The sequence below is a fragment of the Aethalodelphis obliquidens genome, unplaced genomic scaffold (assembly GCF_003676395.1).
Source record: "Aethalodelphis obliquidens isolate GAN/ISIS:26980383/991018 unplaced genomic scaffold, ASM367639v1 scaffold8, whole genome shotgun sequence".
NCBI classification, from domain to species: Eukaryota; Metazoa; Chordata; class Mammalia; order Artiodactyla; family Delphinidae; genus Aethalodelphis; species Aethalodelphis obliquidens.
In genome coordinates, this window is record NW_020837952.1 from 940,985 (window position 1) to 1,012,826 (window position 71,842).

The 71,842-nt window shown below is 40.3% G+C and overlaps 3 protein-coding genes and 1 long non-coding RNA gene across 8 annotated transcripts; 1 reads left to right on the forward strand and 3 right to left on the reverse strand.

Annotated features, from left to right (window-relative positions):
• The first annotated feature begins 3,122 nt into the window (after window positions 1-3,122).
• H1-7 (H1.7 linker histone) lies at window positions 3,123-5,197 on the forward strand. The gene has a single exon (XM_027106095.1). It carries the CDS (start codon window positions 4,337-4,339, stop codon window positions 5,150-5,152), a length of 816 nt encoding a protein of 271 aa, XP_026961896.1. The 5' UTR covers window positions 3,123-4,336; the 3' UTR covers window positions 5,153-5,197.
• A 4,808-nt stretch (window positions 5,198-10,005) lies between these two features.
• ZNF641 (zinc finger protein 641) lies at window positions 10,006-23,226 on the reverse strand. Of its 5 annotated transcripts, none has more exons than XM_027106091.1 (6): window positions 23,121-23,226; window positions 20,245-20,453; window positions 19,530-19,621; window positions 18,212-18,341; window positions 17,300-17,413; window positions 10,006-16,430 (listed from the first exon to the last, which is right to left on the reverse strand). In XM_027106091.1, the coding sequence occupies exons 2-6, from the start codon at window positions 20,426-20,428 to the stop codon at window positions 15,676-15,678; spliced, it is 1,275 nt and encodes a 424-aa protein (XP_026961892.1). In that variant the 5' UTR covers window positions 20,429-20,453; window positions 23,121-23,226; the 3' UTR covers window positions 10,006-15,675. The 5 variants fall into 5 exon arrangements, with proteins under 5 accessions (XP_026961892.1, XP_026961890.1, XP_026961894.1 ...); XM_027106089.1 differs by having other exon boundaries at window positions 20,245-22,338; window positions 23,121-23,182; XM_027106093.1 differs by lacking the exon at window positions 23,121-23,226 and adding an exon at window positions 22,216-23,078.
• A 4,923-nt stretch (window positions 23,227-28,149) lies between these two features.
• LOC113621290 (uncharacterized) lies at window positions 28,150-28,871 on the reverse strand. The gene is made up of 2 exons (XR_003433117.1): window positions 28,710-28,871; window positions 28,150-28,386 (listed from the first exon to the last, which is right to left on the reverse strand). It is a non-coding gene; the product is annotated as an uncharacterized LOC113621290 (long non-coding RNA).
• Window positions 28,872-52,676: 23,805 nt separating this feature from the next.
• On the reverse strand, window positions 52,677-53,480 carry LOC113621231 (olfactory receptor 8S1-like). Its single transcript, XM_027108191.1, is given in 1 exon segment — window positions 52,677-53,480. A coding segment is annotated over 1 exon segment (804 nt).
• Window positions 53,481-71,842: the final 18,362 nt, after the last annotated feature.

A 71,842-nucleotide genomic window follows, 5' to 3' on the forward strand; every position in this document is an offset into this window, starting at 1 on the left:
TGAGATGTTTTAATTCTCGGACTATAGGAGTTAACATATACATGGTAAATGATTGCTACTTTGCAAATTTCTGTTTCTGCTTTGGCTTCATTTGTACAATATTCTGGGAATCTGAAAAGGGGTGGATGGCTGGGAATTATGATAACAGAATTGAATGATCCCCAGGATGTAGTGTTATTGGGGGGCTGCAGTATGACTGTGTCTTACGATTTCCCAAGCCTCATGTTGAAAGTATAAATCCTCAGAGAAATGGGTTTTCAGCTTGAGATGTAACTGACTGTAGTAGAACAGTTCTTAGATGTCCCATATTTTAGACTCATGGAAAGACTTAACTATTAATAAGCCTTGGATGAAAGACTTAATTTGTATAGCATATCTTTGTTTGGGTTAGATTTCAGTAATACCAAAGCCCATATTTCTTTCTTGCTGTCATTTTTTGGGGGGATATAGATTTTATGTATGTGGGGATGGGTATTCTTAGAGCTTCTTGGGAGGGGTTAGGGAGACCAGATCTTCATATCTGCAGGCTAATTGCTGAGAGGTTTGCCTGGCCCTCCAGTAAGATCACCTGGATCTAGATTCTCTGTACTCACTTCTGAACAGTTGGGCTGAGGATTAAAATGATGATGTCCAATTGCCAGACTGTCTCCATGCTTTTAAGGAATCTTGATATTTTATCTTTGCATTCCTTTTTGTGAAACCACTTTAGTCCTCCCGAAAGCCATGAGTGGACTAGTGAGCTTATTTGCTCAGATAACTGTTGTGGGGTTCTTTGCATTAAAGTGGAAGGCACAATAGTTCAGGAGAGGAAAAGGGTTTTAGAATATAAAACAAAATGAGATGGCAAGTTACTTTTGCAAAAAAAGAGCTAGCAGTTTAAGGTCAGTTGTAATAGATTGTTGAACAGGTTTCTGTCATTCAGTTTGGGGAGAGATAAATCAAATCAGTGCAAGATAACTGAGTCAGAAAGACCTAGCCCCTGGGAACCCCAGGCCTGTGGATCAGGGAAGGGCAGTGAGATATAGATTGAGGTTAGATCAGAGTGTGCTACTAAATTTTGCTGTGCTCTGACATGGAGTTATCCTTGGTGACGTTAGAGTTATATAACTCTGTATGAGGGAATGAGATTAATAAAACCTTGATGTTCTTAGAATTTAGTATAGTAATTAAAGGTTGCTTATTGTCTAAATCAACGAAGATACTCTATAGACACCTCATAGAGGCATGACTACCCTAGAGGAAGGGTCTTGTTTCCAACCAAGGACAAAACGATCTTGCTCTGGAACTTGAAGCAGAAGGATTACGACCAGACATTATTCCCAAGTATACTTTTTCCTCTCCCCCCACCCCCTGCCACCTCCAGCCCCCAGGACTTCCAGAAATTAAGAGCTATTGTTCTTTCTCACAACAGGGTGGTGCTGTCCTCTCTAGGTGATAAATTCTAGTTTGTAATCATAGACTATTAAAATTGGAAGGGATAGTTCAGTCTTATATTTCTGCAGCTGGGGTTGGTAATTCCTGATTGGGGGTATGATGTTGGTTTGCACTGACTGTTTTCCTGAAGAAATCATTTTTTCCTGAAGTATCTTTTCCTTTTGGGGTGTCAGATAATGGGGGTTAGCAAGTAGATTTATTCTAAAGAGGGAGGGATTGGTGCTATGGAAAATGTCAACTGGCTTTCTTGCCCTCTGAACCAGCTGAGTGGTGGTGGGGCATTTGTTTCCTACCTCCCATTTTTGGTTATTCCTCTATTACTTACAGCATATTTATACAGAAATCTATGTGAAATGAATGGTTATATATAAATCAAAATGTTTGCTCTTTTTTGCCATAGGTGTTTTTGATATTTTTTTCATGTATTTCTTTTCCTTTGATTTCAACCTCTCCCAAAGGTTTCCAGTTGGCCTCCTTTCTAATCACAGGGGTATCAATAAACATGGTTGTTTGATCTGGTTCTTGTCTTTCTTTTGTGATGATACCATTATGTGCAGCCAACCTGTTTTTACCTGGAGTCAGCTGATTTGAAGGTCAGACTTCATTGACTTTCCTCCTATTCTCAAAGCAAACGCTTTTGTTTCTTTTTTTCTCTGGTGGTTGCCCCATCCTGTGACCACTGGCCTATGCAGCCATGAAGAATAGCCACAAATGGGAGAAATCAGCACCATGTGGTTCTGCCTCTCCATCTGGCAACTCTTCCTTGATGCACTGTCCCTGTGCTGATGTGTTAGCCCCTGCCCCTGGAGATCCTCAGCGTCACAGTACTCTGCCCTGATTAAAAGATTGGGAGAAGGTACAGTGAGTGCTTATAGATACTCTTGATTCTGAGCTGTGATTATAAACTTCCCTCTAGTCTATAATGGAGATGTATAAGGGGGTGGGGAGGGTCAACCTTGGAGAAAAGGAAACCTAGCATAGTAGTTTTAAGAGCTCAGGCCTTAGAATTAAGTAGACTTAGGTTTAAATCCAAACTCTGCCATGTACTACTGTGTGACCACTGACATCTGTGTCATTATTATTGTATCTGTCCTTCACACCTTGGCCCTAACCCACCTTTCCAGCCTCATCTCCTGCCACTTCCCTTCTCATTGTCTACTCTCCCCCACCCCCCAGCACTTGTGTTTTAACCAGGAACTACCTGGGAGCTTGTTGGAAAGGTAAAATCTCTGGATCCATCCCAGATCTAATGTATTGGAATCTGTACTTTATGAAGTAAGTGCACATTAAAGTTTAAGAAGCACTGGTCTAAGCAACTTCCTGGAACTCTGATTCCTGGAAGAAACAATGCCACAGTCTAGCCTATGACTGCAGATTATATGTGAATGTTCTCTGGAAAAGTATGATATGCTTTGCAATTTGACGTATTCTTTGAATTATTCCCAGCTAAACTGTGTCCAGAATAAGAGGTCCTTGAGCAACTGGCTTCCTTGGTTGCCTTCATTTCCAGTCCTTTGAAATTCATCCTGCTCTTTTCTCCTGATTTTCTGGGAGTTTCCTTCTGAATCCAGAGAAAGCCTCCTCACCAGCAAGGAACTTAAGCAGACTCAATCAAATGCCTGCTATATATAATGAAGGATAGTGTTAGGTACAGCATGGGGCATAGAAATTCAAAGACTGTCTGACTCTCAAGGACCTTTTTATTTAGTTGGAAAGACATTAACATTCAGAGTAAAATAACTTTATGCTAATTTTATGCTTTATATTTGAGTAGCCCTTTGTTATCTACCATCACCTCTTTTGAATCTTTGCAATAATTCTGTGATATTGGTAGGAAGGGATTATTAAGCCTTTTTATTTTATTTTTTTTAGATAAACAAGTAGGATTCAAAAATATTAAGGGATTATTAATGTCATATGGCTATTAAAGAGCTAGGATATGTATCCATATTTTCCAGGTGCAGGTTTTTTTCTTTTTTTAAATATTGTGCCACATTGTGCCATCTAATACCAAATTAATTTAAGATAAAGAAAAAACAGTATAGGATTGCAGAAGTAATTGTGGGAGTTAAAAGGAGAGAAATTATTTGACTGAAAGAGTCTGAGGAGGCTTCAGTGAAGGAAGCATTTAGTAGGACTTTGAAAGATGAGCAGGATTTATCTAGACAGGGAAGGGATAGGCAATCAGGACAAGAAGCAGAAAAGCACAAAGTCTGTTTGGAGAATAATGATTAGACCAATGTTCTTAGGCTATTTGGAATCTGGATTGTTCCAATCCAATTGAATGAAGCATCTGAACTTCCTAGGTGTGGGAATTATGTTTAGGATAGAGAGACCACAGTGGGTTCTTCCTTTGTTTCATAGTCTTGCAAAAAATCGACCGTGCAGAGAGTCAGGGAGATATGACTGCATGTATCTATCTGGTGGGACCTAAAAGTGGGAGTTTCTCGGCCGGGTTGTGTTGTATAGACTACTACACCTACTTTCTGAAGGCATCGTATTACTTGTGGATGGTTGGGAGCAACTTCTCTCACTTTGGAGAATGTGGGTAGATGGCGTGCAGGACCACAGGAAAAATAGTGACCTTCAGAAAGCAGCTGAGATCAAGATCAATGAGAAGTATCAACATAAGAGCAGGAAACAAAACCCTGGACATTATGAAGGTGATTCTTTAGGTCTGCATAGGCTCTGAAAATCCGGATTGGTTTAGACCTAGAAGGAAGTGGCGTCTGATTAGCTATTAAAAGTGAGAAAGACCCGCTACCTGGTTGGAGTCTGCCGCCCTCTTACTAGGACGTGACATACCGGCCTTTGTGACGTGGCCCAGCCAGCCTCAGCCTTAGCTCACACCTTGGTGAGTGAGGTCCAAAGCCAGCGGCCCCGCGGAAGTGGGAGCGGGGCCATGGCTGAGGGGGCCGAGACCATGGGCGAATCCCAAGGTGCTGACGTTAAAACCCAGCAGACCACGGAAAACGTCCTCGGGGGACCGCCGAGGCGGGGCCCGCTCTCCGTGCTCAAAGTGTCCCAGCTGTTGCTCCAAGCCATCGCTGCACACAAAGGGCTGACTCTGGCAGCTCTCAAAAAGGAGCTCAGAAATGCCGGCTACAGAGTGAGCAGGAACTGCGGCCACCACTTGCACGAAGGGTCCGGGTCTCGTGTGAAGGGCACCCTCCTCCGGGTCAGCGGCAGCGACGCCGCTGGCTGCTTCAGGGTCTGGAAGATTATGAAGTCGAAGAGAAAGCCGGGACGCCAGAATTTGGAGGAGGGTGTCCGCTCGCCCAGGAGAACCCTTCTCTGGACGCGGAGCCCACGCAGGCGCTGCGGGAGACGCAGGGCGGCCAAGAAGGCCCAGGAAGTGTGGAGACAGAGCTTGAGGGCAGACATGAGGATGAGGAGGCTAAGGCCAAGGGCCAGGGAACCGGTGAGTTCCAGAGCCAAGGAGGAAGGGAGGGCCAAGGCAGTGGACGAGGGGAGAGGACGGACCGAGAAGGAAGACATCAGGCCCAGGACCCCAGACAAGAAGAGGCCATGCTCGAAGCCCAGGGAAGCAAAGAAACAGGCCCCGGAGAAGATGGTGAAATGTACCATCCAGAAGCCAACCTCCGTTAAAACCGACAGGGCTTCGAATAGGCGGGGGAGGACTCGTGACCCAAGGGTTGCTCGCACAAAGACTTCCATTAAATCTGAGGGTCCTCAGAATGCAGCCAGGAATCCATAGTGCGGGAGCAACTTCCCTTCCTCCGGGCACAGATGCCTTTCCCCGCAGGCTCCAATGAGAGCAGCTCCATACTCACTGAAATGGGCAAAACTATTTACAAGACCTTTCCACCACATTGTGTCTGTTTCCTCTCTGCCGCACCTGGAAGGGAAAGGGTGGGTATTGAGGTGAGACCTGTAGCAGAAGCATGACGGGTGAAGAGAGAAAAAGGAGTTGAGATTCGGTTCCTGTTGCAGGAGCCAAGAAAATGCCTTTCAGAAGGAAAGAAAACAGGTAGAAGAAAGCCAGCAACTTCATGGGATTAGACGAAGTGTTGAATTAATGTTAGATACCCTAGCAAATACATATTGAGTTCTGGGGGGACGGGCATGTAAGGAGAGAAGTGTGGGCATCACTGGGGCAAGAGAAGAATAGACAGCCTTTAGGCTAAGTGGTCCCACTGATCCAAAGTGTTCTTACCTGAAATTCCTTTTAGGAAAAAATCCCTTCTCCCAAAATTGATTGTAATGGGTTGGTAGTTTTTGCCCTGATTTGATAATTGTTTTAACTTAGAAAATATGTCTCATATGTTAATCCTTAGTTAAGTAACAGTGTGTGTGAAAGCTAGCACAAGGCTTGACACATGGTAGGTGCTTATCACAGAGTTAAATATGAGTATAACTAATTTGTGATGGAGTGATAATGTGCTACAGCAGAAAACTACACTGGATCAGTACTTAATGAGACCAGGATTCTAGTCAGAGTTCTGCCACTCTGACCTTAGCTGAGTTATTCACTTAATCATTCATGGTCTTGGTTTCCTTCTCTGTAAAAAAAAGTTGGAATTGGACTAGGATTATTTTAGGTGATATTAAGTGTCAGTAAAATGATAAGAGGGACTTAGACATCATGGTATATGCTTTGATTGACAAAATGCATTAAGGGAATTATCAACTGGGAAAGTAATAGCTCCTAGAGGGGAAACTATTAAGATATACAGAATGCATATCAGAAATATAAGACGGAGAAGGCTAAATAATGAATAGCTAGGTCTTTGCTCTTCTTAAAAAAACAACATGTACTAAGCATTATATACCAGATTGGAGCAAATGTACGATTTCTTTGGGTTCTGAAAGCAGGGCTTAAGCACAGTGCGAGAGTAGTTCTCAGGCCATAGGCCATGACAGGACACAGAAATGATGCCTAGGGAAGTAAACATCAGTGTTTTTTTAGAGTATACCTGACCAGTCTTTCCCCAGGAAAGTCTGATATCTTCTACAAGGGGGAACAGGATTTGTATTTAAAACAAACAGACTTAAGTGATGCTGATATTCACTCTCACACCCTTAAATGGGAATCACTGCTTTAAGCCTATACAGTGTAACAGCAAAATGCTTGCAGTGTATCTCATCAATAGATGATTTGAACTTTGAAATCTGCCCCTGCTGTAGTTAGGTTTATTGTGCACTTGAATTGTCTGTGAGTGGCAGAATGAAGCAAACCGTCAGAAAATAGACACCTGAAAAGAGATAATGAGAAACATTGTCTATTGAACACAGAACAAAATTAATCAAATGCTCTTATGATAGCCAGATGTATTGCTCCTTCATAGTCCCAGGATGTTTTTACCTAAAGAACAAGATGGTCTGGAATTAGAAATCCTTTTCCCCTAAGTTAGGATGGGAAGGACACTGACAACAATTTGTTTTCTAGATTTCCTAAGAATCTTCATGCTTCTGTTTGTATTATGATGATTTCTTCATTTAAGCAAACTTCATTCACTCAGTAAACTTATCAAATTTATTAAGTGCCAGACTTATATAACTTACATAGCTAACAATGGTCATTTCAGATTATTTTTCATTGATAAGCTTTAGGGTGGTTCTGATGAAATATGAGAAATGACCTTAACTCATAGGTAGGCTATCCAGATTATCTAGACCATACTTCTGTGGAAGAAATTCCTAAGAATAACTCATCTCATCCCTGTTGTTCACAAATGACTAAGTGTCTGCGAGAGTCTAAACCCTTTGCTGGGACTAAAGATGGATAAAACATAATCCCCACTTTTCAGTGCTCACATTCTAGTGGCATATTCGGGTATTTAACCTTGGTCAGAGCAAATAGGACATCCCTGACATCAATTCTTTGCTCTTCTTTTATCTCAACTGCCTAGTGTAACGATGATCAGAAAATTGTTGGACCTTAGAGTTGTAATGTCCTCTAGCATCAAATATTCAATAGTTGTTGAAAAAAAATACAAATGGCCTTTAAAAATGTGAAAAAAGTGGGCTTCCCTGGTGGCGCAGTGGTTGAGAGTCTGCCTGCCGATGCAGGGGACGCGGGTTCATGCCCCGGTCTGGGAGGATCCCACGTGCCGCCGAGCCGCCGAGCCACTGGGCCCGTGAGCCATGGCCACTGAGCCTGCGCGTCCGGAGCCTGTGCTCCGCAACGGGAGAGGGCACAACAGTGAGAGGCCCGCGTATACCACAAAAAAAAAATATATATATATATATGAAAAAAGTGTAACTTTACTCATAAGGGAAATGCACATTAAAACAATAAGACAGCATTTTTAATCTAAAATGTTTAAGAACCTACTCCATTGGTGAGGCTGTGGGGAAACAGGCACTCACATACAATGCTAGTGGGAGTGTAAATCTCCATGACCCCAGTGGAAGAAATTTGGCTTTCAGAATTACAAATTCAGATGTCCTTTGACCCAGTGGAACCACTTTTAGGAATTTACCTTTTAGATATTAATGCATTTGTGAAAAGACTTATGTCCAAGGTATTTACTGCAGCATTGCACTAAATGATATTAATGGAAATATCACTAGGGGACTGGTTAAACTGTGAACCTTCAATACAGTGAAACAGCATACAGCTACAAAAAGGGGGAGATTCTCTATGTATTGTTATGACAAGCTCCCCAAGATAAATTAAGTGGAAAAAATTCAAGACATTGAGTATACAGACTACCTTTTGTGTAAAATGAAGGAAAACATATCTCTTTGCAATTGTATAAAGAAACTCTGGAAGATTACACACAAAAAATCTAAGTGGTTCTCTATTGTGAGGGAAGGTGATGGGAATTGTAGGAAACACATAGAAATGTGTTTCATTTAACACATTTTCAGATTCGTATAAATTGTAACTTGTTCAAAAAGAAGGTAGAAATTTCCACATAATTGTCAGTTATAGCTTTTTCGTTTATAAGGTAGTTTATACTTTCGCATGCACTATTTCATTTTACTTCACTACAATCTCTTAGATTTTAAATTAAAAAGCTAATGTTTAGAAAATGTACAATTTAGAAATTGACTTTTAACTGCAAACCCAGTTTGCAGTTATAGATGTTGAGTGGGGCCTCACCATCTACTCATTAGCTCTACATCTTTTTTTATGTAGGGAAAGGTCAGAAGTTTAGAATTCATTTATACACTTGAGTGTTTTAATAATTTAGCGGTTTCTTGTAGGGAAAAGTGTTCTCCAACACATTGGGGGGAGTGTGTTTTCAGAACATGAAAATATTTCCATTTGTCAGTGGTCTCAAAGCAATAGATTTCTCCTATTCTTCTTTCTCCTCTGAGGACTTCTAACATGGCAAGGCTGTCTGGTTGGGCTGCAGATCCAGCCAAAACCTAAGGGCCTAGCAAGGACAGGAAGACAGGTTGCTTGGGGAATTAATTGATGGACACCATGCTGGAAAGGACTTTAAAAAAGCCAAAGAATTTGGAAGAGAGGAACTGAAGACTGACGGAGTGTCAGCATGAGTCCTGTCAATGCTAGGAAAGACACTGATAGGAGAGTAAGTAGAAGGAAGTCAGGATTTCAGTCGACCACTGGAACTGGCTGAGAGAACAGGCCCATCAATGAACAATCACAGTTGTGTTTCTCCTCCCTCTGTCAGTTCCTTCCCTCTTCCCCTTTTTGGTTAGGGGAAAGATCAGACATGTCAAACGTTTTACTCCAAGTGCCTGGGGGGGGAAGTAAGAGTGAACGCAAGAAAATAATGAAACATATGCAGTACGAGGCAGGTAGCAAAACAGCCTGGCTGGTGTTAAGAAAGCTGCAGAGGCAGATCACCCCCTAAGCAGTAGGACTGAAGCTCTTGAAGGCAACTCCCATGAAGAAGAGCAAAGCCTTTGGGCTGCACCCAATGCCTGCAAAGTGATTCCCTCTCCCCACCCCAGTGAAGCTCCATGGGTGAGAGGCCATGTCAGTGGGTCACAGGCTGGTGGTTTTACCCAGGCCAGGTTTCCATGTTTTTTCCCCATACTGTTTCTTACCCTGTCCTCTTGATACCCTCTACCAGATGCCCATCCTCTTCACCCTCAAAGGTGAATGCATCTGGTGGACCCAGTTCCTGTCTAACCCCATCTGTGCAGGTTTCCTCTGGCTCCCCCCAAACCTCCAATAATTGCAAATTTGTCTAGGGGGTCAGTTCAGTCACCACCACCACCTCAGGCTCCAGACTCAGGCTCAGCACTCTAAGGGTCTCTCAAGAGTGGATCAGCCCTTAAACGACCCTGAGATGGAAGGCGTCCTTAAATTCATGTGCTAGGCCCTCACTCAGCTCACCCTTGGCCCGGCCTGCTCAGCACTCTGCTCCCTGAGGCTCCAGAATGGGTTGCCTCCCTAGCTGATGGGAGTGACATCTGGGAGCCAAGACACTAGGAGGGAGGTGGGGAGACCTAACTTGTGGTATCTTGAGGTGTGTGTTTTGGGAGGGGCAGCGAGGGGGCTCCTGCATGGCTGCGTGACTCCCCCTGGAGCCATCTGGTGTTTCCCACTCTGCTGCAGCCTTTTTATCAGGAGAGAAGAGCTGAGAATGGAAGGGAGAGGAGAGGATGGAGAAAGGAAGTCAGCGACACAGCCAATACATCCTTTATTCAACTGACAGGGATCATACTGTATTATAGATCTCTAAAGATACAGATGAAGGTCCCTGGTTGGGTAATCAATGGGAAGTTCACTGTCCATCAGAGGGAACCAAGTCAGACAATAGCTAGAAATCTGGCAGGCACTAGGCTGTTGGGCTGGATGGCCAGTGGGCATACACCCCCAGAGTTGCCTGGAAGAGGGTCCCTTGGCGCACAGTGTCCTGAGGTGTGGCAGGAAAGTGGTGGCAGTGGAGGGGTCGGCTGAGGAACATGCTAAGTACAGGGGCCATCACCATACTCAGTCTCCCAGGCCTGGGACAGCCAGTGCCTGGGACGTAGTAAGCACGCCAAAAATGGAAACTTCATCAAGGGAAGAAGAGCCTGTAGGGAGGGAGTAAAGAGCCTGGATTTGGCAGTACAGGCAACCTTGGCCAAGTCCAGATGTGCGGAGATGTGTATGAGAGAGAGAGGTAGAGTGGGGAGATGGCAGCTGAGATGCTACAGCCAAGCCAAGAATCTGAGGGAAGAAAGTGGGAAATAGGAGCAATGGACTCTACTTAGGCTTGAAGATGACAGAAAAGAAACGCGACAATAGGCAGAGGGACAGGTAGCAAGTGGGCTCACGATGGAATGGAATTGGCTAGAAACGTGAAGTGAGAAACTATAATGGAAGAAGGAGAGGAATTGGGAAGAACAAATACCCTTGGAAAGGTGTGGCATTCCCCAGGCAAAACAAAACAGAAAGCCAAACCAAACCAAACCAACTGAAAAACAGAAGTGGGAGTGAAGAGTGGAGGAAGAGCTCTGCTTACTGGATGGAGGCTGTGGCAAGAAAGGAGAGAGGGAGAGCCTGAGGCCTGGAATTGAAGAAAGCTGTAGCCACCCTTCTCTGCCTTAGGAGACAGGGGTTGATTGCCTCCCCTAAAGAAACCTGGGTTCACTCTAACCTTCTGACGCTGCAGAGCCCCACAGAGGTGGCAGGTTTGCAACTATCTTCATGGGTATGTCTAGGAGAGGGGGTGGAGGAGGTATCAGGGCCAGGGCCTGCAAGACAGATCCCTTCCTGTAGCCTGAACTGGACAGAATCTTCAAAGCAGGAGGAAGCAGTTTTGACATAGGTACCATGGCTTAATTGGTTACAACCTCTACCTAGTAAACAGAGTCTAGGTTCAAATCTTGCTTGTGTCATATCTTACTAAATGACCCTGGTTTCCTCTTATGTCCTGGGGGCTCTCTAATACTCCTGCTGCCCTTGCCCATGATTTGGGTTGGCCAAATCATGGTTAGGAATCCTCTGCATGGCCCCTTATTGGTCTCCAGTGCAATTGTGGGGTAGGAATACGTGGGTCCTTAGGGGCTTGGGACAGATGGCCTTACTCTCTACCTTTGTGCTAAATGCCCACCCCGCCTACCTCCAGGGCAACTTATTAGGCCTGAAAAAGGACCAGATAACTAACAAAGGAGGACCATTTCTTTGGATTTTTCGGTTTTACATTGGATTTACCTTCTTTGAGGTGTCTGCTCCTTTTTGTCTTTTCAGATTTCTAGACCCATGAATTCTCAATACCCATTTAAGAAGCTCCAGCCCCAACCAATTACAACAGCTTGGTAGTTACCCCACCACAGTTTCTGAAATTGGTGACTAACCCAGTTCTTTCACTGACTTAAGGGTGGGGGAATAACTTGGGACTCGAGAGGAATTGAACTGAGGAGCAACTAGCCTAGGATTTTGCAGAAAATAAATCTGAGAACAGGGGTGTGAAGATTCCATCTCTCCCTATTTGAAGATGGTGAGGAACCACTGATTAAAATGGAATTTGAATCTCCTAGCCAGTGGTTCTTAAACTTAAGCCTACATCAAATACCCTGGTTAAAAGGCATGTTAAAAGACCGATTCCTGGGTTCCATCCCCAAAGTTTCTGATTCAGTTTGTCCAGGGTGAGAATTTGCATTTCTAAGACAAGTTTCAGGTGATATTGATGCTTCTGGTCCGAAGATTGCATTTTGAGATCCATGGCCTAGTACAGCACTCTGAGGAATAGAAGTAAACTTTGCCATCTCAGGATCTCTAAGGGGCCTAAGGGAATAGATTTCACTTTTCCGTTGTTGCCCAACCCCACTCACCCCCATCCAGTGTACTCAACTGAACAGAGATGGAAAGAACTTGTCTTCTGGAACCTCTGGTTCTGAGTCAGGGCTCACCTTGCCCTTGATGGAAATAGGAAACAGTGGTTTGACTGTAGGAGTGCTGGAAAAGGGAGGATTTTGTCCCCAGTCATCACCCCTTTGCTCCCTGAAGGCGTAACATCACTTTAACAAGGGAAAATCTTTTCCCTTTTCCACTTCCACTATCAGAACTACAGTTTAAAATGTAGATAGTTCTGAGAAAGCTAACCCTTTGGTTACAATCTCCATTGTAAGGGATTCTTTGCAGAGATACTCTGATGGGGTGGAAAGGCAAGGATACTTGGGCTCTGAATAGGGTAGAGGCACCACACAGAGGGAAAAAGGTGACAGGTCCCTAAAGATGGACTTCCCTATTTTACATTTTGCTCAGAGAGAACACGGAGACATTTTTTATTTAAAGGGGATAGGATAGGGTAGACATGTGGCAGAGGCAGTTGGGAGGAAGATGGGAGTGTTCCCTGTGGGAAAAACCACTCAAATCTCTTTGCCCAGCTGATGGCTGTTGCTTATTTTATTTTTCGTCCAAGGGAAGTGGTGTTGGACGGAGGTAGAGAAGACAGCAGTACAGCAGAAATGACCTAAAGGGATGCCCCTTCTGCAGAATGCCCTTAGACGCCATGCTGCCTTTCAGTTGGGTGCTATGAGTGCACCTACACTTTGGGGGCTTCACTTTCTCACCTTACAATTACTAAAACAGATCAAAGGCTGGAGGTTAACACCTGGTCGTTAAGAGGCATGATCCGATGGTACGGACAGTCACCTCATACAAGTCTTTAAAACAAGGTTCGTGAGGAGCTGGATTTGTCAGCATGTCACATGAATTTTTTAAAAAACATAGAGTAGAATGTAAGCACTACCCTTCAAGTCATTAAAGACTAGACACTCCTTATATCCTATTGCCTCTGGTATCTTAGTCCTTAAAATGTTTAGTGATCCTTGCCTTGTAATTCTTGACACAAATATATAATGACCATATTGGGTCAGGGTGACTCCCTTTCTGTGACCCCTGTTTAGTGACTCCATGGATGAGCTCTGAACCTGTTAAATGTGTATGCAAAACTAAGTGAATTACTAATATCTTTTTTTCCTCAAAAGTGAGTTTCTGGTTTTTATCAGATTCTCAAAAGGGCCTGTGATCCAAAACAGGTACTGAACCATTGCTCACAAAGAGCTGATGTGTATTAATGAATGAGGCATAGTGGGAGGGTAAAAGAAATGGCATAGTCCAGTTTTGCCAGTGGAACCCAATATTTTCCTGTGCCCTGGGGCATCTCCTAATACTGATCCTAAAATGCTCCTGTCTCTGAGGACCTGGGACAAGGATGCCTTACAAAGGGCTGGCCATTTTGCTCTATTCATAGGAACTAAGCAAGAGAAGTACATTCTGGGCAAAGAGGGAAGGTTGCTCTGAGTAGAAGGGAGGTAGGGGCTGGGTTGCTCAAGTCATATCCACTCTAAGAAGCCCAGTGAGCAAAATGACCCTATTTTTGGCTCCATTTGGGCCCAGGACTCTAAGGAGCTATGATTCACCCAGTTTTTCCTAAGCAAGTGGAACAGTCATTAAAGTAGACTGTTGCAGCTAACTTCCTCTTGCCTCTCTGGTTAATTCCACCAACTGTGGTTGAGAAACGTGTGTTAAGGAAAAACCGGAATCTAAGCATTAAAGAGAAAATATCCCACTTCCATCCTCTTTGCTTTTCTCCCTCCCTAACCCCAAACTGTTCTTACATACAAGGTAATTTTTAAATGATAAGATTGGTATTAACACATCATCAACAAAGAGAAACAATGACCAACTCATCAACTAATGGATGCTAGAATACTTATGCAAGTTCTGGAGTTAAGAGTCTTAGTGCAGACACCTTTCCAGAATTGGGAGGAAAATCAACCAGAAAGCTCGTTACCCTGCATCAGCTGAATAGCTAAGCCACAGCCATTTCCCCTAAAGTTCTGTTTAGGGGAATGAGATCCACAAGAATAACTCTGCCCCCTTGATGAGGCAGTCAAGGTCAAACAAGAGTGATGATAACAACCTGCAGGCACTGTGACTCCTGCCTTAATTTCGCAGCACTTCAAACAAGACCAAAAAATCCACTAAGCACAAAGCTTCTATATGTACCTTGCTTAAAATCAATTAAGAAACAGCTCACCTCACTGAGGATGTCTCTTTCTCTCTCCACTTTGGCAAAAAGAATCTGTGGCCCAGAGATTCAGACCTAGACTTAAATATCCACAGTTGTCTTGATCTCAGTGATACTGGGGAAGGCTTTATATCTCAACTTCCACAACTTAACCCTTTCCACTAGGGCTCCCTTGATCACTCAGCTTACTTACTATCTTGAAACAAAACAAAAAAATCCTTACAATCCCCACTACCCTCATCCCCAGAACATAGCCCCTAGAAAATCTAGCTTATACAGTTTGCACTTTGCATGCTCTCTTCAAAGACCCTGCACACAGATACACAGACACATAAAGACACTGTCAAGAGGAAAGGGGTCTGTTCAAGGGGATAAAGTATTTTTCTTCTGTGTGGGCCTAGGTTACTTGGGGGTATAAGGTCCATCTCTTAGCACTGTAGTGTGGTCTCTCAGCTGGATATACGTATACGCAGGGTGAAGGGAGCAGGAATAGGGGTGAGAAGGTTATTGTTTCTGTTTTTCAGTAGGTTGGGTGAGAGGTGTGGATGTATGTTCAGATGATCAGTGTAAGGATGATGGGCCCACACAATAAGAAGGTCGGCCCCTCAGCTTTCATCTGGATAAAAAAGGGGGCTCTGGGTGCCTGATCACTATCTCTTTCCTGTTTCCTCGTTACTCTCTAACCCAGTGTTCACCAGTATGTTTCATGGAGTCACCAGTTCTGTGGGATGTGAGATAAAAAGGATACTGAAGTCAAATAAATTTAGGAAACACTGCATTAAAAGAGGCTTAACCATTTGCTCTACTGCATAAATTTTCAGAGCCTTTAATATGCCAATATGGTCTTTCTCTTCATATATATATATATGTATATATATAGATAGATAGATATAGATATAGATATAGATATATAGAGAGAGAGAAAGAGAAAGAGAGAGAGAGAGAGAGAGAATAGTTATGTTACGGAAGGGTGATACTCAAAATATTTAACGACTGGTATGGCATAAGCTCCAACCAACCAATCCAAGCAGTTTGGGCCTTAGCCAAAAACTGCTGGTACCACTGTACCCTGGAGAATGGGCTCAGGCTGAATATCAGCCCATGCAGTAGGCACTGTTTCCCAAAAGTTTTGCCCAAAGAACTCTACTTTATGTGGCATCTCATAGAACTGGTGAGAAATACTCTGGCCAATGCTGGAACCTCATCTTTCTAGGGATGGACTGGGACTCATGACTCTGGCCACGGGGGGTGCAGGAGAGGGTCAGCTCTGGCAGAGACTCCTGGTAGCACCGGTTGAAAGATGTGACCACAGCTGCAACAGAAACAGATTTTAAAAGACAGATGTCCCTCTGTCCCAGCTGCTCCGGGGACTCTGTCCCTGGTGGGTCAGCAGGTGCCTGTCCAGGTGATGTTTACGGCCGAAGCTCTTCTCACAGCGCGGGCACTGGAAGGGCTTCTCCCCGGTGTGCGTCAGCCAGTGTCTCACGAGGTGGTGCCGTCGGCCAAAGCTCTTCCCACACTCAGTGCACACGTGGCACTTCGGCACTGGGGGAGCGCGCTGCCGCTTCCGAGCCCCAGCGCTCTCTCCAACCTCTTGGCCCTTGCAGGACTTGCCTTCTGCATGTACTCTCTGGTGGCTGGCCAGATGGGAATTGCATCGGAAATTCTTGCCACACTCAGAGCACTTGCTGGGTTTGTCATGTAGGTGGGTTTTCTGGTGTCGGATCAGGTGATGTCTTCTCCCAAAGCTCTTCTCACACTTGAGGCAGCTGTAGGGCCTCTCCCCAGTGTGTGTTTGCTGGTGCCTGGCAAGGTGGGAGCCCCACACAAACTGTTTCCCACACTGGGGGCACGTGTGCGGTCTTAACAGGGAATCCATTTCTGTGCTACACAGAAGGTTTGAGAAGCTATCTTCCTGAAGAAATGGTGGGCCAAGGAGCATGCCTCTGGAGCTCCTGGGCATGGAATCCCAGCTCTCATCCTGCTCTGGGTTCCAGAGAACGGTATCTTCAGACACACTAGATAACATTCTGGGAGGTTCTGCTTCTAGTTCAGGGGTATCCCCTTCGTGCTCACTTCCATCTCCTGTGGAGAAGGGAAAATACCGACCCCAAGAGGGGAGTCACAAAGGAGTACCCCAGGACCTGAGTCAGAGGTGAGGTTGTATGATGCCTATTAGGGCCTAAACCTCACCCCGTAAAGGCTGAGAGAACAGATTTTAATGTTGTATAAGACAGTGCAAGAGGTACAGAGGTTAAAAGCCTAGGCTTAGGAGACAGATACCCAATTTCGAATCTCAGCTTTCCCACTTAACTTCTGTAGGCTTTCATTTCTTCTTCTGTAAAATGGGAATCATTATAAGATAGATGTTATAAGACAGATAGTACCTGCATATAGTAAGCACTAGTAAATGGTCTATGCTATTGTTGTTACTTATTTATTACTGTTATTTATTTAGCACTTAAAAAAAAACTATTAATCACCATCTTCCTGCCTAAGCATAGATGGAGAGAGTTAAGAAACGTGCTACAATCATCACTGGCTGGGTGACCACCTGTCAGCACTAGAGACACTGTGGAAGGCATTTCCACAATGGGTGGCAGGTTGAACAACCACAACAATTAACATTTACTGAGTGCTTATTATGTGGCTGGTACTGTTCTACTATGGTTACATATTTAAATCTCACGATAATTTATAGATGAGGAACCCAAAGATAAGTTAATTACTTTTCCAAGGTTCCACAGGTATGGTCCTGGATTCAGATCCACAAAGTTTAGCTCCAGAGCCTGCCCTCTAAACCACTGTGTTACACCGTCTTGCTTTTGAAGAAAAAGATCTCTAAACCTTTCAGTACTGTAACTCTCTGAGGCAGAGGACGGATTAGAGGGCCGTGTAATGATGAAACTCCAAAAGGGGTGAAGGCCGTGGCTGAGTGTGTTCTACGTCATTACCTGTATATGTGACCTTCAGAATGTCCCTCTCTTCTAAGTCCTGGGGGTCAGGAACCCATTGCTCTTCCCCTCCTTCTAGTTGAGAAAGCATGTCCAGTTTGGGGATTGGAAATCCTGCCCATGGGAAAGGAAAACAGAGATGTCAATTAGTTCAACCGTAATTCTCATTTCTGAAAAAAGCTGTTTCCTAGATTATTCCCTGGAACTCTATAGATAAAAGAAAGGCCAGGGGACTTCCCTGGTGGTACAGCGGTTAAGACTCCATGCTCCCAAGGCAGGGGGCCCCGGTTCGATCCCTGGTCAGGGAACTAGATCCTGTGTGCCGCAGCTAAGACACAGCGCAACCACATCAGCAGAGAAATATTAAAAAATGAAAAGACAGAAGGCCAGATACAAGCCTTTCCCTCTTCCCCCCTCCCGTTCCTGTTCAGTCCCTCTTCTTTCTTTCAGAAAATCATACTTTCTTCCCAATGAGTGCTCTCTTCCACTCAAATTTCAAATACTTCCAGTCCCACTGTCTTTTCTGGTCATAACTTCACTTAATTAGCCCTACTGCAGCTGTCTCACCACCTACACTCCCATCTTTCCCTAGGTGGTTTCTGAGTTTCCAAGGACTCAGTTCCATCTCTTAGATGTCCTTCTCTCTGCTTTGAAAGAACCTCCCAATTCCCAACCAAGAAGAGCCTAAAGTTCTCTTCTCTAATAATTCACATCATTTTGTTGTTTTTAAAAATATGACACTTTACTTCCATTCCCTTTGAATTAACTCTAGCATTCTTTCTCTAGTGGAAGCTTAGACAGATTCTCTGCCTAGAAAAGAACCCCAAATAGACGCTCTCCAACAGCCCTGGAGCAGACGACTCCATTCTCCCAGAGCACAGTCATTTAGTGGCTGGGGAAGGTCATGCTTACTTAGAGAGACTACTATCCCACAGTTTTCCTGCATGACGTATTCTCCATAAAAGTCTGTCTGAGAAGGGTCCAGGCTCCGCCACTCCTCCTGAGAGAAACACAGTGACACATCCTTGATGGTTACCAGGCCCTGAAACAAAATGTAGCATCATCTGTCAGCAGCTGTTCCTTAAGGGAAATGGGTTCTCAGTATAAAAGGCTGAGGTAGTAGTAGAGGGGAGAGGGCAAGAGAGTGTCTAGAAAAAGAACTGCCCAGAGGTCCCTGGGCAGGGCACATGGTTTTGGTGAAGAGGAAATGAGGAAAGGGGTAAAGGTAATGGTCTGTGAATGAGTGAGGAAAACGGCTGTAGAGGATTTTCCCAAATTGGGACCATGAGAAGTTGGAGGCACCACAAACTCTTTGGTCCCTCTGTTTAGTTACAGGTGTCTGCCCAGTCTCTTCTCACTGGCCTTATTCTTTTCCTTGTAGAAATTGTGTCCTAGCTCCTCCTTTCTCCACTTGACCTTTCCTTTCCTATCAGCATAAAAGAATATAGAGAAAATATTCTTTCTTGCCCCCTTCCCCCATTATGCCATATCCTTATCTTTTAAGGCAGCATAGTGTGGCAGTTAGGAGCCCAGATTCTGGAGCCAAATGACTCCTAGCTCTGCCACTTATTAGCAGTATGACCTTACACAAGTGCCTTAATCTTTTCCTGTCCAATTTTCTCATCTGTAAAATGGGGATAACTGAGTTTCTCTCAGGGTAAAATGAGTTAATATACATAAAGCACTCAGAGAACAGCAAGCATGGTAAGCACTTTGGGAGTATGGATACTACTACTACTATTATTACTGTCTTCCCACGGCTCTCCCCTTGCCTTCTGAATCTAAACCTGTTTTCTCTCTCTGGCTCTGCCCCTTTTTACATCTTTCTATCTTCTATTCTTTTCCATAAATGCTCTATCATCCACCCAATCCTGTCTACTTTATGTTCTTCTAAGCTTCCTTCAGGTCCTCTTTTCCTAATATTTCCAGATTCATTTCTTAAAGGACATTAATGAATTATTCTTAAATTCCCCCTGTGGATAGCACAGCCATCCATTAAAAAAAAAAAAAACACCTAACCTCTAGGAATTCCCTTCTTCTCATCATGCCTCCATTCATTTTTTAAAAGGGTATTATGAGCCCCTTGGAAAGGGACAGAATCTGTTCAGACATAAAATGGACGTACCATTAGTGGTCATGTGAAATGACAAATCAATGGAATGATGCAAAGGCTGTAGAAAGGCAGCGTTGAGAAAACCCTGAGAGAGGCCAAAGGAAGAACACAGCCCACCTGTGATCCAGCTGCAAGCAGTGCAGCTGCCATCTCCCAATCTCCAGTGCTCCCTTCCTGGGGAATGGCAGGAACCCAGGGAGCCGACTGAGCTGGTGAGGGGAGAGAGGAACCATTAGACATGGAGCATCCATCTTTCCCAGTTAGAGCCTGGGCCCTATTTTAGAGGGGCTTAAGGGTCACTTTTTTTTTCTATATTTATACCCATTGGTAAGACTCCAATGCATAAATGTAGTAGAAAAGACCCTCCCTCAAAATATCCTGAAAGGGTACTGAGTGGTTGTTAGTAGAGTATTTATCTCATCCATTTCTACTCGACTAGCTGTGGTTTGAACTTATATTATTTGAATGTAATTTTCATCTTGTAAAGTGCATTTTACTGAGTGTGTTTTCCAACAGCAGTCAGTGTTTCTGTCACTTCCTTTGTCTCCCATATTTGTTACCACTAACCATGTAGCACGTGGAGGGAGTGATTATGCAAGAAACGGGAGAAGCCCAGTTACATGGCTTGCAGAATCCAGGTGTTCATTATATTAGTATTTCTGTGACCAGAGTCCAGAAGTTCCTTATATTTCTGTGACCTAGTCCTGGTACTGACTATGCTGTGCAGTCAATCCATGGCGATTTGGGGATTTTTAACTCTACTTTTTCAACAGAGATTAGAAGACTATTCTCTGCACTGTGCTTCCCACACACACCCCCTCCGGGCTCTCACCCTTCTCCTGAAGCGACTGTGGCTCCTCTTCAAGGTCACAGCACAGGTGCTCCAGTGGCCCTGGTGCAGTCCTCCATGGCCCCTCTTCCTGGCTTCCCCTTTCCACCTGGGGCTCTGCTCCATCCAGCTGAACACTCATTGACTCCCATCCTGTCCCCAAGGCTGCAGTCTGTTCTGAAAGCATCTTTGCTACAAACCCAAATTGTGACCTGGAACAAATTCATATCAGTTATGCCCATGAAAATGGAAAGGGGTGATATTCCTAAGGGAGTTATGGAGAACAGCCCAGGGATAAAAGATGACACTGGATAGGAGGAGCTTGATGAAAGATGAACTTTAAAAGCTTGATGTGTTCCAATCAATAGAAGCTGAGCCAGAAAAGAGCAGGTGCTACATAGCAAAGTCACAAATGGTTATTTTGGGGCTGGAAGAACTTCATTTTAAAAAAAAAGAACAATTCTGGAAATTCAAAAGCTATCAATTAATTTCAACAACTGAAAATACTTAACTGGAAATTTCAACCACTGAATGTAAGCAATCTGGAAATATGCAGGACAGGATGCAAACAGACTTGCACTCAACAAAAACAGATGTAATTACACATAAGATTTTCTGCCACAAATCCCATTCTCATCAGTTAGTTTAGAATGAAATGATTACTATAGGTAGAAATCCTAGTCAAAGGGTGTATTTTTTATGAGGCTGTACCAAATGGTGCCTTACTTAGGACAAGCCTCAACAAACAGACATATAACTTGTCACTCTGTTGCAGAAAATGAGAACTGGTAGTAAATATGGTAGAAAGATCAATAACTTGGAAAGCAAGTATAAGACTCTAAAGCAACCCTAAAAGATAAGAGAAACTGTTGGTCAGTGAGGAGCTAATGTGTGATTGGGAAAAGAAAAAAAGAAAGGGTTTGGACTAGGTAGAAAAGGGGAAGCAGGTGCTGCTAACATGACCCTGGGGTGAATTAACAGCCCTGTGATTTAAGACACAGGAAAGAACCTGAGACACAGGATAGAACCAGTCAGATCTCATTATAAAAATGTACTCAATTTTAAAGAAGCGTATGGTCAAGCCAGAGTGTGTTCCATCAGAAGAAACAAAAGTGAAGAAAGGGATGGGAAATATGTACACTGGGGGAAAGTTCAAAACAGTGGACATAGTCTTCTCTTGACTAGGGAAGAAGGCTGATGAATGATGCTGCCAATGAATGAAAAGAGATGTTTTCTATCTCTATGTAGATCTCTTCTCTTGATTGCAAGAGAAGAGATTTAGGTTAGATTAAAAAAACATTCCTAATAATCCTGCAGTGCATAGGACCTGGTTGAAGGCTTTTTGCTCTGGACATCTTAGGAGCAGGACAGGTTGTGTTGTGATAGCGGTCTCCCTGCCTTACAGCAGGGAAATAGTCTATGAGACTGTGAAGAGTCCCTTTTTGCTTGGCAACGTCATATTTTTGTGATTCTTACTCAATGCCCAAGCAGTCAGAGCCAGTGAAAGTCTTCCAAAAACAGGTCAGAACCTTGGTAACTGTTCTGGCTCACTCATATCCATCCAAAAACATTTGCAAGAATCCAGGAGCCCAGGATTGGTAATGACAACTGTCAAGTTGTTTATTTTCTTGCCTATTTGTCTTCGACAAAAGAGGTAGGTGGGAACTCTAAGCTCAATGCACAGAAAGGGAACAAATTTCCCTTTCATCTCAGAAGTCCAGAGATGTCTCAGGGCCTCATGGGAGCATCCTGGACTGATTCCCAGCTTACAAGGTTTCCTTTTCAGAGAATTCTCATGAGAAAGGACAATTCCCAATAAAGCAATAAAGGAAAAGTTCCATTTTAGCTTTTTCCTCTGAATTCCAGCCCCTGTATTCACTTAACTTTTAACATGTAAAGCATGGATTCCCTCTCTTCACCAGATGTCTTCCTCATTCTCTAGCTCCGTTTGAAAGTCCTCTTTCAGGACTTTACCTCTAGGTAAATATCTGGACACCTCTGAGACCCACTTCTCCATCTCTCCAGCAGCAGAGTCCCTTGATAGGAAGCCTCTTTCACAGGCCAGATGTGAGCCTCTCCAGACCACTGACAGAAAACCTGTGGAAGTGCTAGCAGAAATATCAGCAAAGGAGGGGGCAGGTACTTGTCCTCAAACTGCATTTGCTAAAATATTTGCTCTCTCAGAGCCAGCATCTGGGCAGTTAAGGTGTCAGCCCTAACCTGGTTTCTCCTGGCTCCAGGATGATCCCAGGCCTACTGGAGTCGGGGTTCTAAGACTTTCACTTCCCCCTTTTCCTCACATATCTGGGGGGCATAGCACCTGCAGAAGTTGGTTTCTGCAGCAAGTGTTGTTGGATAGAGAAAGGGCCATGCTACCGAAATGAGTAGTCCAAGGACACAGGGACAGTCGCGCTGTCAGAGAAGCCTGGCCCCTGTCCCGGGCGGGGTGTGGGCGGGACGGGCGCCCGCTCCAGAGTAAGGTTGCTTCTGCCCTCCTTGTCACAGTGCCCCTGGAGAGGGTCAGATTTCAGAGAACCCGAGAGAGGCAGAGCTGGAGCAGGGGAAGTGAGGTCAGAAAACAGGTTTCTCGTGAACTGGGGCATGAGCAAGTGAAGAAAAAGGAGCCGCGGGGTAACCTGCGAGCGGTGACAGCGGTGCGAACCCGCGGGGCCTGACAGCGACGATGGGGGGACGGGGAGACGGGAGGGGCGAGCACAGAGTGTCAGTGTGGCCGACCCACATCCCCCCAGAATGGCAGCGACCCAGAGGCCGCGACGACCCTCCTCCCCGCCCCCACGGGTGACCGGCCCCACTCACCGCCCCGGGAAGCCAGGCGTCCCTCCCTCCAGCCGCGACTCCCTCCGCCCGGCCCCACTCACCCCGGTCGTCTTGGCCTGTGGCCCGGTGCCTCCCTCCCGGACGCCGCCTGCCCCTCCCCTCTGCCCTCGCTTCCTCGGAGCCGGCGGCCGCGGAGCCAGCGACAGGCGGAGACGGCGGCCCAGCGGGCGCGGGCGGGGCGGGCACAGGAAATCCCCGCCCGCTTCCGGGGCTCGGCGGCCGCGGCGGCGCCGAGGGGCGTGGGGGCCGGGGCGGGGGACGGGCTGCGCCTCCAGGGCCCCCAGGCGGCCCGGACCCGCATCTCGGCGCCCGACGCCCCTGGACGCCGTGGGCCCAGGCGCCAGGATCCCGGCCGACCTTGGCGGCTCGACCCCGCCCTCTCCCTGACTGACCATCTTCCGTCCTGGCCACGCGGCCTCCCGTGGGGTCCTTTGCACACAGGTTCATTAATTACCTCGACATTTAACAACCTATCCTCACATGCCAACGATCGATGTGAGAGAGATTTCTCGAGACAACGGTCTGGAATTCCTCAAGGAGCTCACCTTCTAGGTTTCAGGATAGCCAGGGTGATGATAAGGGGCTGGAGAGAGCGTTGAGGAGGAGTCACTAATTCTGAACGAGGTTGACTTCACCAAGACGTGTGTCTGAAGTCGGCCTTGCGCCTGCATTGTCCAATTTGCGGGAGCCACCAGCCTCCGGATTGAGGTGTGTTGTAACATACACACCAGATTTAGAAGACTTAATTAACAAAATGTACAATAGCTAATAAGCAATATTTTGAATATGTTCGGCTAAAATGTATTGTTGATATTCACTTCACCTACTTCTTTCAACTTTTTTTTTTAATACTTTATTTTTTTAACATCTTTACTGGGGTATAATTGCTTTACAATGGTGTGTTAATTTCTGCTTTATAACAAAGTGAATCAGTTATACATATACATATGTTCCCATATCTCTTCCCTCTTGCATCTCCCTCCCTCCCACCCTCCCTATCCCACCCCTCCAGGCGGTCACAAAGCATCGAGCCGATATCCCTGTGCCATGCGGCTGCTTCCCACTAGCTATCTACCTTACGTTTGGTACTGTATATATGTCCATGCCTCTCTCGCGCTTTGTCACAGCTCACCCTTCCACCTCCCCATATCCTCAAGTCCGTTCTCCAGTACGTCTGTGTCTTTATTCCTGTCTTACCCCTAGGTTTTTCATGACATTTTTTTCCTTAAATTCCATATATATGTGTTAACATACGGTATTTGTCTTTCTCTTTCTGACTTACTTCACTCTGTGTGACAGACTCTGGGTCTATCCACCTCATTACAAATAGCTCGATTTCATTTCTTTTTATGGCTGAGTAATATTCCATTGTATATATGTGCCACATCTTCTTTATCCATTCATCTGATGATGGGCACTTAGGTTGTTTCCATCTCTGGGCTATTGTAAATAGAGCTGCAATGAACATTTTGGTACATGACTCTTTCTGAATTATGGTTTTCTCAGGGTATATGCCCAGTAATGGGATTGCTGGGTCATATGGTAGTTCTATTTGTAGCTTTTTAAGGAACCTCCATACTGTTCTCCATAGTGGTTGTATCAATTCACATTCCCACCAGCAGTGCAGAAGTGTTCCCTTTTCTCCACACCCTATCCAGCATTTATTGTTTCTAGATTTTTTGATGATGGCCATTCTGACTGGTGTGAGATGTATCTCATTGTAGTTTTGATTTGCATTTCTCTAATGATTAATGATGTTGAGCATTCTTTCATGTGTTTGTTGGCAGTCTGTATATCTTCTTTGGAGAAATGTCTATTTAGGTCTCCTGCCCATTTTTGGATTGGGTTGTTTGTTTTTTTGTTATTGAGCTGCATGAGCTGCTTGTAAATTTTGGAAATTAATCCTTTGTCAGTTGCTTCATTTGAAAATATTTTCTCCCATTCTGAGGGCTGTCTTTTGGTCTTGTTTATGGTTTCCTTTGCTGTGCAAAAGCTTTTACGTTTCATTAAGCTTCATACGTTTCATTGTTTATTTTTGTTTTTATTTCCATTTCTGTAGGAGGAGGTGGGTCAAAAAGGATCTTTGCTGTGATTTATGTCATAGAGTGTTCTGCCTATGTTTTCCTCTAAGAGTTTGATAGTTTCTGGCCTTACATTTAGGTCTTTAATCCATTTTGAGCTTATTTTTGTGTATGGTGTTAGGGAGTGATCTAATCTCATACTTTTTTTTTTTAACATCTTTATTGGGTAATCTCATACTTTTACATGTACCTGTCCAGTTTTCCCAGCACCACTTATTGAAGAGGCTGTCCTTTCTCCACTGTACATTCGTGCCTCCTTTATCAAAGATAAGGTGACCATATGTGCGTGGGTTTATCTCTGGGCATTCTATTCTGTTCCATTGATCTTTCTGTTTTTGTGCCAGTACCATACTGTCTTGATTACTGTAGCTTTGTAGTGTAGTCTGAAGTCAGGGAGCCTGATTCCTCCAGCTAGGTTTTTCGTTCTCAAGATTGCTTTGTCTATTCGGGGTCTTTTGTGTTTCCATACAAATTGTGAAATTTTTTGTTCTAGTTCTGTGAAAAATGACAGTGGTAGTTTGATAGGGATTGCATTGAATTTGTAGATTGCTTTGGGTAGTAGAGTCATTTTCACAATGTTGATTCTTTCTTTCAACTTTTAAAATTATGGGTACTAAGGTGTTTATATTTGCCGCTTACATTTTATTTCTACTGGACAAAGCTACCTCGAAGCATTAGACAGATTTGACTGGAAAAGATGAGAAAGGGCCTACAAAACAGAATAAACAGATTACTGTTAGAATCTGTTTATAATCTACAAATCACATTCATTACTTCATCATCTGAACAATTCTGTACAATTTTATTTTATAGACTTAAAAAATAAGTGACTCACTTAAGGTCATAGGTGACAAACATTCCTTTAATATATATTTATTTTTTGCTATGTGCCAGGCACTGTAACTAAATCCTGGAAGTCAAAGGTCCCAAAGGAATTGTCTGTCTGTGGATTCAAGAACTCAGTCTGTGGAAACACATGTCAACAAATATTTGCAATAAAATGTGACAAATGCTGAAGTAGAGGAATATACTTTGCACTAGGAGCAAAGAAGTAAACATGTATGGGTGGGAGGTCAGAGATAGGCCTGACAGAAGTCTTGAGGGAGAGAAGAGTGGGGAGGTCTCCATTAATGAAAAAGAGGAGAATGTGGGCTTCCCTGGTGGCGCAGTGGTTGAGAGTCCAATGCAGGGGAGACAGGTTCGTGCCCCGGTCCGGGAAGATCCCACATGCCACGGAGCGGCTGGGCCTGTGATCCATGGCAGCTGAGCCTGCGCCTCTGGAGCCTGTGCTCCGCAACAGGAGAGGCCACAACAGTGAGAGGCCCGCGTACCAGAAAAAAAAAAAAAAAAGAGGAGAATGTGCTAGACATGCAGTTGAGGAAGGGTATAGACCATGTTGTAGAGCAGATCATAGGGTATTTGGGGGAGGTGTTAAGCCAGGATTTGTATCTCAGGTCCTGGAACTAAGTCCAGGGGTTCTTTGCATTTATGTTTCCACAGGTGAGAAATACAAGGTATGTTAATCTGGGTATGTTAACAATACCAGTGTCTCAATGGTTTAACATAATAAAAGCTTATGTTTCACATAAGTCACAGTGTGTAGCAGGCTTGTTGGAGCCAGTGGGTGGGGTGTCTGCTCCTTGCAATCATGGAAAGACCAGGTTTCTTCTATCTTGTGGTTCTACCATCCCCTGTTGCCTTGGAATCATCCAATCTGTGGGCCTCAGATAAAGGAGGAAAGCTGTGGCTGACTTATTGGAGATATCAGGGACAAGCCCTGGAAGTGCTCTCCATCATTTTCACACATTTCCTTAGCCAGAATTCATGACTAAGGTGCATGCTCATATGGTTCCACCTAACTGCAGGGTGGCTGTACAGTGTGTGCACCCCAGTAGAAAAGGAAATGGGGTTTGATGAACAATTAGCATTGCCTCTGTCACACATATAATTAAATTAAATAACCAAGCTGTCTTTACTTGAAAGAGAGATTTGGGGAGAGCTGGCAGATTATATCAAAAGAGGAAAGAAAAAGGAGGCAAAATAGTCATCTTTGGCCTGATGGCCCAATAATGGGTCATTAATATTTAATAAACATCTACTTTATGCCAGAACTTTGTTTTTTAACATCACAGGGAAAAAAATATAAAATACCTTTATATTTAGCTTATTAGCTTTAATGTGCCATCTCTTTAGCTTTCAATCAGCAAACTGCAGATATTATCTGAGCGTGGGTTTAGGAGCATCCAGTGAGCCAAAAGGCAAAATTAGGACTTGAACCCTGGCCTTAGACTTATAATCTGGTGCACCTGTCACCAGAGTGGTACTTTACCTTTCACAGTAATATATGGACAAGTCCAAACTCCTGTGTAAGGTGGGGTAATTAAATATGCAGTGAGTAGCAGGCAGGTGATTCCATCTTTTTAAGACTTTCTGGTGGAAGAGTTTCAAGATCAGCTTTGAGGGCAAAATGTAGGAACAGCATCTTGGGTAGAATCAGAAGGCAGAAGTGTACCTGCTGTGGGGTGAAGAACACACAGGTGTGGACATGCCTATCTAGAGTAGAGAAGAAATGGGGAAATGGATAGAAAGGTTAGAATAGTGGGTCAAGGATTTTTAATTTGCCATATCAAGTAATAGAGAGTCACTATATTTAGTGTTATAAGGAAGTGATATACCTGGTGGGTCCAATTATATCATTCTAAGGAAACTTGGTCATCCAGGGCTGCCCTGTTGATAGAGTTCAGAACGACCGAATGGGATGAGTTGGACCCAAAGCCAGATTCTAGTGTGTGCAGTACAGTTCCTCAGGACACAGCTGTGTTCTTCCTGGGGCTCAGGGAGAGGTCACAATCATTTAAGGTTCCAAGTTCTCCTTTGGACTTCAAAAGACCTTAAGAGACTCAGTCTCTTGCCTGTCAGCCTTAGCTCCTTCATTTCTGAACTCTTGTTCTGCTGTGGTTTGAATAAAAACATATAATGCAGGTGTTCACCAGTTTAGGATTGTGTTATAAGAGTTTCTTTATTAGTCAGTTGATTGCAATGAATTAGCAGCTTGGCTTACAAAAACCTTTTCCGCTATAATAAACCATACCTCCAGTTGCTAATTAGAGTCTAATCACCATTTATAACACTGCTTTTCTTCCATTCAAAGTTTTGAAGCTTGATGTCAGAGATGAGTTTTCTACCAACAGGGCAGTGCAGCTGTTTGTGTCCACTATGTCTAGGACTATAAAAGAAAGAGGAAGGTTGAGGGAAGTGTCAGGTTAGGATTCCTGTGGAAAGAAAGGGTAAGGGTCCCCTAGTCAGTAGTCGATAATTAAAACTGGTATTTGTAGAGCACTTCACAATTTACAAAATGCTTTTTTGTACATGTGATCTTCACAACTCAGGGAGATAGATAAATTATCTTTATCCCTAGTTTATTTTTAAGGAAATAGTGGTTCAGACATTTAAAATCGTAGAATCTCACTTTTTATTTTTATAATCCTGGGCAGATTTATGTAGATATACCTGTTTCCTAATTAATAAAATGAAAATCATTATACCTACTTTGTAGGGTTGTTGTGAAGAGTAAATGAGATGATGTAAATTGCCACCTTAAAATTGTCACTCGTTGGGCTTCCCTGGTGGCGCAGTGGTTGAGAGTCCGCTTGCCGATGCAGGGGACATGGGTTTGTGCCCCGGTCTGGGAAGATCCCACATGCCGCGGAGTGGCTGGGCCCGTGAGCCATGGCCACTGAGCCTGCGCGTCCGGAGCCTGTGCTCCGCAACGGGAGAGGCCACAGCAGTGAGAGGCCCACATACTGCAAAAAAAAAAAAAAAAAAAAAATTGTCACTCGCCATCTGCCTCTACAAGGATTAGGTCACTAGCCACTGTAGTTGCTGACCTTCAACACACCCTAAAAGGAGTTCAGGGTGGAGGTCAGGAATGAGGCACTCTGTGCTCTGGGAAAAACTGACAGAACAGGCCTTCAGATAGATATTTTTAGGAGAAGGTTTTAATGAGCCCAATTTTTTGCATCTTCTCATATCTAGGAAAGCACTAAAATCATTAATGGAGACATCTACTCCTTGTGACTATCAGCAACCTTCTTGTGACCAGCAGTAACCTTCTGCCAAAATGTGTGCTTGATTGCACGTATCGCCCTTCAGCAAAATCACATATATACTGACCTCCCCCACACACACCTCTTCGAAGCAATTCCTCAGAGCTATCTGAGCGGCTGTCTCCCAGGCTATAGTCCTCATTTTGCCCCAAATAAAACTTAACTCGCAACTTTCACATTGTGCACTTTTTTTCAGTTGACAAAATAGACAATTTAATACATAGTAAGAATAGAGTAAATGATAAGACTTAGGAATTGAAGCTGCATAATGGGTGAAAAGAAGACTTCAGTAGCGTGGGACAGAGCAAAGATGGGATGAAAGATAAATTTTATTCCTGAGTCACAGTGAGGTAGACAAATTGGTTGAAGCTGAAGGTGTAGGTGGCAGAGTAGGATGCTTTAACTGGAGATTAGGATGGGGGTTGCAGTTGTTGGTACTAACTAGATATAGGATATGATTGTGAAAGTGGGTGACTGAGGTGGTAGACAAGATCATTTAAGGTAAGAAAAAGTCAAAGAACTGGGAGGCTTGGTATTAGCAGGGATAGTAATCAAAATATTTAACTGCCAGTACTAGGGGTAGGCATGGATCCATCAAAATGAATGTAGGCTATCGTGCTATGCAGGGTCTTGGAGGCACTAGTGGCTATGAAAATGTTTCAGTATTTTAATGATCATACTTGTGCAGTTGAACCCAGGCCATAAGATGGATCGTCCACATGGATATTACCAGGAATGATGATGGGGTTATGGAGAGTGAGATAGCAAGCTAGTTGAGGGAGTCTTTAATGAAAGAAGGAGAATGACCAGGACTATGGTAGGTGATAATAACAAGGAAGGGTAGTGTGTGGTATGGCTTGATGTCTCAAAGGATCAGGACATTATTTAGGGAGGAAGGAGGAAAGTGGTACTTGAGGCAGCAATGAAGAGCAAAGGGAATATTTACTTGATTTTACTGATGACAAATCCTGAATTCCAGAGGTCACAGTGGAAGGAGTTAGATGTTATTTGGGGGGTCAGAGTCTAATTCAAATTAGGCAGTGTAGAGGACTATGATAGGGTAAGAATCTCTATGATGAGGAATGATCTGGAGGCCAAGGATTCTTGTGTTGTAAGCAGAGATATAGGACATGAGGGGATTAGTACTCTCAGGGGTAGGTGGATAATCAGTTCTAATTATAGCCCCCTTCTTGGGACTGGTCTAGTCATCTTGTCAGTGGTGAGGTAAGGTATAAGGGTTGGCTGGGAGTGAGTAGATGAGGTGTGTGTGGTAGAATGAGGATCTCATTAGAAGTGTGCTGCACTTGGGGACCCTCTTCCAATCCTATTGTGGACAGAGTTAAGGCTAGAGGGGCTGTCTTTCCAGAAGTGCCAGAGTTCCGAGGTCCCTTAAATCATGCTTGGCAATGGTGGTGATGGTGTCAAGGCTTAGGGAGTTCTGTGGCTTACCCTTAAGTCCTATTGTCCTTGATATTGAGGGGGAGGAAAGGAGTGGCCTTACAAGGAGTTAACAGTTTCTTGTGTACTCTTTAAATAGGAAAATTTTAATTTAAAAGATAGTGCTAAATTGAATGGTGGGCACAAAGTTGTGCTAGAAATAGCACTAAACTAAGAACCAGAAGATTTGTTTTTAGTTCTGGCTTTGCCTCTGAGTGACAGATTAGAGCCTTAACCTCATCAATCAAATTGGTGTAATATCATGCCATTTTTTCCTTAAAAGCTGTTGTGAGGACTAAATTAAGGAAAAATATAGGCATATGGTATAAAACTTATAAAGCACTATTTAAAGGCAAGAAGTTGGCAATTGGCACTACTTGGCAGAAATAATTTGTAGTCAGTGTAAATAGTGAACCAAGTACAGGCAGCTGTCAGTTAGTGACAGCTGGTGTTGCAGTCAGGGTAAGACTAGATGTTTTATAAGATTTAAAGTTTTTTTGATGATGGGACACAACTCAAAGACAGATAGATGAAAGGCAGAACTCTTTGTTACTTATAGCTCCAAACTAGACAAGGCTGTCACACAGGGCCACACAGGAATTTGCACCCAGGGATAGGTAACAGTAAGCTGGAACTGCAGGAAATGCTTATGTATGGCAAACAGGAGTAGCTAGGTTTCATAGGCTTCTAGGGTATTGGGTATTTTGAATAATTCTTCAGGCCTAAGAAAGAAGGGGCTGTCCCTCGGTATAGGTATGGAGAAGGGGGCCTCTGGCAGTTGGGTATATATGTATTATAACCCAAGAGTGGGCACTTCCCTGGTGGTCCAGTGGTAGAGAATCCGCCTTCCAATGCAGGTGATGCGGGTTCATCCCTGGTCGGGGAACTAAGATCCCGCATGCCGTGGGGCAACTAAGCCAGCGTGCCACAACTACTGAGCTCGTACGCCTCAACGAGAGAGCCTGCGTGCCACAAACTACAGAGCCCACGTGCTCTGGAGCCTGCATGCCACAAACTACAGAGCCCATGCACTCTGGAGCCCATGCGTCACAACTAGAGAGAGAAAACCTGCAGGCCATAACTAGAGAGAAGCCCGCGAGCCACAACAAAGATCCCGCAGGCTGCAACGAAGACCACTCAGGCCGCAACTAAGACCTGACACAGCCAAAAAAATAAAGAAAAAGAAATAACCCAGTAATGTTAGAGCCTGATAAGGGAAGTAGTTGGGATGGGGATTTGACAAATTGCAGGTTAAGTGGAATAGAGGGTTTCAGTCATGGCAGGAAGACTGGGTCAAGACAGCACTTGGTTTTTTTTTTTGGCCATGCTGTGAGGCTTGCAAAATCTTAGTTCCCTGACCAGGGGTCGAACCCAGGCCCCCTGCAGTGGAAGCACGGAGTCCTAGCCACAGGATCACCAGGGAATTCTAGCACTTGTGAAATATCATGTTACAGGCAGATGGCTTCAAAGTGGTGTAATCTCAAATTGCCATTATTTTATAGTGCACAAACTTACTCTAAGCAGATTTCTCATTGACATAGTATAGTTTCTTAACTTAGTTATTTGTTGTCTTTTTTTAAATTGAAGTATAGTTGATTTACAATATTATATTAGTTTCAGGTGTACAGCAGTGATTTAATATTTTTATAGATTTTACCCCATTTAAAGTAAATATAATATATTGGCTATACTCCCTGTGCTGTACAATATATTTGCCTTTCTTATTTAGTTTATACCTACTAGTTTGTACCTCTTAATCCCTTTCCCCTATCTTGCCTCTCCCCTCACCCCTCTCCTCACTGGTAACCACTAGTTTGTTCTCTGTACCTCTGAGTATGTTTCTGTGTTGTTATATTCATTCACTTGTTTTATTTTTAACATTCCACATATAAGTGAAAACATACAGTATTTGTCTTTCTGTCTGCCTTATGTCACCAAGCATAATACTCTTCCGGTCCATCCATGTTGTTGCAAATGGCAAATTTTCATGCTCGTTTTTATGGCTGAGTAATATGCCATTGTGTGTGTGTGTGTGTGTGTGTGTGTGTGTGTGTGTGTGTTTGTGTGTGTGTGTGTATGTATGATTTTATATATATATATATATATATATATATATAATCACAGCTTCTTTATCCATTCATCTGTTGGTGGACACTTAGATTGCTTCCATATCTTGGCTATTGTGAATAATGCTGCTATAAACATTGGGGTGCATATATCTTTTCCAATTAGTGTTTTCTCATTTTCTTTGGATATATAACCAGGAGTGGAGTTGCTGAATAATATGATAGTTCTATTTTTATTTTTGAGGAAACTCCATATTGTTTTCCACAGGGGCTGTACCAATGTACATTCCCACCAACAGTGTACTAGGGCTCCCTTTTCTCCACATTCTGGCCAACATTTATTATTTGTTGTCTTTTTGCTGATAGCCATTCTGACAGGTGTGAGGTAATAACCCAGTGTGGTTTTGATTTGCAGTTCCCTGATTATTAGTGATGTTGAGCATGTTTGCATGTGCCTGTTGGCCACCTGTATCTCTTCTTTGGAAAAATGTCTATTCAGGCAATCTACCCATTTTTAATCAGGTTGGTCTTTTGATATTGAGTTGTATGAGCTTTTTACATGTTTTAGATATTGCCCCTTATCAGACATACCAATGTAAATATTTTCTCCAAATTCGGTAGGTTGTCCTTTTGTTTTGTTGATGCTTTCTAAGCTTCTAAGTTTAATCAGGTCTCATTTGTTTGTTTATTTTTGCTTTTGTTTTTCTTGCCTAAGGAGACCGATCCATAAAAAATATTGCTAAGACTTATGTCAAAGAGTGTACTGCCTATGTTTTCCTCTAAGAGTTTTATGGTTTCTGGTCTTACATTTAGATCTTTAATCCAAATTGAGGGTTTATTTTTGTATATGGCATGAGAAAATGTTCTAATTTCATTCTTTTACATGTAGCTGTCCAGTTTTCCTGGCACCAGCTATTGAAGAGACTGTCTTTTTCCCATTGTATGTTTTTTCCACCTTTGTCATAGATTAATTTACCGCAGTGCATGGATTTATTTTTGGGCTTTCTATTCTGTTCCATTGATCTATGTGTCTGTGCTTGTGCCAGTACCATACTGTTTTGATTACTGTAGCTTTGAAGTATAATCTGAAGTCAGGGGGCATGATTCCTCCAGTTTTGTTCTTCTTTCTCAAAATTGATTTGGCTATTTTAGGGTCTTTTGTGGTTCCCTATAAATTTTAGGATTGTTTGTTCTTGTTCTGTGAAAAACGTCCTGGGTATTTTGATAGGGATTGCATTACATCTGTAGATTGTTTTGGGTAGTATGGCCATTTTAACAATATTACTTTTTCTAATTGTAATTCATGAACATGGCTGTCTTTCCATTTATTTGTATCATCTTCACTTTCCTTCATCAATGTCTTATATTTCTCAGAGTACAGGTCTTTCACCTCCTTGGTTAAGTTTATTCCTAGGTATTTTATTCTTTTTGATGTGATATTGAATGGGTTTTTTTGCTTTCTCTTTTTGATAGCTCATTATTAGTGTATAGAGAAGCAATGGATTTCTGTATATTAATTTTGTATCCTGCAACTTTCCTAAATTCATTTATTCTAAATTTTTTTGGTAGAGATTTTAGGGTTTTCTATATATAGCATCATGTCACCTGCAAATAGTTACAGTTTTATTTCTTCCCTTCCAACTTGGATGCCATTTATTCCTTTTTCTTGTCTGATTGCTGTGGCTAGGACTTCCAATACTATATTAAATAGAAATGGTGAGAGTGGGCATCATTGTCTTGTTCCTGATTTTAGAGGAAAAGCTTTCAGCTTTCACCATTGAGTATGATGCTAGCTTTGATTTTGTCATAAATGGACTTTGCTATGTTGAGATATGTTCCCTCTATACCAAATTTGTTGAGGTTTTTTATCATTAGAGATGTTGAATTTTGCCAAATGCTTTTTCTGTGTCAATTGATATGATCATGTGATTTTTATCCTTTGCTTTGTTAATGTGGTGTATCACATTGATTGACTTGTGAATATTAAACCATCCTTGCACCCTTGGAATAATCCCACTTCATCACGGTGTACGATTCATTTTATATATTGTTGAATTCAGCTTGCTAATATATTGTTGAGGATTTATATATATTAATCATGGATATTGGCCTATAGTTTTCTTTATTTTTGGTAGTGTCTTTGTCTGGTTGTGGTATCAGGGTAATGGTGAACTCATAGAATGAATTTGGTAGTATTCTGTCCTCTCCAGTTTTTTTGAATAGTTTGAGAAGGATAGGTATTAGCTCTTCTTTATATGTTTGGTATATTTCCCCTTGAAGCTCTCTGGTCCTGGACTTTTGTTTCTTAGGAGTTTTTTTCATTCTGATTCAATTTCAATACTAGTAATCAGTCTGTTCAGATTATCTGTTTTTTCCTGGTTAAGTTTTGGAAGATTGTATGTTTCTAGGAATCTATCCATTCCTTCTAGTATGTCCAATTTGTTGGCATGTAATTGTTTGTAGTATTTTCTCATGAATACTACATGAATACATTGCTTGTAGTATTTGTATCTCTGTGATATTGGTTGTAATTTCTCCTCTTTCATTTCTTATTTTATTTGGGCCCTCTCTTTTTTCTTGATGAGCCTGGCTAAAGGCTTATCAATTTTGTTTATCTTTCCAAAGAACCAACTCTTGGTTTCATTAATCTTTTCTATTATTTTGGTCTCTATTTTATTTATTTCCTCTCTGATCCTTATTATTTCCTTCCTTCCCCTGACTTTGGGCTTTGTTTTTTCTCTTTTTTCTAATTTCTTTAGGTGGTAGTTTAAGTTGTTTGAGATTTTTCTTGTTTCTTAAGGTATGCCCATATCACTATAAATTTCCCTCTTAAACTGCTTTTACTGCATCCCATAGACTTGGAAAGTTGTATTTTTGTTTTCATTTGTCTCAAGCTATTTTCTAATTTCCTCTTTGATATCTTTGTTGACCCGTTGGATTTTTAGTAGCATGTTGTTTAGTCTTCACTTGTTTGTGTTTTTTCCATTTTTCATCCTGTGATTGATTTCTAGTTTCATGCAATTATAGTTGGAAAATGTGCTTGATATAATTTCTATCCTATTACATTTGTTGAGACTTGCTTTGTGATCTAGCATGTGAGGTATCCCAGAGAAAGTTCCATGTGCACTTGAAAAGAATATGTATTCTGCTGTTTTTTGTTTGTTTGTTTTATTCTGCCTTTTTTTGATGGAATGCCCTGTGGATATCTATTAAGTCCAACTGGTCTAATGTGTCATTTAAGGCCATAGTTTTCTTAGTGGATTTCTGTCTGGATGATCTGTCCATTGATGTAAGTGGGGTGTTAAAGTGTCCTCTTATTATTGTATTATTTTCAATTTCTCCCTTTATGTCTGTTAGTACTTGTTTTATATTTAAGTGCTCTTATATTAGGTGCATATTTGTTTATGAGTGTTATATCCTCTTTTTGTATCGATGCCTTTATCATTACATGATGCCCTTCTTTGTCTTTTGTTATAGACTTCGTTTTAAAGTCTATTTTGCCTGACATGAGTATTGCTACTCCAGCTTTCTGTTTCCATTTGCTTGGAGTATATTTTTCCATCCCTGCACTTTCATTCTGTGTCTTTATCTCTGAAATAAGTCTCTTATAGCAGCATATAGATGGGTCTTGTTTTTTATACAAACAACCCATCCTGTTTCTTTTGATTGGAGCATTTAGTTCATTGACATTTAAAGTGATTATTGATAGGTATGTACTTATTAACATTTTGTTACTTGTTTTCTAGTTGTTTTGGTAGTTCTCCTCTGTTCTTTTCTTCTTTTAGTCTCTTCCCTTGTGGTTTGATGATTTTCTTTAGTGGTACGCTTGTATTCTTTTCTCTCTAGTTTTTATGTATCTATTGGAGGTTTTTGATTTGTGGTTACCATAGAGTTCATATATGTTGACCTATTATAGCTTACCTACTCGTTTTAATCTTGTTATTTCAGTTCAAACACATTCTGAAAGCTCTACATTTTTACCCTCCCCCACTATGTTTTGTGTTTTCAATATCATGTTTTACACCTTTGTGTCTATCCTTTAACTGTTTATTGTAGTTATAGTTGATTTTACAATTTGTCTTTTAATCTTTGTACTAACTTATTTAAGTGGTTGATCCACAGCCTTACCATATATTTGCCTTTACATGTGGAATTTTTCCTTTCCTATAATGTCTTATTTTTGTTGTAGTCTTTTCTATTTCAGTTAAAGAAGACCCTTAAACACTTTGTAAGGTCAGTTTAGTTTTGATTAACTCTTTAGATCTTGCTTGTCTGAGAAGCTCTTTATCTTTCCTTTAATTCTGAATGATAACCTTGCTGGGTAGAGTATCCTAGATTGTAGGTTTTTCTCTTTCAGCACATTAAACATATTATTCCACTCCCTTTTGGCCTGCAAAATTTCTGCAGAAAAATCAGCTGATAGCCTTACAGGGGTTCCCTTGTATGTGACCCTTTGTTTTTCTTTTGCTGCCTTTAAAATTATCTCTTTAACTTTTGGCATTTTAATTATGACATGTCTTGGTGTGGGTCTTTTTGGTTTCATCTTGTTTAGGACTCTCTTTGCTTCCTGTACCTGGACATCTATTTCTTTCTTTAGGTTCAGGAAGTTTTCAACTGTAATTTCATCAAATACATTTTCTACCCCCTTTTGTCTCTCTCTTCTCCTTCTTCGTGTATGTTTGACATTGTCATAGAGGTCCCTTAAACTATCCTTATTTTTTTAATGTGTTTTTCTTTTTGCTGTTCTGATAAGGTTGTTTCCATTATTCTATCTTCCAGATCACTTGTGTGTTCTGTATCATTAAGCTGCTGTTAATTCCTTCTAGTGTAATTTTTATTTCAGTTATTGTATTCTTCAGCTCTGACTGGCTCTTTTTTTATATTTTCTAGTTCTTTTTAGGAATTCTTGCTGTGTTCATTTATTCTTTTCCCAAGTTCAGTTAGCATTCTTATTACTATTGCTTTGAACTCTTTATCAGGTAAATTACTTATCTTTGTTTCATTAGGGTGGTTTTTTTCTTGTTCTTTTGTTTGAAACATATTCCTTTGTCTTCTCATCTTGTTTTTAACTTTCTCTTTCTTTATGAAATTAGGTGAAGCAGTTACCTATCTCAGTCTTGAAGTCATTTCCTTGTGTGGGAGCATCCCTAGGTAGTCTGCATGTGCCCAGTGGCTTTGGTAGGAGAGCTGGATATGAAGTGAGCATGGGCCACATCTTACCCTGGGTTCTGCTGGCAACCACCACCTTGGTGGGAAGTAGGGATGGATTTGAAGGGCTAGAGCCAGAGCCAAGTGTGATCATGACTTTTCCTATGCTTAATGGCTATTACCACCCTGTTGGAGGCAGGTTTGGGGCCCAAGGTGCTGGAGCAGGACCCCTGAAGCAGTTGTATTTCTCCTGGGTGTGATGGTAGTCTTTGCCTTGGTTGGGTTATGGCTGGGGCCTGAGGGACTGCACTTCTATGCTGGTTTCACTTTTTCCTCTGTGTATATGCCTTAGTTAGAGGCTGGGTTGGGGCCTCAGTGCCTGGCGCTACACTATTAAGCTGGTTTTTCTCCTACAGGCTTTGGTGGTCTCCACCCTGGAACTAGTTTTGCTCCTCCCAAATGTAGGCAGGGACACATACACTGGAAAGGTTGCTTCTGCCCTGGTCAGAGGCAGGTCTGGAGTTCAAGTCAGCTCTTTTCCCTCTATGTGTGCACACTCTTATTGGCAATGGCAGCCTTTGCCTTAGTTTAAAAGTAAAAGGATGGGAAAGGATATAACATTATATACAATTATGAGAAAGTGAAGGCGTTATAGAAATCTAGGGCAAAGTAGACTTCAGAACAAGCCATAGTATAGGGAAAAGTATACTTCAGAACAAGCCATACTACTAGGGATAAATAAGGACACTTCATGATAATAAAAAAATCAATTTTCCAAGAAGACACAACAGAGCTTCAAAATAATGAAGGAAAAACTAATGGAATTGAAAGAAGAAATAGACAAATTCTCAATGATACTTGTGAATTTATTTTAACTCTCCTTTCTCACTAATTAATACAAAAAGTAGACAGAAAATCAGTAAGGATATAGAAGACTTGAATAACATAACCACAAACTTTATCTAGTAGACATTTATAGAACACTCCATTCAACAACAGCTGAATACACATGGAACAGTCTGAAGCTAGAACTATGATTATCCATTAAGGAAATTGATCACAATGGAACTAAATTATAAATCAATATTTGAAAGTATATGGAAAATCCCAAAATAGTTAAATGTCAAACAACACACTTTCAAATAACCCCAGAGGTCAAAGAAGAAACCACAAAGGAAATAGTAAATTATTTTTTAACTGAATGAAAATGAAAACATCAGCATTTGTGGGGTACAGCTAAATTAATACTTAAAGGGAAATTAAATGCTTATATTAGAAAAGAAGAAAGGTCTAAAATCCATCTTAAGAGGTCAGAAAAAATCAACGTAGACTGAAAATAAATATAAAGAAACAAAGTTGAAGTCAACAAAATAAGAAACAATAAAGAAAATGAATTAAACCAAAAACTTTTTTAAAAAATCAGTAAAGTTAATAAACCTCCATTAGATTGATTAAGAGAAAAAGAGAAAAGACAAATTATCAGTATCAGGAATAAAAGAGTGTATCACTACAGATCCTTCACAGACTTAAAACCTAATAAGAGAATGTTATAAATGATTTTATGCCAATGAATTTGACAATTTAGTTGAAGTGGACAGATTCTTTGAAAGACACAAATTACCAAATTACAAGAAAATATAGGAAACCACAGTAGTCCCATATCAACTAAATAAATTGAATTTGTAACCATAAATCAGAAGGAAACCCAAGGTCCAGGTGGTTTTCCTGGTGTATTTGATCAAGCTTAAACAAAAGGATAGTAATTCTACAAACATTTGTTTTCAGAAATTTTTATACAGATCTTGTTTTATGACACTAAATATAGTTTTAGTCATACAAATTCTATACCTGTTTTGGTTAAATTTATTACTAGTTATTTTATGATTTTGTTGCTAATGTGAATGGATTTTCTCCTATTTTCAGTTCAAATTGATTATTAATAGGATAGTGAAAGACTATTTTTTGTGTATTTATTTTTTGTGTTGCCAAATTAATCTCTCTTATTAATTCTCATTCTTCCCCCCAACCCTCAGCCTATTGAGTCCAAGAATATAATCATATCATGTGCATACAAAATAAGTAATTTGGTATTTTATAATTATTCTAAGTATTTCATCTTCATGTCTATTACATTAGTTATAACTTTCAAAACAATGTTAGGAAATAGTGGAGAAAACAGGCATCTCTGCCCAATATCTGGTTTTAATAGAAATTATTTTAGTATTTCACCATTTATCTTGTTGTTTACAGTTTATTCAAGAAAGTAAAATATGCCATATATACTGAAAAGTACACACAACATATATGTACAATTTAACAAATAATTGTAAAGCACAGATCTATGTGACCACTGTACAAGAAAAAATTTTAAAGGTTAAGAGACAGTACATTACCAGCACTGGGACTGTACACAACTCTGCTACAAGAACCCTGTTCCTTCTTCTCTTAGTGATAATACAGGTTGCCCTAACATTCTTACTGACTTCCTTACTTTTTAAATAGTTTTATCATTTATACGTGCAACCCTAAATAATATAGTCCTGTTTGCCTTTATTTGAACTTTATATGAATGGAATAATGTTTTATGTATCATTTTGTTCAATATTTTTTTTTCTTTTTTTTTTTTTTTTTTTAACATCTTTATTGGAGTATAATTGCTTTACAATGGTATGTTAGTTTCAGCTTCACAACAAAATGAATCCGTTATATATATACATATATTCCCATATCTCTTCCCGCTTGCGTCTCCCTCCCTCCCACCCTCCCTATCCCACCCCTCCAGGCGGTCACAAAGCACCGAGCTGATCTCCCTGTGCTATGCGGCTGCTTCCCACTAGCTATCTACCTTACGTTTGGTAGTGTATATATGTCCATGCCTCTTTATCGCTTTGTCACCGTTTACACTTCCCCCTCCCCATAGCTTCAAGTCCATTCTCTAGTAAGTCTGTGTCTTTATTCCTGTTTCACCCCTAGGTTTTTCATGACATTTTTTTTTTTAAATTCCATATATATGTGTTAGCATACGGTATTTGTCTCTCTCTTTCTGACTTACTTCACTCTGTATGACAGACTCTAGGTCTATCCACCTCATTACAAATAGCTCAATTTCGTCTCTTTTTATGGCTGAGTAATATTCCATTGTATATATGTGCCACATCTTCTTTATCCATTCATCCGATGATGGACACTTAGGTTGTTTCCATCTCTGGGCTATTGTAAATAGAGCTGCAATGAACATTTTGGTACATGACTCTTTTTGAATTATGGTTTTCTCAGGGTATATGCCCAGTAGTGGGATTGCTGGGTCATATGGTAGTTCTATTTGTAGCTTTTTAAGGAACCTCCATACTGTTCTCCACAGTGGCTGTATCAATTTACATTCCCACCAACAGTGTAAGAGGGTTCCCTTTTCTCCACACCCTCTCCAGCATTTATTGTTTCTAGATTTTTTGATGATAGCCATTCTGACTGGTGTGAGATGATATCTCATTGTAGTTTTGATTTGCATTTCTCTCATGATTAGTGATGTTGAGCATTCTCTCATGTGTTTGTTGGCACTCTGTATATCTTCTTTGGAGAAATGTCTATTTAGGTCTTCTGCCCATTTTTGGATTGGGTTGTTTGTTTTTTTGTTATTAAGCTGCATGAGCTGCTTATAAATTTTGGAGATCAATCCTTTGTCAGTTGCTTCATTTGCAAATATTTTCTCCCATTCTGAGGGTTGTCTTTTGGTCTTCTTTATGGTTTCCTTTGCTGCGCAAAAGCTTTTAAGTTTCATTAGGTCCCATTTGTTTACTCTTGTTTTTATTTCCATTACTCTAGGAGGTGGGTCAGAAAGAATCTTGCTGTGATTTATGTCATAGAGTGTTCTGCCTATGTTTTCCTCTAAGAGTTTGATAGTTTCTGGCCTTACATTTAGGTCTTTAATCCATTTTGAGCTTATTTTTGTGTATGGTGTTAGGGAGTGATCTAACTTCATACTTTTACATGTAGCTGTCCAGTTTTCCCAGCACCACTTATTGAATAGGCTGTCCTTTCTCCACGGTACATTTCTGCCTCCTTTGTCAAAGATAAGGTGACCATATGTGCGTGGGTTTATCTCTGGGCTTTCTATCCTGTTCCATTGATCTATCTTTCTGTTTTTTGTGCCAGTACCATACCGTTTTGATAACTGTAGCTTTGTAGTATAGTCTGAAGTCTGGGAGCCTGATTCCTCCAGTTCCTTCTTTCGTTCTCAAGATTGCTTTGGCTATTCGGGGTCTTTTGTGTTTCCATACAAATTGCAAAATTTTTTGTTCTAGTTCTGTGAAAAATGCCAGTGGTAGTTTGATAGGGATTGCATTGAATCTATAGATTGCTTTCGGTAGTAGAGTCATTTTCACAATGTTGATTTTTCCAATCCAAGAACATGGTATATCTCTCCATCTATTTGTATCATCTTTAATTTCTTTCATCAGTGTCTTATAATTTTCTGCATACAGATCTTTTGTCTCCTTAGGTAGGTTTATTCCTAGATATTTTATTCTTTTTGTTGCAATGGTAAATGGGAGTGTTTTCTTGATTTCACTTTCAGATTTTTCATCATTACTATATAGGAATGCCAGAGATTTCTGTGCATTAATTTTGTATCCTGCCACTTTACCAAATTCATTGATTAGCTCTAGTAGTTTTCCGGTAGCATCTTTAGGGTTCTCTATGTATAGGATCATGTCATCTGCAAACAGTGACAGCTTTACTTCTTCTTTTCCGATTTGGATTCCTTTTATTTCCTTTTCTTCTCTGATTGCTGTGGCTAAAACTTCCAAAACTATGTTGAATAATAGTGGTGAGAGTGGGCAACCTTGTCTTGTTCCTGATCTTAGTGGAAATGCTTTCAGTTTTTCACCATTGAGGATGATGTTTGCTGTGGGCTTGTCATATATGGCCTTTATTATGTTGAGGAAAGTTCCCTCTATGCCTACTTTCTGCAGGGTTTTTATCATAAATGGGTGTTGAATTTTGTCAAAAGCTTTCTCTGCATCTATTGAGATGATCTTATGGTTTTTCTCCTTCAGTTTGTTAATATGGTTTATCACATTGATAGATTTGCGTATATTGAAGAATCCTTGCATTCCTGGAATAAACCCCACTTGATCATGGTGTATGATCCTTTTAATGTGCTGTTGGATTCTATTTGCTAGTATTTTGTTGAGGATTTTTGCATCTATGTTCATCAGTGATATTGGCCTGTAGTTTTCTTTCTTTGTGACATCCTTGTCTGGTTTTGGTATCAAGGTGATGGTGGCCTCGTAGAAGGAGTTTGGGAGTGTTCCTCCCTCTGCTATATTTTGGAAGAGTTTGAGAAGGATAGGTGTTAGCTCTTCTCTAAATGTTTGATAGAATTCGCCTGTGAAGCCATCTGGTCCTGGGCTTTTCTTTGTTGGAAGATTTTTAATCACAGTTTCAATTTCAGTGCTTGTGATTGGTCTGTTCATATTTTCTATTTCTTCCTGATTCAGTCTTGGCAGGTTGTGCATTTCTAAGAATTTGTCCATTTCTTCCAGATTGTCCATTTTATTGGCATAGAGTTGCTTGTAGTAATCTCTCATGATCTCTCTTATTTCTGCAGTGTCAGTTGTTACCTCTCCTTTTTCATTTCTAATTCTATTGATTTGAGTCTTCTCCCTTTTTTTCTTGATGAGTCTGGCTAGTGGTTTATCTATTTTGTTTATCTTCTCAAAGAACCAGCTTTTAGTTTTATTGATCTTTGCTATTGTTTCCTTCATTTCTTTTTCATTTATTTCTGATCTGATTTTTATGATTTCTTTCCTTCTGCTAGCTTTGGGGTTTTTTTGTTCTTCTTTCTCTAATTGCTTGAGGTGCAAGGTTAGGTTGTTTATTCGAGATGTTTCCTGCTTCTTAAGGTGGGCTTGTATCGCTATAAACTTCCCCCTTAGAACTGCTTTTGCTGCATCCCACAAGTTTTGGGTCGTTGTGTCTCCATTGTCATTTGTTTCTAGGTATTTTTTGATTTCCTCTTTGATTTCTTCAGTGATCACTTCATTATTAAGTAGTGTATTGTTTAGCCTCCATGTGTTTGTATTTTTTACAGATCTTTTCCTGTAATTGATATCTAGTCTCATGGCGTTGTGGTCAGAAAAGATACTTGATACAATTTCAATTTTCTTAAATTTACCAAGGCTTGATTTGTGACCCAAGATATGATCTATCCTGGAGAATGTTCCATGAGCACTTGAGAAAAATGTGTATTCTGTTGTTTTTGGATGGAATGTCCTATAAATATCAATTAACTCCATCTCGTTTAATGTATCATTTAAAGCTTGTGTTTCCTTATTTATTTTCATTTTGGATGATCTGTCCATTGGTGAAAGTGGGGTGTTAAAGTCCCCTACTATGAATGTGTTACTGTCGATTTCCCCTTTTATGGTTGTCAGTATTTGCCTTATGTATTGAGGTGCACCTATGTTGGGTGCATAAATATTTACAATTGTTATATCTTCCTCTTGGATCGATCCCTTGATCATTATGTAGTGTCCTTCTTTGTCTCTTCTAATAGTCTTTGTTTTAAAGTCTATTTTGTCTGATATGAGAATTGCTACTCCAGCTTTCTTTTGGTTTCCATTTGCATGAAATACCTTTTTCCATCCCCTTACTTTCAGTCTGTATGTGTCTCTAGGTCTGAAGTGGGTTTCTTGTAGACAGCAAATATATGGGTCTTGTTTTTGTATCCATTCAGCCAATCTGTGTCTTTTGGTGGGAGCATTTAGTCCATTTACATTTAAGGTAATTATCGATATGTGTGTTCCTATTCCCATTTTCTTAATTGTTTTGGGTTCGTTATTGTAGGTCCTTTCCTTCTTTTGTGTTTCTTGCCTAGAGAAGTTCCTTTAGCAGTTGTTGTAGAGCTGGTTTGGTGGTGCTGAACTCTCTCAGCTTTTGCTTGTCTGTAAAGGTTTTAATTTCTCCATCAAATCTGAATGAGATCCTTGCTGGGTAGAGTAATCTTGGTTGCAGGTTTTTCTCCTTCAACACTTTCAATATGTCCTGCCACTCCCTTCTGGCTTGCAGAGTTTCTGCTGAAAGATCAGCTGTTAACCTTATGGGGATTCCCTTGTGTGTTATTTGTTGTTTTTCCCTTGCTGCTTTTAATATGTTTTCTTTGTATTTAATTTTTGACAATTTGATTAATATGTGTCTTGGCGTATTTCTCCTTGGATTTATCCTGTATGGGACTCTCTGTGCTTCCTGGACTTGATTAATGATTTCTTTTCCCATATTAGGGAAGTTTTCAACTATAATCTCTTCAAATATTTTCTCAGTCCCTTTCTTTTTCTCTTCTTCTTCTGGAACCCCTATAATTCGAATGTTGGTGCGTTTAATGTTGTCCCAGAGGTCTCTGAGACTGTCCTCAGTTCTTTTCATTCTTTTTTCTTTATTCTGCTCTGCAGTAGTTATTTCCACTATTTTATCTTCGAGGTCACTTATCCGTTCTTCTGCCTCAGTTATTCTGCTATTGATCCCATCTAGAGTACTTTTAATTTCATTTATTGTGTTGTTCATCGTTGCTTGCTTCATCTTTAGTTCTTCTAGGTCCTTGTTAACTGATTCTTGCAATTTGTCCATTCTATTGTCCATTCTATCTCCAAGATTTCGGATCAACCTTACTATCATTATTCTGAATTCTTTTTCAGGTAGACTGCCTATTTCCTCTTCATTTGTTAGGTCTGGTGGGTTTTTATCTTGCTCCTTCATCTGCTGTGTGTTTTTCTGTCTTTTCATTTTGCTTATCTTACTGTGTTTGTGGTCTCCTTTTTTGCAGGCTGAAGGTTCGTAGTTCCTGTTGTTTTTTGTGTCTGTCCCCAGTGGCTAAGGTTGGTTCAGTGGGTTGTGTAGGCTTCCTGGTGGAGGGTACTAGTGCCTGTGTTCTGGTGTATGAGGCTGGATCTTGTCTTTCTGGTGGGCAGGTCCACGTCTGGTGGTGTGTTTTGGGGTGTCTGTAGACTTACTATGATTTTGGGCAGCCTCTCTGCTAATGGGTGGGGTTGTGTTCCTGTCTTGCTAGTTGTTTGGCATAGGATGTCCAGCACTGTAGCTTGCTGGTCGTTGAGTGAAGCTGGGTGCTGGCGTTGAGATGGAGATCTCTCGGAGATTTTTGCTGTTTGATATTATGTGCAGCTGGGAGGCCTCTTGTGGACCAGTGTCCTGAAGTTGGCTCTCCCACCTCAGAGGCACAGCACTGAGTCCTGGCTGCAGCACCAAGAGCCTTTCATCCACAGGGCTCCTTAATTTGGGATGATTCGTTGTCTATTCAGGTATTCCACAGATGCAGGGTATATCAAGTTGATTGTGGAGCTTTAATCTGCTGCTTCTGAGGCTGCTGGGAGAGATTTCCTTTTCTCTTCTTTGTTCTGACAGTTCCCAGGGGCTCAGCTTTGGATTTGGCCCCGCCTGTGCGTGTAGGTCGCCGGAGGGCGTCTGTTCTTTGCTCAGACAGGACGAGGTTAAAGGAGCCGCTGATTCGGAGGCTCTGGCTCACGCAGGCCGGGGGGTAGGGAGGGTCACGGAGTGCGGGGCGGGCCTGCAGCGGCAGAGGCCGGCGTGACGCTGCAGCCTGAGGCGCGCCATGCGCTCTCCCGGGGAGCCGTCCCTGGATCCCGGGACCCTGGCAGTGGCGGGCTGCACAGGCTCCCCAGAAGGGCGTGTGGCTAGTGACCTGTGTTCGCACACAGGCCTCCTGGCGGCGGCAGCAGCGGCCTTAGCGTCCCATGTCCGTCTCTGGGCTCCGCACTCTTAGCCGCGGCTCGCGCCGGTCCCTGGAGCTCTCTCAAGCAGCGTTCTTAATCCCCTCTCCTCGTGCACCAGGAAACAAAGAGGGACGTAAAAGTCTCTTGCCTCTTCGGCAGGTCCAGACCCCTCCCCGGACTCTCTCCCGGCCAGCCGCGGCGCACCAACGCCCTGCAGGCTGTGTTCACGCCGCCAACCTCAGTCCTTTCCCGGCGCTCCGACAAAAGCCGGAGCCTCAGCTCCCAGTCCCGCCCGCCCCGGCGGGCGAGCAGACAAGCCTCTCGGCTGGTGAGTGCCGGTCGGCCCGATCCTCTGCGCTGGAATCTGTCCGCTTTGCCCTCCGCACCCCTGTTGCTGTGCTCTCCTCCGCGGCTCCCAAGCTCCCCCACTCCGCCTCCCGAAGTCTCCACCCGCGAAGGGGCTTCCTAGTGTGTGGACACTTTTCCTCCTTCACAGCTCTCTCCCGCTGGTGCAGGACCCGTCCCTATCCTTTTGTCTCTGTTTAGTTTTTTCTTTTGCCCTAACCAGGTACGTGGGGGGTTCCTTGCCTTTTGGGAGGTCTGAGGTCTTCTGCCAGCGTTCAGTAGGTGTTCTGTAGGAGTTGTTCCACGCGTAGATGTATTTCTGGTGTATCTGTGGAGAGGAAGGTGATCTCCGCGTCTTACTCTTCTGCCATCTTCCCGGAAGTCTCTTTGTTCAATATTGTATCTAAGATTGATCCATGCTACTTCATGTGAAAAGGTTTATTCATTTTCTTTGGTTGTATTCACTTCACAGTATGGATATATCAAAATTTATCTTTTAATTTCTATTGTACGTGTCCATGAGTTATTGCCTATATTTGGTTATTACAAACATGGCTACCATGAACATTTTTGTACATTTATTTTGGTACAGTGTGTATGAGTTTCTCTAGGATAAATCCCTAATAGTACAATTTTGGGCCAAATTAACTTTACTACATAATGGGTAACTAAACCTTTTTCCCAAATGAGAGTTAACATTGTTCTACATTAATGCTCCAACCAAACGACATAGACTGGCTGAATGGATACAAAAACAAGACGCATATATTTGCTGTCTACAAGAGACCCACTTCAGACCTAGGGACACATACAGACTGAAAGTGAGGGGATGGAAAAAGATATTCCATGCAATTGGAAATCAAAAGAAAGCTGGAGTAGCAATTCTCATATCAGTCAAAATAGACTTTAAAATAAAGACTATTACAAGAGGCAAAGAAGGACACTACATAATGATCAAGGGATCAATCCAAGAAGAAGATATAACAATCATAAACAAATATGCACCTAATATAAGTGCTGTTTTCTACAGCCACTGTACCAATTTACATTCCCACCAACAGAGTAGATGGTTCCAATTTCTCCAGATCCTTGACAACACTTTTTATCTTTTGTTTGTTTTTGTAATAGTCATTCTAATAGGTTTGAGGTGATATCTCACTGTTTTTGATTTGCATTTCCCTGATGATTACTGATATTTAGCACTTTTTCATATACTTGTTGACCATTTGTATGTTTTCTGTGGAAAATGTCTATTCAGTTCTGTTGCCCATTTTTTAATGTGGTTATTTACTTTTTCTGATAATCTCTTTATTTATATTGGCCAGTTAAGGTTTTCTATTTCTTCTTTTGTTTTTCTGGAAGACTTTATCTTGCCTTTATTTCTAAGGAACAGTTTTACTGGGTACAGTATTCTTGGTTGTTAATTTTTTTCTTTCAGCACTTTGAATATATCATCTCAATCTTTCCTGGATTGAGAGGTTTCTGCTGAGAAATCCACTGATAGCCTTATGGGGTTCCCTTATATGTGATGAGTTGCTTTTCTCTTGCTGCTTTGAAATTTCTTTCTTTATCTTTGAAAATGTGATTATAATGTATCAGTATAGACTTCTTGGTTTCTTCTATTTGACATCCTTTGGCATCCTGAATGTGGATGCCCATTTCTCTCTCCACATCTGGGAAGTTTTCAGCCATTATTTCCTTAAATAAGCTTTCTGCCCCTTTCTCTATCTCTTCTCTTTCAGGACTCCTAAAATGTGTACATTGGCTCAGTTGATGGAGCTCCCTGAGCCCTTTAGGCTTTCTTCACCTTTTTCATTCTTTTTCCTTTTTGATCCTCTGGCTGTATAATTTAAATGCTCTGTCTTTGAGTTCACTGATTGCTTCTTCTGTTTTTTTTCTAAGTCTGCTGTTGAATTTTTCACTGCAGTCATTGCACTCTTCAGCTCCAGTATTTTTATTTTATTTTATTAGTTTCTTTTACGGGGTATGGCAGATTCTATTTTCTAAAGATGATGCAGTATCTCCTTTGACATTCTCACTGATTAGTGGGTCTGCTCTTGACCTCAAATCTGAGTGGGCTTAGACTCACTTGTAATCAGAGTGAAGTAGAAGTGATGCTGGATGACTTCCTAGGTAAGGCCAGAAAAGTCCATGCTACTTTTACCTTCTTCTCTTGAACTCTCATACTCAGAGCCCAGGAATGCCATGCATAAGTCTGACTATCCAAAGGGTACCATGCAGTGATGAAGCCAAACCACTCTGATGGGCATTCTCTGTCATCAAGTCCTCCCAGCCTATGTGTCAGATTCTGTGACTGAAGGAGCATCCTCCCAGCTGTTGAGTCACCCCAAGCCTTTGACTCCTCCTAGCTGAAGCCCAGATGGGGTGAAGCACATAAAAGTCATCCTTACTGTGCCCTTTCCAATTTCTGACCCACAGAATCCCTCTTTCTGCTGTGTTGTTTCTGGGACTTGTTTCTGAATTAAAGGAGAGATAGATGCTAATGAGATTAGGAGGTGGAAGAGAAGGTAAATAATAGAACTTTAGTTCTCTCTGCCTCAGTAGGTGTTTGTTTATGGTCAGCAGAGTACCTGCATACTGGAGTTAAATGCAGACAGTGTGGGTAGGGGATGCCAAATTTTCCCTGGGTTTTGACATCTGTCATGTTTCAGAGGGAAGGGCTCATGAAAAGTAGTTTAAAAGTATGTTTTCAGTCCATCATCAATGAAACAGTTGGTTGAAATTCCACCTGGATTTTAGCAACTGTTCCTCTCTCATTTAAAATCCATAGTGTTGTTGCCAGTTTTTCTCCTTTTCTGTATCTTTATGGTCATTTTTTAAATGGTGAGGTTTTTTTTTTAATTGAGATATTGACATATAACATTGTGTTCGTTTTAGGTGTACAACATAATGGTTGATATATGTATATACTGCAAAATGATCACCGCAATAAGTTTAGCTAGCATCCATCACCACACAGAGTTACGTTTTTTTTTCTCTTGTGATGAGAACTTTTAAGGTTACTCTCTTAGCAACTTTCAAGTATACAATAGAGTATTAACATATTCGTCATGCTGTACATTACATCCCCAGGAGTTATTTTATAACTGGAAGTTTGTACCTTTTGACACCATCACCCATTTTATCCAACCCCCATCCCCCACTTCTGGCAACCACCAATCTGCTCTCATCTCCAGTATTTCTGAGTGGTTCTTTTTATTGTTTCTATCTTTTTATTGATGTTTTTCATTTTGTTCATATATCATTTTCCTGAATTCGCTTAATTGACTGAGTTCTACTGTAACTCACTGAGCTTCTTTTAGAAGATTGTTTTGAATTTTGTCAGCAAATTCATAGATCTCTATTTCTTTAGGGTCAGTTACTAGAGATTTATTTTTCTCCTTTGACTATGTTATATTTTCCTGAAAGATCAGTCGAGTCCCTTGTAGCTTTGTGCTGATGTCTGCATTTTTTGAAGACGCAAACACTCTAAATTGCTCCAGATGACCAGCCTTTTTTTTTTTTTTTAATGGAGGCTGTAATCTCTCATTCCCTCTGGTGTCTAACTTTGCTGGTTCTGTCAGCACTTGATGTGAGGCTACACAGAAGCTAGTGCCGTGGGTAGGACCCTGAAAGGTAAAGACATTGGAGGCATGCCCTACTCCTCTGCCTCCCTTCTGAGCGAGAAGCCTCAGTTCTACACATTTTCCCAATCTTGAAGATCCTTGCTAGCTGTAGGAAGCCACCCTCTGCTTTTCCTTTGTTCTTAGCTGCCCCAGGCATCTGGACTATGCTAGTTCCTTCAGCACTTGGTGTGAGGTGAGACAGGACCTGGACCCTTGGGGAGTGAGTGCACTGAAAGGCTCGGAGGCTGAGCGCACACTCTAATCTCTTTTCCCCACCATGGGAGAAGTCATTGGCTGAGGAGATCTCTCTTGGCCCTGGGCTGTGCAGTTTGCAGGGAGGGGCTAATGCAGTTAAAGTGAAATTGCTCTTCTTACCCATTTCAGCGTGGCTGTTCTTGGTTTTTGTGCTTATCTGGGGTGCTGAAACTTCTTATTTGGAATCTGGAATTCTCATAAAGGTATTTTGGTTCATGTATAATTTTTACATCGCTGTTTCTATGGGGGAACAACGATTGAGTATTCCTATTTCTTCATTTTGCTGATCTCACTCGCAGTTTGATCTTTAAGGAACAGATTATTTCGTGATACTGTGGTGGAATATGTGTAGTGATGAATTTAGCCAGGGTAGCTACAATGACTAGTGGGACAGTGTGCATCTTCATTTAGGGGAAGGTGTAAGAACTTCTTCACTTATAATAACAGTGGTGTTTTAAAACCTGTATGATCATGTTATAACTCTTAACATTGATACATATAACTAGATTGATTTATGAAAGGTTTAGCTAAAATAAAACATGGTCAACAATGTATACACATATCTGTGTGCCCATTTTATCATTGTATTTCTTGATATTTCTTTATGTTAAGATAAATATAAAAATAATGCTCTCTTGATGTTTTAATTTGCTTTAATTTACTTCTGCTTTTTTTTGTTTACAGAATGTTTATACATCAAATACAAATGCTGCATTTTATAATGTATGCCTTCAGGCAAGAGGCTGTAGCAGAATGAAAAATCAATTTTTAGCGTAACAATATGTTCAATCTTCTTATATATATATTTATTTTTATTGTGGTAAAAAACACAAAACATAAATTTTACCCTCTTAACAAATTTTAACTGTACAGTATTGTTAACTATATGCATATTGCTGTGTAGAAGATCTTCAGAACTATTTTTATCTTCTTGACTGAAACTCTATACCCAATGAGTAGCAACTTCCCAGTTCCCCCTTTCCCCTAGTCCCTGGCAACCACCATTCTGCTTTCTGCTTCTGTGAGTTTGCTTTAGATATCTCATATAAGTAGAGCTACACAGTATTTCTCCTGCGACTGGCTTCTCTCACTTAACACAATGGCCTCAATCTATGTTGTCACACACTGTAGAATTGCCTTCTTGTTTTAAAGCTGAATAATACTCCATTGTATGTATATATCACATTTTCTTTGTCCAGTCACCTGTTCATGGACATTTAATATGTTCATTCTTTGTGTTCACTATTCTTTGACTATTTGCAGGCACACATGCCATTTGATGCCTATGGTGCCACCAGGTCAGGTGAATGGAGGGTGCTGAACTGTCTTATCCTGGAGCATTGTCTGCGTGTAGTTTACTTGTTCTGTGCCCTTCTACTAATGGGTTCCTTTGTGTAACTCCACAGGTAAAAGTCCTGGGCTCAGAATCTTAGTTCTTGTCAGAGTCTTTGTTCTGGTTCAGCCTCCTCAACTGTAGTGAAGTCATTCTTTCTGGATTAGTTTCCAAAGGCTATGGTAGGAGCTAATGTCTGTGAACCTTTCCCCTAAAACCCAGGATGGGCCAAATACTTCTCTGACATTGCTTATCTTTTGGAAGTTACTTAACTTTGAATAAGAAATAAAAACAGTTGAATTTAATTAAAAATCAAGTTATACATGAGCTCTAAGCTTACAAAGTTCTCAGCCCTTGTAGATTGGTTCTCTTATAGAACAAACATCATGTTGAGGTTTCTTACCCTGAGACACATATTTGCTGCCTCAGCATCCTCTGCAGAGCTGCCTTTACCTCCTAGTTCTTGAAGCTGTAAATGAGAGGGTTTAATAAGGAAGTGATCACACCATACCGTATAGAGATAACTCACTACAGTACTGGTCCTGAAGAGGGGCTGATGTACCTGAATAGAGCCGTCCCATAGAACAAGAGCACCACGGTGAGATGGGAGTAGCAGGTGGAGAAGGCTTCACCTTGGCTTTTAGAGGAAGAGGTACTTAGAATGGCAAGAATAATTTTTGAGTAAGAGAAAAGAATCAGGGGAAGTGTCACAAGTCCTAGAAATGCAAAAAACCTAGCCAGCAGGATGGTGTTAGGTGTGGTATCACTGCAGGACAGAGGGAAGTGTGAAGGCAGTTCACAACTGAAATGGGAGATGAGATTGGGACCATAGAACTGTAAGTTCTGAACACAACGATTATTCACTAGTGAGTTCAGAAACCCCATCACCCATGCTGTACCAACGACTGCAGTGCAGAGAGGTCTATTCATGACCACGGTGGAGAGCAGAGGGTGACACATGGCAGCATAGCGGTCATAGGCTGTAGCAGAGAGCAAGCAGCTCTCAGTGATTCCAGAAATCATGAAAAAGAAACTCTGGGTAATGCAGCCCCACACCGAAATGGTTTTCTTCTGAGATAGGAAATTCTGCAGCATCTTGGGCACAGTGACTAAAGAGTAGCATATGTCTAGGAAAGATAAATGTCCAGGGAAGAAGTACCTGGGCATGTGGAGGTGAGAATCAGCCCTGATCAACAGGATCATCGTCGGGTTCCCTATCAGGGTCAGGAGGTAAATCCCCAGGAAGAGCACAAAGAGCATGGTCTGGATATCCGGGTCACTAGACAATCATAGCAGCACAAATTCATCAATAATGCTAAGATTTGTCATGGTTTCTTAGATATCCTATCCCTGGAGAGAAACAAATACTTATTCATTTGGTGGGACAACGATCTGAGTCACACTCAGTGAATAGGACTTTTTAATCTATAAAAGATCCACTCTTTAAGGCTAAAGTGTCCCAGTATCCAGTTGCGCTGATTTGAGTCTTTTGGTCTCAGCTAAGAGAATCTGGTACTCTTCCTTATCATTTTCCTCTCCTTTTGTCTCCCTCAGTCCTGAGGACAGCGCCTGCCCAGTTTATGTGACTTATATCTCTTTTTTCATCAACTCATTGGTAATCTTGTGCCAGCTGAGCCCTGGAGACAGATGTTGAGTAAGAACTGTTGGGAGCCAGGACCAGTTCACTGCCCATGGGAGAGGCAGCAGTAGCCAGAGCCAAAGTGGTTCTCAGTCCAGAGAGGGACAAGCTACTAGTCCTGCTGTGGCCAGTGGAGGACACAGGACTGCAGAATGCTTCTGGCTATAAATGGCTTTACTATTAGGGGACCAGGTGAACTCCAGTGTGTGAGACTCTGCTTAGAGTCTTTATTCCCTGATAGTCCTAGCATTCTGAAAACACACACACACACTCTCTCTCTCTCTCTCTCTCTCTCTCTCTCTCTCTCTCTCTCTCTCTTCAACCAAGTACATATACTCTCCTTTCTCACTGTGACAAGTTCAGTCATTTCATTACTCTCTTGAAGCTCCCTGCTCCTTTAACCTCACACTCCTAACTCTCAGCTGATAATTGGCAGAGGACATGTTCCTGTTCCTGTTATGGGCGATCTCTAACTCCCTAATCCCCACACATGGAGTTATTCTTCTTTTCTCCCCTCCAGCGTGGGAAGGAGGCCCTTCTCCTTCACCTCTGGTGAGTGCTTCTCTCTGCTCTGTATTCCATCTTAACCCTTCTCTTTGAGCATCTCTCTGAATCAACCATGCTCTTTCACTTCCCTTGTCTCTCCCTTTCCATCAAGCATATCCACTCAGTTTATATGCAGAACTACTCACATTTATCCATTTAAAATAGAGCAGAAACAATTAATAACCTTCTTTCTTCCATAAGAAGCCTTAAAAATATAATAGAATTTGGCACCCTTCCTTGGGTAATAAAATATATTGCCTTTAAAGTTTTCTACATGTAAAAACACTAAGACTTAGATAACTTTTCGTCTGAGACATAAAGTCCACATTAGTGAAAATTTTACTCACCCATCTAGATTTTAGTATATTTCTGATGTTACGCCAATCCTTCAGAAAAAATTTATATGGAATATACCACATATTATACAACACCTCTGCTGCACCCTGTAGTCAAACATATTACTATTTCTATAATGAAACTTCTGAGTACCCCTTCTACATGGGATTTTAAGAGTCTACAAATAGCCTCATATCAATTAACTTCCAGTGTTTCCTCCAAACTAGTTCTGGAAAAAAAAGTTTGGCTTTTAGAGATTTTTGGAGATTTTGGAATTGGAGATGAGAGCTTATAAACCTGTCTTAAATTTCTATATTCACTGGCTTTTATTTCTAGGTTTCCTATTCTATTCTTTGATGTGTCTGTTTTTACAGTAGTGCCACACTCTCTAATGACTGTAGATACGGTATATACTTTAATATATAACGATGCTGGTTTCTAATGTTTATACTTTTATGTTATTTTTTCATTTATTCTTATAATTTCACTTCGTAATTGGATTTATAGTTTGAAAAATTCCCTTGAGATTTCAGCTGGAGTTGTTTTTTCACCAATATGTCAATATTACTTTGGCAGTAAGCTTTACAATTTGTTCTACCTTTTCTTTGTTTCAGCCTTTTCTTTTTGCTTACAGTATAATTTTTTATTTTCTTCACATAGGCCCTAGGCTTTTTTGTCTATATTTTTTATACATCAGGTTCTTATTAGTCATCAATTTTATACACGTCAGTGTATATATGTCAATCCCAATCACCCAATTCATCACACCCCCACCCCCACGCAGCTTTCCCCCCTTGGTGTCCATACGTTTGTTCTCTACATCTGTGTCTCAATTTCTGCCCTGAAATCTGTGTCTCAATTTCTTCCCTGCCCTGTACCATTTTTCTAGGTTCCACATATATGTGTTAATATGATATTTGTTTTTCTCTTTCTGACTTACTTCACTCTGTATGACAGTCTCTAGATCCATCCATGTCTCAACAAATGACCCAGTCTTATTCCTTTTTATGGCTGAGTAATGTTCCATTGTATATATGTACCACGTCTTCTTTACCCATTCGTCTGTCAATGGGCATTTAGGTTGCTCCCATGACTTGGCTATTCTAAAGAGTGCTGCAATGAACACTGGGGTTCATGTGTCTTTTTGAATAATGGTTTTCTCTGGGTATATGCCCAGTAGTGGGATGGCTGGATCATATGGTAATTTTATTTTCAGTTTTTTAAGGAACCTCCATACTGTTCTCCACAGTGGCTGTATCAATTTACATTCCCACCAACAGTGCAAGAGGGTTCCCTTTTCTCCACACCCTCTCCAGCATTTGTTGTTTGTAGATTTTCTGATGATGCCCATTCTAACTGGTGTGAGATGGTACCTCATTATAGTTTTGATTTGCATTTCTCTAATAATTAGTGATGTTGAGCAGCTTTTCATGTGCTTCTTGGCCATCTGTATGTCTTCTTTGGAGAATTGTCTATTTAGGTCTTCTGCCCATTTTTGGGTTGGGTTGTTTGTTTTTTAAATATTGAGCTGCATGAGCTATTTATATATTTTGGAGATTAATCCTTTGTCCCTTGATTTGTTTGCAAATATTTTCTCCCATTCTGAGTGTTGTCTTTTTGTCTTGTTTATCGTTTCCTTTGCTGTGCAAAAGCTCTGAAGTTTCATTAGGTCCCATTTGTTTATTTTTGTTTTTATTTTCATTACTCTAGGAGGTGGATCAAAAAAGATCTTGCTGTGATTTATGTCAAAGAGTGTTCTTCCTATGTTTTCCTCTAAGAGTTTTATAGTGTCCAGTCTTAACATTTAGGTCTCTAATGCGTTTTGAGTTTATTTTAAGTGTATGGTGTTAGGGAGTGTTCTAATTTCATTCTTTTACATGTAGCTGTCCAGTTTTCCCAGCACCACTTATTGAAGAGGCTGTCTTTTCTCCATTGTATATCCTTGCCTCCTTTGTCGTAGATTAGTTGACCATAGGTGCGTGGGTTTATCTCTGGGCTTTCTATCTTGTTCCATTGATCTATGTTTCTGTTTTTGTGCCAGAACCATATTGCCTTCATTAGTGTAGCTTTGTAGTATAGTCTGAAGTCAGGGAGTCTGATGCCTCCAGCTCCGTTATTTTCCCTCAAGACTGCTTTGTCTATTCGGGGTCTTTTGTGTCTCCATACAAATTTTAAGATTTTTTGTTCTAGTTCCATAAAATATGCCATTGGTAAGTTGACAGGGATTGCATTGAGTCTGTAGATTGCTTTGAGTAGTATAACCATTTTCACAATATTGATTCTTCCAATCCAAGAACATGGTATACCTCTCTATCTGTTGGTATCATCTTTAATTTCTTTCATCAGTGTCTTATAGTTTTCTGCATACAGGTCTTTTGTCTCCCTAGGTAGGTTTATTCCTAGGTATTTTATTCTTTTCGTTGCAATGGTAAATGGGAGTGTTTCCTTAATTTCTCTTTTAGATTTTTCATCATTAGTGTATAGGAATGCAAGAGATTTCTGTGCATTAATTTTGTATCCTGCAACTTTACCAAATACATTGATTAGCTCTAGTAGTTTTCTGGTGGCATCTTCAGGATTCTCTATGTATAGTATCATGTCATCTGCAAACAGTGACAGTTTTACTTCTTCTTTTCCAATTTGTATTCCTTTTATTTCTTTTTCTTCTCTGATTGCCGTGGCTAGGACTTCCAAAACTATGTTGAATAATAGTGGTGAGAGTGGACATCCTTGTCTTGTTCCTGATCTTAGAGGAAATGCTTTCAGTTTTTCACCATTGAGAATGACGTTTGCTGTGGGTTTGTCATATATGGCCTTTATTATGTTGAGGTAGGTTCCCTCTATGCTCACTTTCTGGAGAGTTTTTATCATGAATGGATGTTGAATTTTGTCAAAAGTTTTTCTGCATCTATTGAGATGATCATATGGTTTTTCTTCTTCAATTTGTAAATATGGTGTATCACATTGATTGATTTGAGTATATTGAAGAAAAGTTGCATCTCTGGGATAAATCCCACTTCATCATGGTTTATGATCCTTTTAATGTGTTGTTGGATTCTGTTTGCTAGTGTTTTGTTGAGGATTTTTGCATCTATGTTCATCAGTGATACTGGTCTGTAATTTTCTTTTTTTGTAGTATCTTTGTCTGGTTTTGGTATCAGGGTGATGGTGGCCTCATAAAATGAGTTTGGGAGTGTTCCTCCCTCCACAATTTTTTGGAACAGTTTGAGAAGGATAGGTGTTAGCTCATCTCTAAATGTTTGATAGAATTCACCTGTGAAGCCATCTGGTCCTGGAATTCTGTTTGTTGGAAGGTTTTTAGTCACAGTTTCAATTTCATTACTTGTGATTGGTCTGTTCATATTTTCTGTTTCTTCCTGGTTCAGTCTTGGCAGGATATACCTTCTAAAAATTTTTCCATTTCTTCCAGGTTGTCCATTTTATTGGCATAGAGTTGCTTGTAGTAGTCTCTTAGGATGCTTTGTATATCTGTGGTGCCTGTTGTAACTTCTCCTTTTTCATTTCTAATTTTATTGATTTGAGTCCTCTCCCTCTTTTTCTTGATGAGTCTGGCTAATGGTTTATCAATTTTGTTTATCTTCTCAAAGAACCAGCTTTTAGTTTTATTGATCTTTGCTCTTGTTTTCTTTGTTTCTATTTCATTTCTTCCTCCTCTGATCTTTCTGATTTCTTTCCTTCTGCTAACTTTGGGTTTTGTTTGTTCTTCTCTCTCTAGTTCCTTTAGGTGTAACGTTAGATTGTTTATTTGAGATTTTTCTTGTTTCTTGAGGTAGCTTTTATAGCTATAAACTTCCCTCTTAGAACTGCTCTTGCTGCATCCCATAGGTTTCAGATCATCATGTTTTCATTGTCATTTGTCTCTAGGTATTTTTTTATTTCCTCTTTGATTTCTTCAGTGGTCTCCTGGTTATTTAGTAACGTATTGTTTAGCCTCCATGTGTTTGTTTTTTACGTTTTTTCCCCTGTAATTCATTTCTAATCTCATCGCGTTGTGGTCAGAAAAGATGCTTGATATGATTTCAATTTTCTTAAATTTACCAAGGCTTGATTTGTGACCCAAGATGTGATCTATCCTGGAGAATGGTCTGTGCGCACTTGAGAAGAAAGTGTAATCTGCTGTTTTTGGATGGAATGTCCTATAAATATCAATTAAATCTATCTGATCTATTGTGTCGTTTAAAGCTTCTGTTTTCTTATTTATTTTCATTTTGGATGATCTGTCCATTGGTATAAATGAGGTGTTAAAGTCCCCCACTATTTTTGTGTTACTGTCGATTTCCTCTTTTATAGCTGTTAGCAGTTGCCTAATGTATTGAGGTGCTCCTATGTTGGGTGCATATATATTTATAATTGTTATACCTTCTTCTTAAATTGATCCCTTGATCATTATGTAGTGTCCTTCCTTATCTCTTGTAACATTCTTTAAAGTCTATTTTATCTGTTATGAGCATTGTTACTCCAGCTTTCTTTTGATTTCCATTTGCATGGAATATATTTTTCCATACCCTCACTTTCAGTCTGTGTGTGTCCCTAAGTCTGAAGTGGGTCTCTTGTAGACAGCATATATATGGGTCTTGTTTTTGCATCCATTCAGCAAGCCTGTGTCTTCTGGTCGCAGCATTTAATCCATTTACATTTAAGGTAATTATCGATATGTATGTTCCTACGACCATTTTCTTAACCATTTTGGGTTTGTTTTTGTAGGTCCTTTTCTTCCCTTGTGTTTCCCACTTAGAGAAGTTCCTTTAGCATTTGTTGTAGAGCTGGTTTAGTGGTACTGAATTCTCTTAGCTTTTGCTTGTCTGTAAAGCTTTTGATTTCTCCATCGAATATGAATGAGATCCTTGCCGGGTAGAGTAATCTTCATTGTAGGTTCTTCCCTTTCATCACTGTAAGTATATCATGCCACTGCCTTCTGGCTTGTAGAGTTTCTGCTGAGAACTCAGCTGTTAACCTTATGGGAGTTCCCTTGTATGTTATTTGTCATTTTTCCCTTGCTGCTTTCAATAATTTTTCTTTGTCTTTAATTTTTGCCAATTTGATTACTATGTGTCTTGGCGTGTTTCTCCTTGGGTTTATCCTCTATGGGACTTGCTGCACTTCCTGGATTTGGGTGGCTATTTCCTTTCCCATGTTAGAGAAGTTTTTGACTATAATCTCTTCAAACATTTTCTCTGGTCCTTTCTCTCTCTCTTCTCCTTCTGGAACCCCTATAATGAGAATGTTGTTGTGTTTAATGTTGTCCCTGAGGCTGTCTTAGGCTGTTTTCATTTCTTTTCATTCTTTTTTCTTTACTCTGTTCCGCAGCAGTGAATTCCACCATTCTGTCTTCCAGGTCACTTATCCGTTCTTCTGCCTTAGTTATTCTGCTATTGATTCCTTCTAGTATAGTTTTCATTTCAGTTATTGTATTGTTCATCTCTGTTCGTTTGTTCTTTAATTCTTCTAGGTGTTTTTTAAACATTTCTTGCATCTTCTTGATCTTTGCCTCCATTCTTTTTCCGAGGTCCCGGATCATCTTCACTATCATTATTCTGAATTCTTTTTCTGGAAGGTTGCCTATCTCCACTTCATTTAGTTGTGTTTCTTCAGTTTTATCTTGTTCCTTCATCTGGTACCTAGCCCTCTGCCTTTTCATCTTGTCTATCTTTCTGTGAATGTGGTTTTTGTTCCACAGGCTGCAGGACTGTAGTTCTTATTCATTCTGCTGTCTGCCCTCTGGTGGATGAGGCCATCTCAGAGGCTTGTGCAAGTTTCCTGATGGGAGGGACTGGTGGTGGGTAGAGCTTGTCTGTGTATTATATATACTTTTTTTTTTTTTGCTCTTTTGCTTATGAACTTTGCAGTTGAGGTTCCCAACTACATAGCTTTGTGGAGAAGTAGCAGCAGCTTCTAGGGCTTGAGCTGCATACTTTATGGAGAAATTTGATTTTATGTGGGCATATGCTGCCAGATAGGGTACACCAGGTAATATTATTCTGGCCTCCAGTACTTATTGTTCTTCCCTGACATCATCAGCCAAAGGGAGGCACTCTCTTCTTGCCGAGCTCTGGTCCTACAATGAAACATGTCACCCAGTTGCAGTTGCCTATCTGATGCCATGTGTATTTGCTCATGCATTACTCCAACCAAAGTCCCTATTGGTACCCTTTTACTTTCCCCTCTTCCTGGCTTCTACTTGTCTAATCAGGAAACTTTCTGATTTTTCTCCTACTTTTTTGTGTTGGTACTTTTCTGTTCACCCCTGCATACTTTCAAGTTACTATTTCTCTCTTTAGTACCATCAGAACTGCTTTCAGTTTCTCAGTAACTGCTTAATATCTGGTCTTCTAAGTAATCACCCTTTTGATTTGACAATAGGTAAATTCACTTAAAAACCCTCTTTAATATTTTTCCATGGTTTGTTTCTTAAAAGAAATACTGCATCATATGCTCAGTAGACCATTTTATAATCAGAAGGTCACAAGCTATATGTTCCAATTCACTAGAGATGATAAAACAATGAAGCTGAGGTGGGGGGAGAGAGAAAGGGAAAGAGATTGGTCATGAATTTTCATTTTGTACTGAAGAAGTATTGGACATCAATCCTGACTCCATCACTTACTGGCTAAGTGACTTAGGCAAGTTAATGGTCTCAGACACACTCAGTATCTTCGTTTTTAAAAATGGAACTTCTACCTTACAAGGATGTTATAATGAATAAAGACTTTTTTTAATAGTATACAGAACACTGCTGGCTGATAGCTTGATGAACTTTAGCTCTTTTGTCTATTTTTATGGCAAAAATAAAAGTAGAGAAAGGAAGTTTACAACAAAAATGATCAAATAAGACAGTTGAATAAATTAAACCCATAATTTATAACTGTATGTAAAAATCACAGTGGTATTAAATACAAAGTTTTAAGTAACCTCATTAAAAGGCACAGATTTAAGAAACAAAAATCTAATGATATGGTGCTTTAAGCATATAACAAAATGATACAGAAACATTAAAGCTGCCATGATGGGCAAAGATATACATGGTGACTTCTAAAAAAGAAAGAACAAGGTGGAAATATTAACATCACAGAAAGTGAAATTCAAAGCAAAAACATTAAACTATAAAAGAGTTCCATTTTATAATATCATTATAATATAATGATAAGAGGTATAACCCACAGTGAAGACAAAATTCAGTTTCAAAATAAATGAAGCAAAAACATGGTAATACCATGAAATACATCCAGAGGCACAATGTTGGTGTCAAACTTATACATATTTTTTCAGTCTTTGACAGAAGAAATGAAGTGAAAGTCAACACCATTGCAAACGATTTGAGTGTATGATAAATAGAACAAGGACATGATGATGGAGTAGAAGGACTTGAGCTCACCTCCTCTCACAAAACACCAAAATTATAACTAACTGCTGAACAACCACTGACAAAAAAAGACTGGAACCTACCAAAAAGATATTCTACAACTAAAGACAAAAAAGAAGCCATAATGAGATGGTAGGAGGGGTGCTTTTTATAATATAATCAAATCCCATACCTGCTGGATGGGTGACCCACAAACTGGAAAATAATTATATGGCAGAGGTTCTCCCACAGAAGTGAAAGTTCTGAGCCCCCATCAGGCTTCCCAGCCTTGGGCTCTGGCATCAGGGGAGGAGCCCCCAGAGCATTCAGCTTTGAAGGCCAGTGGGACTTGAGTGCAGGAGCTCCACAGAACTGGGGGAAACAGAACTCCACTCTTGGAGGGTGCACACAATGTTTCACATGCACTGGAACCCAGGGCAAAGCAGTGACTCCATAGGAGCCTGAGCCAGACCTACCTACGGGTCTTGGAGGTGCTACTGGGGAGGTGAAGGTTGGCTATGGCCCACAGTGGGGGCAAGGACACTGGTGGTGGAGGCCCCAGGGAATATTACTCAGTATGAGATCTCCCACAGGTTGCCATTTTGGCACTGAGACCTGACCCCACCCAACAGCTTGCAGGCTCCAATGCTGGGGTGCCCCAGGTGAAACAACCAACAGAGTGTGAACAGTGCCACACCCTTTACAGCCTGTGTGAAGTTTTCCTGATCCCACAGCTACCTCTAGACATGCAACCTGACATGGCCCTGCCTACCAGAGGGACATGAACCAGCCCCACCCGCCAGTGGGCAGACACCAGTCCCTCCCACCAGGAAACTTGAACAAGCCCCTGGACCAACCTCACCCACCAGGAGGCAGGCACGAGAAGCAAGAAGAACTACAATCCTGCAGCCTGCAGAATGGAGCCTACAAACAGAGAGTTAAACAAAACAAGATGGCAGAGAAATATTTTCTACATGAAGGAACAAGATAAAAACCCAGAAGAGCTAATAAGTGAAGTTGAGATAGGAAATCTGCCTGAAAATGAATTCAGAATAATGATAGTAAAGATGATCCAAGATATTGGAAAAAGAACAGAAGCACAGACCAGAAGATACAAGAAATGTTTTTTTGGTCACACTGCACAGCTTCTGGGATCTTTGTTCCCTGACCAAGGATTGAATCCAGGCCCTCAGCAGTGAAAACATGGAGTCCTAACCACTGGTCTGCCAGGGAATTCCCCACAAGAAATGTTTAACAAAGAGCTACAAGATTTAAAGAACAAACCAAGAGTTGAACAATACAATAACTGGAATGAAAAATACACTAGAAGGAAACAACAGCAGAATGAATGAGGCCTAAGAATGAATAAGTGAGCTGGAAGATAGAATGGTGGAAACCACTGCTGTAGAACAGAATAAAGAAAAAAGACTGAAAAGAAATTAGGCCAGTCTAAGAGACCTCTGGAATAACACTGAATGCACTAACATTCACATTATAGGGGTCCAAGAAGGAGAAGAGACAGAGAAAGGGCCTTAGAAAATATTTGAAGAGATAATAACTGAAAACTTCCCTAACATGAGAAAGGAAACACTCACTCAAGTCCAGGAAGTGCAGAGAGCCCCATACAGGAAAAAGTCAAGGAGGAACTTGCCGAGACATTTATTAATCAAAAATTAAAGACAAAGAGAAAATGTTAAAAGCAACAAGAGAAAAGCAAAAAATAACATACAAGGGAACCCCCATATGGTTATCAGCTGATTTTTCAGCAGAAACTCTGCAGCCAGAAGGGAGTGGCATGGTATATTTAAAGTGATGAAAGGGAGAGACCTACAACCAAGAATACTCTATCCAGCAAGGCTGTCATTCAGATTTGATGGAGAAATTAAAAGCTTTACAGAAGAGGATAGCTAAGGGAATTCAGCACCACCAAACCAGCTTTACAACAAATGCTAAAGGAACTTCTCTAGGTGGAAAAGAAAAGCACAGAACTAGAAACAAGAAAATTATGAATTTGGAAAAGCTCACTGGTAAAAGTGAAAATACAGGAAAGGTAGGATATCATCTGCAAACAAATATGGCATCAAAACTAACAATCATGAGATAAGGAGAGTACAAATGCAGGATATTGGAAATACATATGGAATTAAGAAACCAGGAACTTAAAACAATATTGTTTATATATAGACTGCTATATCAAAACTTCATGGTAACCACAAAGCAAAAATCTACAATAGATACGTACACAAAAAATAAAAAGCAATCCAAACACAACACTAAAGATAGTCATCAAATCACAAGAGAAGAAAAGTGGAAGGGGAAAAAAAAGACCTACAAAAATAACTTCAAAACAATCAACAAAATGACCATAAGAACATACATATCAATAATTACCTTAAACGCAAATGGATTAACTGCTCCAACCAAAAGACATAGACTGGCTGAATGGATACAAAAACAAGACCTGTATATATGCTGTCTACAAGAGACCCACTTCAGATTTAGGGACACACACAGACTGAAAGTGAGGGTATGGAAAAAGATATTCCATGCAAATGAAAATCAAAATAAAGCTGGAGTAGCAATAGTCATATCAGACAAAATAGACTTTAAAATAAAGACTGTTACAAGAGACAAATAGGACAGTACATAATGGTCAAGGGATCAATACAAGTAGAAGATACAATACTTGTAAATATATATGCAGCCAACATAGGAGTAACTCATATGTAAATCAAATGCTTACAGCTATGAAAGGAGAACTTGACAGTAACACAATAATAGCGGGGAACTTTAACACCCCACTTACATCAAAGGACAGACTCCTGAAAAAAATCAATAAGGAAACTCAGGCCCTAAATGATACAGTAGACCAGATGGACTTAATTGATATCTATAGAACACTCCATCCGAAAGCAGGAGAATACACATTCTTCTCAAGTGCACATGGAACATTCTCCAGGATAGATCACATGCTGGGACACAAAGCAAACCTTGGTAAATGTAAGAAAACTGAAATCATATCAAGAATCTTTTCTGACCACAATGCTATGAGATTAGAAGTCAACTACAAGAAAAAAAAAACTGTAAAAAACACAAACACGTAGAGGCTACACTATATGTTACTAAAGAATCAATGGATCACTGAAGAAATCAAAGAGGAAATAAAAAATACCTAGAGACAAATGAGAATGAAAACACGACAATCCAAAACCTATGGATGCACCAAAAGCAGTACTAAGGGGGAAGTTTTTAGTGGTACAATCTTGCCTCAGGATACAAGAAAAATCTCAAATAAACAACCTAAGCTTACACCTAAAATAGCTAGAGAAAGCAAAACCCGAAATTAGTAGAATAAAGTCAGAAGAGAAATATATGAAATAGAGAAGAAAACAATAGAAAGATCAATCAAACTAAAAGCTGGTTCTTTGAAAAGATAAAAAGATTGATAAACGTTTAGGCAGACTCATCAGGAAAAAGAGGGAGAGGGATCAGATCAATAAAATTAGAAACGAAAAAGGAGAAGTTACAGCTGACATCACAGAAATACAAAGGATCATAAGAGACTACTACAAGCAACTATATGCCAATAAAATGAACAACCTAGAAGAAATGGACAAATTCTTAGAAATGTACAATCTCCTAACACTGAGCAGGAATCAATAGAAAATATGAACAGACCAATCACAAGTAAATGCTGAAATTAAAACTGTGATTTAAAAACTCCCACCAAACTAAAGTCCAGAACCAGATGACTTCATAGGCAAATTCTATCAAACATTTCGAGAAGAGTTAAACCTATCCTTTTGAAACTATTCCAAAAAATTGCAGAGGAAGGAATACTCCCAAGCTCATTGTACAAGGTCACCATCACCCTGATACCAAAACCAGACAAAGATACCACAAGAAACTAAGATTACTGGCCAATACCACTGAGGAACATAGACACACAAATCCTCAACAAAATACTAGCAAACCGAACCTAATGATACATTAAAAGGATCATACACCATGGTCAAGAGGGATTTATCCCAAGGATGCAAGGATTCTTCAATATCCACAAATCAGTCAGTGTGATACACATTAACAAACTGAAGAATAAAAACCATACAGTCATCTAAACAGATGCAGAAACAGCTTTTGACAAAATTCAACACCCATTTATGATAAAAACTCTCCAGAAACTGGAGAGGGAACAAACCTCAATATAATAAAGATCATATATGACAAACCTACAGCTAACATCATACTCAACAGTCAAAGGCTGAAAGCATTTCCTCTAAGATCAGGAAAAAGACAATGATGTCCACTCCCACAACTTTTATTCAACATAGTTTTGGAAGTCCTAGCCATGGCAATCAGAGAGGAAAAAGAAATAAAAGGAATCCCAATTAATTCAAAATTTTAAAAATACCATCTACGATAGTACCAAAAATAAGTGAAGTACTTAGGTATTAACCTACAAAACTTGTGCAGAATGTATATGCTAAAAACTACAAAAGATTGATGAGAAAAACCAAAGATCTTAAAAAATGCAGAGACATACACTATTCATGAATTGGAAGATTCAGCATTGTTAAGAAGTCAATTCTTGGGCTTCCCTGATGGCACAGTGGTTGAGAGTCCGCCTGCCAATGCAGGGGACACAGGTTTGTGCCCCGGTCTGGGAAGATCCCACAAGCCGCGGAGTGGCTGGGCCCGTGAGCCATGGCCACTGAGCCTGCACGTCCGGAGCCTGTGCTCCGCAACGGGAGAGGCCACAACAGTGAGAGGCCCGCGTACCACAAGAACAAACAAACAAAAATTTTATATGAAAAGTCAAGGGAACCAGAATAGCTTAAAAATACACAAACAGAAAAATTAGAAAAAGAACAGAGTTGAAGATCTCATACTACCTAATTTCAAGACTTATAAACAGTATGATAATGTCAAAAGGATAGGAATATAGATCAATGAAACAGAATTGAGAGTCCAGAAATAAACCATTTTATTTATGGTCAGTGGATTTTTGATAAAGCTACAAAACAGTTCAACAGAGAAATTACAGTATTTTTTAAGAAATGTGCTAGAACATTTGGACATTTAGAAGCAAATAATATATGTATTATATATGTGTGTATGTGTGTGTGTGTGTGTATATATATATATATACATACATTTGTATGTATACATAGATAAGAAAGACCTTGACCAATGCCCTACACCTTATGCAAAATCAACTCACAGACCTAAATGTAAAATCTAAAACTAATAAAATTCTAGGTGAAAAAACTGTCACTGTTTGCAGATGACATGATACTATACATAGAAAATCCTAAAGATGCTACCAGAAAACTATTAGACCTCATCAATGAATTCGGTAAAGTTGCAGGATACAAAATTAATACACAGAAATCTGTTGCATGTCCATACACTAACAACAAAAGATCAGAAAGCGCAATTAAGGAAACAGTCCCATTTACCATCATATCAAAAAGAATAAAATACCTAGGAATAAACCTATCTAAGGAAACAAAAGACCTGTACTCTATAAACTATAAGATGCTAATGAAAGAAATCAAAGATGACAAAAACAGATGGAAAGATATATTATGTTCTTGAATTGGAAGAATAAATATCAAAATGACTATACTACCCAAGGCAATCTACAGATTCAGTGCAATCCCTATCACATTGCCAATGGCATTTTTCACAGAACTGGAACAAAAAAATGTTTTAATTTGTATGGAAACACAAAAGATTCTGTATATTCAAAGCAATCCTGAGAAACAAAGTGGAGCTGGAGGAATCAGGCTTCCTGACTTCAGAGTATAATACAAATCTACACTAATCAAAACAGTATGGTACTGGCACAAAAACAGAAATATAGATCAATGGAACAGGATAGAAAGCCCAGAAATAAACCCATGCACATATGGTCAATTAATCTATGACAAAAGAGGCAAGAATATACAGTGGAGAAAAGACAATCCTTTAATAAGTGGTGCTGGGAAAACTGGACAGCTACATGTAAAAGAATGAAATTAGAACATTCTCTAACACTGTACACAAAAATAAACTCAAAAGGAATTAAAGACCTAAATGTAAGACTGGATACTATAAAACTCCTAGAGAAAAACAAAGAAAGAACACTTTTGACATAAATTGCAGTAATATCTTTTCCAGTCTGTCTCCTAGAGTAATGGAAATAAAAACAAAAATAAACAAATGGGACCTAATTAAACTCAAACGCTTTTGCACAGCAAAGGAAACCATAAACCAAACAAAAAGACAATCCATGGAATGGGAGAAAATATTTGCAATTGAAGTGACTGATGAGGGATTAATCTCCAAAATATACAAGCAGCTCATGAGCTTAATATCAAAAAAACAAATGACCCATTCAAAAAATGGGCAGAAGGTCTAAACAAACATTTCTCCAAAGAAGACATACATATGGCCAAAAGGCACATGAAAAGATGCTCAGTGTCACTAATTAATTAGAGAAATGCAAATCAAAACTGCAATGAGGTATCACCTCACACTGGTCAGAATGGTCATCATCAAAAAATTCTACAAACAATAAATGCTGGAGAGGGTGTGGAGAAAGAACCCTCCTACACTGTTGGTGGGAATGTAAATTGGTACAGCCACTAAGGAGAACAGTATGGAGGGTCCTTAAAAAACTAAAAATAGAACTATCATATGAACCAGCAATCCCACTTCTTGGCATATATCTGGAAAAAAATGTAATTCAAAAAGATACATGCACTATTTACAACAGCCAAGACATGCAGAAACCTAAATGCCCATTGACAGAGGAATGGATAAAGAACATGTGGTACCTATATACAATGGAATATTACTCAGCTATAAAAAAGAATGAAATAATGCCATTTGTAGCAATATGCATAGACCTAGAGATTATCATACTAAGTGAAGTAAGTCAGACACAGAAAGACAAATATCATATGATATCACATGTGGAGTCTAAAACAATGACACAAATGAACTTATTTACAAAACAGACACAGACTCACCAGACTTCAAAAACAAATTTATGGTTACCAAAGGGGAAAGGTCAGTAGGAGGGATAAATTAGGAGTTTGGGATTAACATATACACACTACGATATATAAAATAATCAACAAGGACCTACTGTATAGCACAGGGACCTCTACTCAATATTCTATAATAACCTACATAGGAAAAGAATCTGAAAAAGAGTGGATATATGTATATGTATAATTGTATCACTTTGCTGTATACCTGAAACTAATACAACATTGTAAATCAACTATACTCCAATATAAAAAATTAAATTGAGAAAAATAACTAAGTTACGAAAATCTAGATACTGAAACCTAAATATCAATCACTTTTAATTATAAATATATGTTAACACTTCTCAAATACACGTTAATTTAATGGTTTATGAAATGGTGTATCAATTAATAGGTTTTTTCATGGAGTGTAATGATCTTTTAATATTAGAAAATTTTATAATTGGTCCAACAAGAAGAAATATATAATAATCTCAATAAATTTTGAAAATCCACAAAGTTCAATATCTATTTTGATAATATCTCTTTACAACTAAAATGGATCACTATAACTTGATAAAAACATGGGCTATATGCTGACATCTAACATCATACTAACAGTGAATTATCAGAGGCTTTTTTATTACAATTAGATACTAAACAAGACTGACCACTCAAACTATTATTCTTTTCCTGTTATTACGGAATTATTAGTGTATGTTAAAAGATAGGAGTAAGAAATGGACATTTTAAGGATGAGAAAGGAGGACACCTAACTTGCTTTTTTATTGATAATATGATTGATATCACATTATGGTCATTAAGGGACAAGGAGAATGTCAGATTAGTTTAAGAAAAAGAGAGAGGTTGTTGGATTGGAATTGGAGTACATTCAGATTAGAGGCAGCCCTAATCCACTTTCCTCATGGATATTGTTTCTCTAACATTGAGCCTATGACTTTTATCTTTAGTGTCCATAAATTAGGAGACTCTAATTAGGTTGTTTAATCGCCATTTCAACGGGAGTATTCCTATTAGCAGCTCCTAGATCAGGTATTTTTTCTCTGGTCTAGTGGATATTTCTGTATTTCCTTAGAACAACTTTTAATTGTTTTCACATCAAAACAATATAAAACTATTTTAATTCTAAATCATTTGGATAGTGGAATCTGATTTTAGCACCTGATACGCATTCTGATTATGGCAAGGATGCCAAATTAAAGTGAAAGCAATTAAATTTGATGTCGTATTTGGTAATGGCAGACTAGTGTATTGAAGACCAAATTCCCTCCCCAAAACAACTTTAAAAATTAAGCAAATGTAAATGTATAAGTATATACTTTTTTGAATTTTGATAGTACCAGAGATGTACCAAAACAGCTGAAATTTGAGGGATCAATATAACTGAAGAGAAGTTATGATGACATTTGATACTGCTTTCTGCCTTAAGTCGTCCATTGATTTTTAACACAAAATCAGAAGCAGAGTAGTTAAAAATCAGAACAGTAAGTGGCATCTGAGCAGAAATGCTAATTGTCCTATAAGTCTGAGAGGACAAAAATTGGTGCTTAACACCACCAAAGAAGAGAGGATCTGGTAAGCACTTCAGATTTTTAGTTAGGACCTCAGAAGAGCTACATGCTAAGAGAGTAAGTATAAACTGTAAATAGACCAGCTATCATTAAAGGCTGATGGTCAGTTTCAAAGCAGCATAAATCTGATTGGATTAAGGTTATCTTTCATCTACCTTCATTGCTATATCTTCTCTGAAGAAAGAAAATATCACATAGGGTAAAATTATTTCTATAATTTGTTAAACAAAATGCTCAGAATTCAGTTTAAAAAAAGAACCAGGGATGCCAGGAGGCAATACCACATGATTGGAAAATAATAGGAAAATTAGAAAGCAATAGATACATAGGAGATCCAGATATTGACATGGACTCGCATATAACTAATATGTTTAAGAAATTTGATGACTAAATGGACATTTTCAGGAGACTTGAAATCTATAAAAAAAAAACCACATTTGAGTTTTAGAACAGAAAACAAAAATAACCCAAATTAATAATTTAATGGATATGTATAAGAGCTATTAGATATAACAGAAGAGAGATTTGATGAAGATGGGTTGGAAGAAAATATCCAGACTTAAGTAGTGAGAAAAACATGACAGAAGATATAGAGAAGAGCATAAAAGACATGTAGCGAATGGTGGAAACATCTAATGCACAGAAGGAGAGGGAGGAGAGAATTAGGCAGATGCAATATTTAAAGATTATCCCAATCTGACACAAGCTTCCATCAAGCTACTGATTTAAGAAGAACTCTAAACTCCAAACAGGATAAATACAAAGAATTCCACAACAAAATATATAATGAAATAGCTGACCAAGACCAAAATAACAAAAGCAGCTAGAATAAAATGATATAGTCCTTCTAATTAGCAATACTAAAACTTAGAGCTAACCTCTCAGTGGAAGCTGAAGGACAAAGTCATGTGATCCTCAAAGCACTGGGAGAAAATATTTGTCAAGAATTCTACAGCCAGTAAAAATATTCTTTAAAAAAAAGGCTAAAGAAAGATACTTATAGACAATCAAAAAATTGGAGAATTCATCACCAGCACATTTAATAACAGTCCTTCAGGAAAAAGGACAATGAATCAAGCCAGAAGCAAGAGGGAGTGAAGATCAGTAAGAAAAGGTAAATACCTAGAGAC

Coding starts and splice junctions, on each gene's coding strand:
- ZNF641 (XM_027106091.1), bottom strand. CDS start 20,428: ATGCTTTCAGAACAGACTGCAGCCTTGGGGACAGGATGGGAGTCAATG. Junction 19,622..20,244: donor ACAGTCGCTTCAGGAGAAGG/GTGAGAGCCCGG, acceptor TCCCCTCACCAG/CTCAGTCGGCTCCCTGGGTT. Junction 16,431..17,299: donor TCTGAAGGTCACATATACAG/GTAATGACGTAG, acceptor CCTTCTCCACAG/GAGATGGAAGTGAGCACGAA.
- H1-7 (XM_027106095.1), top strand. CDS start 4,337: ATGGCTGAGGGGGCCGAGACCATGGGCGAATCCCAAGGTGCTGACGTT.